Below are 72,089 nucleotides of genomic sequence, written 5' to 3'. Positions count from 1 at the left end.
ATCCCTATCATCTCTCATCAAATCTGCTTATTGTTCTTTGTCACAGTTTAAATGCATGGCCTTTAACCGATATTCAGCTCCTGAGATTAAAAACACGGTATGTAGAGCCCAAGTGATGTCTACAATGAAGGAATTTGAACAAGTGGAAAGGAGTTCAGCATATAATAACACAGTGACATAGTAAGAAATTCAGACAAGAGACGACCTTTAATCCCGCTAGATAAACTAGCTGCATTATTTCCTTGGTTTCATTTCTAATACCACTGAATTGTATGTCCACCACTCATAAAGAAGAATGTGCCTTTGGGTTTGTATGTCTCAGATGAGAAATTCACCATAAATATGGCTCATCTCTAATGCATCAGTACTGAATGTACCGATTGTTGGGTTGTTACATAAGTTGCGTACCTACTCTGAACAGCAGCTGAAAAGCTACCAAGAGCTCAATCTTATTTTCCTCCTCAGGTTTCTAAAGTACATGTAGAAATCAACCAGACTTCTTCCTTTCCCACACCCAACTACTGGCCTTAATATATTGTCTGCATTCTAGTTATTTTCAGCGTTCCTCATGAGATAATTGTATGTAGTGGTCTCTCACAAAGTGGGGCAGCATCTTTCATGCTCAAGTTTGTTAAGAGTGCCTGTTCGCTGTTATAGAACATTGTCATGTTGAAGACTGCAGTTTGACTCTAGATTTTCATTTATTCTCGTTGTAATTATTTAAGTGGACACTGTGCACATGTAAGACTCATTTCAAGAAGGTTTAAGGACGTGCTTCCAGATTAAACCTTGCAGCTAAGAGATGACCCCCTTTTGTATTTGGCAGGCTGCCTCTTCTCACGAGCCCAGGCATTAGCTTCCTGGTGCCTGAAGGGGACCACAGGAAATGGACTTTAAAAGCATCACTCTTCACAAGAAGCAAAAAAGATATGGGGCAACATTTTCCCCCCGTTGTGGGGGATGTGCGGGAGCGGGTGTGGGCAGGTTCCCGATTGGCGCCCCCAGTTGGAGGCGTGCTGCCATTTTACGTGGGTGGGCCAATTACGGCCCGCCCAGTGTGACGTCCGCCCAGAAGCGCTGTGTGCTCCCTGTGTGGGCCGGTGGTGGGGGGGGATTCCCTGAGCCGAGAGTGCACTCTTTCGCGCATGCACACAAAAGAGTGCTTAGATCTCCCTGAGGCAAGGTGCTGCCTCAGGGAGATCTGCTCAGATTTGAAACTTCAAATAAACATGAGAAAATTTTTTTGCTGCCATGTCCCGTCATGTGACACTGTCACATGAGTTGGGGCATGTTCATAACTTCTATTTTGAAATATTCTGAGATTTTTAAATCACTCATGAAATCTCATGCCGCCCGTGGATGAGGTTTCATGCTTTTTCTAATGCCCGCCAGGTCTCCCAGCCTGCCCGCCAACCTTAAGGTTGGACGCACGCCCGACTTCACCCCATGTCAGTTTATGCGTCGGCAAGCGAGCCCTGCCCCCACTCATCGAACAGAAGATTCTGCCCATGGGAAAAGGTATTTTTAAACAATTTTCTACTGAAAAACTCAAACAGAATAGACACAAGAAATTGCAACATTGTCAGATTAGTGAAGTATTAACAGTGATATTCTATATTTGTGAACTTACCTATAAAAGTTAAGAATTTTATGACACAATACATTAAATGGGACAGATAATTGCCGACTCTCTATCTCAATTGAAATAAGTAGCCTCTGGATACTGCCTCTTAGTACTGCGGTAAGTTTTCAGTTTATAGCTTTTATCATTAACTTCTGGGTAGCAATTTAGTGCAGAATAGACATCAAAGCCATTCCTAATTTATCATCATGGATGCCTTTCCAAAGAGCCATTTAAGATTTTTGCATTAATTATATCTTCAAAAAACTAAGATTCAGCCCTACATAAAACAAAGATTATGGGAGTAAAAAGTAAAAGAATGGGAAAATTCTACAAGGCATCTTGGTGACATTTTGTCAAGTCCATTTTAGGAATCTGCCACTGTCAGAACCAGCTTTATGTCATCTGGGATATTTTTGTTACATTATGTAAGGCCAATATGTCTTATCCATATACCACTACCCTCCCCAGTCACTACTCATGGACTATCATACTCTCCATGCCAACTCAATGCCAATTCATGCCTCTCTCATGCCTATACACTATGTATATAACTAATGAGCCATATAATAACAATGGCAAATGTGGAACTCCTGAGAGAGAAAAAAAAATAATTCAGGAATGTTCTTTGAAGAAAAGCTACTGTCCCTACAACCTTATAAAAATGTCAATCAGACAGACTATTGAAGTATCAATAACAGAGGCTTCAAAAACTTCACACGTCCTAATCTTATCCAAATAAAAATGGAGACATTGACAAAAAAAGTTAACGAAAAAAGTCTTATAACCACCTAAAGATGCCAATCAAGCTAAGCCAACAATTCACTTCACTTCTCAAAACAGAAACCCTCCTGAACTCATGCTTTCATTAGTTTGGAATCTAAGCCAAGCATGCATAATGAGGACAGGTGGAAATCAGGTGTCGAGGCCATAGGGAGTGGCTGGAGGGCATGGATTGGCAGTGTGTTGGCATGGAGCATATAAAGGTCCAGGGGGAACGGCTGTGGGGAGGAGGGTGGGGCAATTAGTTGGCATTGAGTTGTCATGAAGGATATGAGGGTTTATGCGGAGTGGGTGGTGAGGATGGGGTGATGGAGTATGAGGAGTATGAGGGGTGAGGGAGAGAGGGCCTAACTACTTTTATTATAACTGGTACATAGTGATAGAAAACTCAGGCAGGCCTTCTAACCAGCCCGCCTTGGCACTTGCCCACTTTGATGGTGACAGAAAATCTGCTTTTGGGGTCTGCGGGCCTGAATCTATTCTACACCCGCCTCTTGGGAGCGAAAATCACACGAATCAGGGCCCTATGAACTGCAGCGGGTCTGCTGAGTCAGGGAATTTTCTGACTCGAGGTACCTGCCTCAGTAGCAAAAACCCAGCCCTTTCTCTCGGATGTTTTATTTAATATTTCCTAACTGTAGCATGCTGTATTTCAGAGGGAGGAAGAGCTGGCAATTCTGCAGATGCTCTCATTCCACCATTCTCTGTCAGCTGACCAAGGAACACCAGCGATCAGAGCGCACAGCACTGAAGAAGCAAACTATGTGCTCCCAAATTGGCTGGAGCAGAGAGGGAGATAAAAGGAGATAAAAGGGTTGGAATAAATGATCGCAAAGCACAAAAATGCTTGTAAAGAAACAAAACCCTTTGGACATAGCTTGCCAAGAACAGTTGACTGGAACAGCTTGGCTCTCAGGAACCCTTATGAAATTCTTGTAATTTTGATATCCACAGTAAAACAAAGATCAGTTATACTGCAAGTGAACTAATACCTTATCCAACATGATAAGCAGCATAGTTCTGGCCTTGGCTGTTGTCTATAATTAATTCTTGACTGTGATACACTGTTCATTAACTATATATATTCTAAGACAAGAACTGTCTGTTTTAACAAAAATGTCTTTGTACTTTGTACAAAAAATACCTGCCAGGGTCAGCTTAGCAAATAAACAGAGGCCAGTCACAGTGCTCAAAGTTTGAGGGGGAAGTAGAATATTTAAAGGATATGATCTCCTGGTCCAGAAGAAAGCAAATAACCAATTTCTTCTTGATTAAGTACTTCATATAATTTATACATTTATACTTCAGTTAGAGGGACAGAGTTTGAAAACATAAATCAGTGGCATCTGTTCTGAAAACACTTCTTTGCCCACAGCATCAACTACCTATTCTGTTAATACAATGCCTGGGATTTTCCTGGCATGTGGTAAATTCTGATGTCAAGACTCAGTGCAGGTCCCAACCCCATGCAGGCAGCCAGCAGTACAGTGGCAGCAATAATCCCTGTGGCGGTCAATTAAAAGGCTGCCTCCAGGCCCACTGTCCATTTATGGAATGGCGGACTACCTCTTCAATCTGCCAGTCTAATCAGAGAATCGGCAGCTCTGCAGCCTCAGCAATGCCACCAATGGAGGTGGCCACTGCTGAAGCTGCAAGGGGAATGAGAGGGCACCTCCATTTTGAGGCGCTCTTGAAGTGGGGGGCAAAAATTATTTTTGCTGTGCCGGGACCAAATAGGCAGGTCCTGGTGATCAGAGAGATAACCCCTCTAGTGGCAGTGACAGGGCCATGCTGCCAGCGGCCCCTGCCTTGGACCCCATGGAGCCCCTGGAAATGAAGGCCTGCTGGGGAAGCCACAGGGGAGCAGTCTCCTTGCAGCTGGCGACCTGGCTACCCACATGGGGGCCCACTCCACAGCTGGCAAAATGTCAGTGACAGTGAAAGTAGCTGTTAATTGGTCCTTTACTTGTGTAAATTGGCTGCCTTTTAACCCGGCGATGTGTCTCTCTGGCATTTTATTGCCACCCATGCCACCACCCCCCACCACCACCACCACCACCAGCACCCCCCCAACACCCCACCTACCGCCTCCCTCACCTCCCCCCCCCCACCCCTCTCACCCCCACCCCGCCTCCCAGTCTGTCTCCTGAGGGGCTAGTAAAGTCCTGACCTGCCTATCTATCTTCAATTCCAAATAGTCTATGACAAATGATCCACTATGAAGAAAAACTAACCACCAGACTGTGGAGAATTAAGCCACACAGGTCTCCTATTTTGATGGTTCTGTCCCTGTTTTTCAGCAGCTAAACAGGCAGGGTAGGATGTGAGCATTCTTCATGAACCAGATGTGTGTTGCACACCATACTGGCGTAGGCACAAGTATGTGCATATCAGCCTCATGTCCAAAACAGGCATTAGGCCTATTGCATTTTAAAATAAGGGACCAATGTGCAAATGTTAGTTGCTCCAAACATAGCCAACTGGCTGGCTGCATTCAAGAAAATCAGGTCTACATGTGGCCACACCAGTGAACCTGAAATTGGCAGCTGCAAATCACCATCAAAAAGGTACATTTTTGAAACATTATACAGAGAAGTGTGGTGGTGCATTTTGATAGAAGGGATAGGGAGAGGCAATATAGACTTAATGGCCCAGTTCTAAAGACTGGGACAGAGGGACCTGGCAGTGCATGTACACATATCTTTGATGGTGGCAGTACACATTGAGAGGTGGTTAGAAAAGCATATAGGATCTTGGGCTTCATAAATAGAGGTATTGAGTTCAAAAGCTGGGAAGTTTTGCTGAACCTTCATAAAGCTCTGGTTAGGCCACAACTGGCATATTGCGTCCAGTTCAGGTCAAAACACTGTGGAAGGATGTGACAGTCTTTGAGAGGGTGCAGAGGAGATTTACCAGATTGGTTCCAGGGATGGGAGATTTTAGATACAAGGTTATGTTGGAGAAGCTGGGGTCGTTCTCCTTGGAGCAAAGGAATAATGGAGTCATTTAAAATATGGCACAAAAGGAGGCCACTTGGCCCATCAAAAAGGTAATTGAGGGGAGATTGATGGAGTGTTCCTCTCAACAAAAAAGAAGAATACCTGAAAACAGTTGAATAATATGAAATGGACAGTGAAACATAAACTATGTTTTAACAAACCAGTCAAAGGTGGAAGTGATTGGAGATGCAGCAGCTAAAAACACTGATCACAACAAAGCAGAAAGTCTTCACATCAAAATTATTCATTATGAATGATGATGATACCAGAGAGGTGTCAAAATTATGAGGGGTTTTGCTAAAGGAAATAAGGCTAATCTACCGCCAAAGCTCAGTGAGTTCGTAATTAGAGGTGATGGGGATGAAGTTGGCCTTCATGGTTGCACAAAATGGCTGATTATGAATTATTAGCTCACTTTACACCCAGCCCAAATTTCTAAAAGAAAATGGGGTGGCTGATTCATAATCACCCAAGTTTACGTGGTACATGAAGCAACCACTTTTTCTACTGATGTCAGTTCAGAGCAAGACATTTGACTCCATTGGAGAATTATTTTGCCTTACGCTCTTCAGACTATGGCTCTGCATAGTTGAAGTTTATATTTGCAATTTTGTAATAGATTAATCTTGATTCTGAATTCTTTTCATAGCAAGAGGCATTTTTTATGGGAAAGTCTGACTCACAACCCTCGAGTGAAGGACATGAGTACTACCTTTAGTCTGGCCCCTTGTATCCACCTGACTTGAGTAGTCCTACCAGAAGCTCTGTACATGCAATGATAGCTCTCAGGGTTGTGGGAGCATTCAGTCCTTCTCACCACATTATGGTACAGTCCCCAGGGACAAAAGAGCAAAGGGAGAGGTAAAGAGATTTTTTTGCTTTTAGTCTTGATAAGACATCGAAACCTTTACCAGAAATAGTGATAGAAATAGAATTCATAACAGCTTTTAAAGGGAAGTGGATGAATATTTGAAAAATATGATTTTAAAAGTAGTTAAAGGAAAGACTAGGGAATCAGACCAAAAGTACCAAGCAAAAGGTTGAATCCCATTTGGCATCTTAAGTGGATGCAAACTATCCCATGAACTTATTTTGAGGACGGTCAGGGAAGTTTTTGCTTTTGCCCTGGCTAATACCTGTCCCTCAACCAACATCACTAAAACAGATCATATGGTCATCACTCTGTGGGACAATTTGTGGGCATGCTTTGTGCAAATTGGCTCCCATGTTCCCTACATTACAGCTGTGACTACAGTTCAAAAGTACGTCATTGGCAGTAAAGTACTTTGGAATGCTCTGTGGTTCAACACTGATAGCCACCAAGTCTGGGAAAGCTGCCAGGATCAATGGCATCTATCCAGAATTCTTTAAGAACAAGGGCCCAAACAGACAAATGTGGCTTGTCAAAATCAAATCTAACATGCTTGACACTGGGATAACCACATAAGTTCATTAGAATTTTCTAGCTAATGAAGCAAAAATTGCTACCATCACAAATAACATCTGTGCAATTTAAACTGCATTCACCAGCACAGCTACAATTACATAGGCTGGATCTCCCGCACATTGACACTTTCATGGTGCACTGGAAAAACATCTCAACAGTTCAAGGATGGTGAATTGGATAAGGAAGCAGGAGATCACAAGTATCCAAAAACAGCTGCCTGATCAAAAGAATATGGATTTGCATGTTGGTGGGCTTCAAGGCAAAAGCATTGGCATATCAATAAGATACTCAGTACTTCTTCAAATCTGGGATCAAAGAACGTTGAAGAATTCCACTTTGGTCTCATGTTTCTCCTCAGAGGGAAAAATTGCAACTCTTATGTCAATCAAAAACATAATGCCTAATCATGAGGCATACATGAGCAGAGGTTCTGTCTGGTTCAAAATTCTAGATCTGGCAGATAGCGACATTTAGTTGGATGGATACTCTCCTAATAACAACTAATAATGGACATGGAAATACACAGAAAGAGGTGCAAGTACACATTGCACAGTCCTCAAGGGGACAAAGATCCGTCTTCACATTAAGGACACCCTCCATCATGTTGTGCTAAATAGGATAGACGTGATTGATTCTGCCCTCAGAAATAGCCTAACAAGCCACTCAGTTGTATCAAACTGCTATGAAAAGTCTAATAAGGAAAAAAGTCTGAGAAACCACCCAGCATTGACCAATAAACTGGACAAGATAAAGGCACACCCGTGCTAAACAACCCTGAAAATTCCACCTTACTAATATCTGGAGATATGTGACAAAATTGGGGCAGTTGTCCCACAAATTAGTCAAGCATCAGCCAGACATAGGCATAATGGTCCAGTGTCTCAAAACCAGCAATCCCAGGCCTGAGTTCGTGCCGGCTTTTGGAGGAAAAATTCAATTAACAGGAGACGCATGAAATCATGTGAATAAGTTTCTTTATATTAAAATTTGTTGATGTAGTGCCAATCAAGCGGGCTGCTTTGTCTTGGGGGAGTCAAACTTCTTGAGTGTTGTGGGAGCTGCACTTATCCAGGCAAGCGGGGAATATTCCATCACACTCCTGACTTGTGCCTTGTGGACAGATTTTGGGGAGCCAGGAGGTAAGTTACTTGTCACAGGATTCCCAGCCTTTGACCTAGTCTTGTAGCCACAGTATTCATATGGCTAGCCCAGTTCAGTTTTTGGTCAATGGTAACCCCGAGGATGTTGATAGTGCTGGATTCAGTGATGGTAATGCTATTGAATGTCAAGGGGTCTATGACTGTATTGGTAGGAGTGGTACCACTCAGACCTTGTGGAGAAGAGGTTCCATTAAGGACGCTGAGGACACCCTCCATCATATTGTGTAGCACTACCACTGCGCTAATTAGGATAGATTCAGAAAAGGTACAACAGCTGAAACTGGGCATCCATGAGGTGCTGTGAGCCAATATCAGCAATGGTATTGAATTCTATCACAATCTGTAACTTCATGGCCTGGCATATCCCTCACTCTACCATTACCAACAACCTGGGGAATCAACCCTGGTTCAATGAAGAGCATAGGAGAGCATGCCAGGAGCATCACCAGGTAGGCCTAAAAATGAGGTGCCAGCCTGATAAAGCTACAACACAGGACTGCATGCGTGGTAAACAACAGAAACAGTACACTGTAGGCAGAGATAAGTAATTCCATAACCATAAAATCAGATCAATCTCTATAGTCCTGCCCCAATAAGTCATGAATGCTAGTGGACCATTAAAACTGAATGGGAGGAGGATCCATGAACATCCCGATCCTCATTGATGGTGGAGTCCAGCACATAACTGCAAAAGATAAGGATGAGATGTTCACAACCATCTAGTAGTTGATTCATCCTAGCATCCTCCTGAGGCCCTCACCATCACAGGTCCAGCTATCAGCAACTTCAGTTCACACAATGTGATATCAGGAAACAGCTGAGAACCTTGGATACAGCAAAGGCTATGGACTCTGACAACACCCCGACTGTCATGCTGAAGGCCTCTGTTTCAGAACAAGCCATATCCCTAGCCAAGCTATTTCCACAAAGTTACAATTCTGGCATCTATCCAACAGTTTTGAAAACTTCCCAGTTATGTCCTGTTCACAAAACACAGAGAAAATTCAAACCAGCCAATGACCGCTCCATCAGTATAATCTCAAACATTCAAAAAGCGATTGAACATATCATCGACGGTAATATCAGGCAATATTTATTCACTAATAGCCTGCTCACCAAAACTCACTTTGCAATCCACTAAGGCCTCTCAACTTCAGACCTAATTACAGACTTAGTCCAAACATGGAGGAAGGAGCTGAAATTGGGAGACGAGAGAAGAATGACTGCCCCTGACATCAAGACACCATTTGACTGAGTGTGGCACCAAAACATGAAAATTAAACTAAAGTCCTTGGGGATTGGGGAAACCTCTCCACTGACTGAAATTATACCTAACACAAAGAAAGATGGTTGTGGTTGTTGGAGGCCAAACATCTCAGTCCTAGGACACTACTGTAGGAATTCCTTAGGGTCATGTCTTAGACCCAACCATCTTCAACACCTTTCCTCCAGTAAAAAGTCAGAAGTGGGGATGTTTGCTGATGATTGCACAGTGTTGTTCCATTCCATTCATAATTCTTCTGATAATGAAGAAGTCTGTCCCTATATGCAGCAAGATGTCGACAACATTCAGGCTTGGGCTGACAACTGGCAACATTCACACTACGCAAGTGCCATGCAATGACCATCTATAGTAAGTGTTCTGAACCCCATGGGGATTTGTAAACCAAAATAACCAAACAACGCCCAAATGAAGAAATTACTAGACAAGATTTCACTTTTGTAACTTTTGTTTCTGTTGGAGTTTCTCTCCCCATTGGAACCAGGTTAGATGGGCATGACTCAAGATGAGGTTTTTATCCAGAAATCTGTTTTACTTTGAGTTAAAGGTACATTTCTAAACATACCTCATTCATAAAGTTCATGACATGAGAGAGATTCAAACAATGCCCCGATGGCATTCAATGGCATTACCATCATAGAATCCCATATCATTAAGATCCTGGATGTCACCATTGACCATAACCTTTAACTGGACCAGCCAGGTAAATATTGTGACTACAAGAACAGATCAGCAATTAAGTATTCTGCAGTGAGTGATTGACCTCCTGATTCCCAAACCCTCTCAACCAGTGTGATGGAATACTTTCCACTTGACTGCAGCTCCACAAACACTCAAGAAGTACAACATCATCCAGGACAAAGGAATCCCCTTGATTGGCACCTCATCCAACATATTAAACATTAATTCTCTCCACCACTGGTGCAACTTGGGTGCAGTGTGCCCCAGAACAAGGTGCACTGTAGAAACTCCTCAAGGCCTCTTCAATAGTACCTCCCAGATGGCCACCTCTATCACATAGAAGGACAAGGGCAGAAGGTTCATGGGAATGCCATCAACTCCAATTCCCCTCCATGTCACCCAACATCCTAACTTGGAAATACATCTCTGTTTCTTCATCATCACTGGGTCCAAATTCTTGAAATCCTTACCTAACAGTGCTATGAGAGCACCTTCACCACATGGACTGCAGCTATTCAAGAAGCCACTCAGCACTAGCTTCTCAAGGACAAATAGGGAAGGGCAATCAATGCTTCCCTTGCCAGCAATACCAACATCCTGTGAATGAATACATTTCAAAGAAGTGTGGGGTTGATGATCCAGACACAAACTAATCGTCTAATTTTCAGTTTCCTTCAAACAGAAAATGGACACTAATGAGTAAAAGGTTCCTTCATTCCCAAAATCCAAGTATGGCCCACTGGACAAATTTTCAAAGTGTGGACACTTTCCCTTGATTCCTTGAAGGAGTGGTGGGTTTCAGCATTTGTTGACGTATTGGACTTGCTAGTCTCCATTGTACACAGGGAGATCAAATCTACAGGTGAAACAACATGAGATGTATTTGAATCAGAGCATGCAGGCCAAATTCATTCCTATTTAGAATTCATAACCCATGTCTTCATTTTTATATATTTTTTATAAATTACTATTTCCTCATTCAGATTTAAAACTGCCCAGATAGACTTGTCACCCTGAAATTGCATCCTCCTACCAGTGGTGGTGCTGCCGTGCTTCCACAGGGGTAAGGAGGTCCTTGCAATGTGACATGTTTACATAAACAGGTTCCATTATAAATGTATACATAGAAATTTAGAATGAAAAAGTTGATAGAAACCGTGCGCAGACATAAGATTTTAAATATATGTTGAAGAATTTATATCTGAATGCACTTTCTACACTATTTTCCTTATGGTGACTGGCAGTGTCTTTTGAAGAAAAATAGTTTGAAAATAACTGCTTGTGATCTTTATGCTTTACAGTTTGCTCGTCAGGCAGGTTCCAGGTTTATTTTATCTCATTGAATTTGCATTTTTTGAGCTTGTTTTTATCTCTAAAATAAGAGGAAGTGATATTCATTGTGCATTAGTTGGCTTTCTGATGATAATTCCTAGGACTCTAAAAATAACACAATGGTTCCCAAGAAAGAATTGAGACCAGTCTAAACTAATTTACAGCCCCTCCAGAAAGTCCACTGATAATGTATCCAGTTGTATCTACTGTGACAAATCTACAGGTGACAGCTCGAGAAAAACAGATGTTTATTTCCCTCAAGCAGAGATACACAGTAGAATGATTTTTCAACAGCCACTTCTCTTCAAGGTTTTGCTTCATTTCTTTCAAGTTTATTCTTTGTTGTCAAAAAGAACATAAGGACAAATGGAAAAAACATGTTTATTTGAATTCATGTGTGGCCAAATGACTTGCTGCCGAAAGCCAAAGTTGTTCTTTGAAATTGGAAATATGACCATTTGAAAAAGTATATATAATATGAAAATGATGGTCTCCCATGGTCACCTGAAGAGAAATCAAATTGTCATCTTATGTCTTATGTCATCTTATAATTGATTCAACGGATTGGATTTAACCCAACAGGTTTGAAGGTTTATTGTGAGGTGGGGGGGGGGGGTGGTCGTTAAATCCAGCAGGTGGCCTGCCTGCCCCTCCCCCACCTCAATTATACCAGTGGAGGGTGTTGCATCGGGCAACCCACCCACCAGTGGGCCAATTGAGGCCCTTAGATGGGCAGGTAATGTTCACTTAAGCGCCTCACCTGTTACCGCTGGGATGGTACCAGCAGTGGTAGAGGCCCATGCAAGAGGCCAGCCCAGCAGATTTCCCTGCACGAGCTGGTGGCTGGCAGGGGAAGGTTCTTCCTTAGTGGGCCGCTGTGCCCTTTGAAGGACCCCAAAATGTTTTACCCACCTCACCCCAGGGGTTGCCCTCCACCATGGTTCCTGAAACCCCAGCCCAAGACCGCCCTCGAGCCCTCTTCAGGGCCTGCCAGCTTGGCAAGTGGTGAGACCCCCAACCATACCTAAATGATCCAGCATCGCACGGCCAAAGTGCTGGAGAACTGTCGACCTTTGATTGGCCAGCAGCTCCCTGAGATAGGACATCCACTCCCTGAGGAACAGAAATCCCACCTCCAGCCTGTGGCTATTAAATGGCTGCGGGACAGCCGGTGTTTCGCTCAGCCGGCTTCCCCCTGACTTTTTAGCCAGGGCGAGGGAAATCCGGCGCTTCATATAATTCAGCCCAAGCTGTATAACAACAATAATGACTTGCATTTATATAGCACCTTTAATGTAATAAAAGTGTTTCTTAGAAGCGTCTTAAAACAGAATTTGACACGGAGCCACATATGGAGATTTTAGGACTGATTACTGAGAGTTGGCCAACTGAGATAGCTTTTAAGGAGCATTTTGAAGGAGAGATGTAGACAAACTGAGAGGTTTAGGAGGGGAAATCCACAGCTTTGGCCTAGGCAGCTGAATGCACAGCTACCAATGGTAGAGTGAAGAAAATCAGTACAACTCAATTCAGTCACTATTTTAAAGACATAATGGGGATAATTTTAACTTTTAGTGCCAGGCGATAAACAGGTGCTAGTGAATCACCTGCCTCATTTTCATTTCCATTGACTTCAGTGGAAGAGAAAATCTGGTCGGGTATACAATGGGGTGGTGTGGGGGAAAAGCTGCAGGCTGCAATTGGGATGGAAGCTTTGAGGAACAATAACTTTGAATAGCTCTCTTCCCATCTATTCCCCAGACATTCATGCTTATCCCAACTTGTAGCTCCCATTCTGTCCACTACACCTTCACCTTCTAACTACCTCCTGCCTTCCTATCACACACCCTTACACCCATTGTTACTTCTGCACCTTCCTCTTTGAACTATCTCCCTTTCACCATTGTCACTCGCGTCACTTTTAACCCTCCATCCAGTTGTCCACTCCCATTTACTCCCCACAGAGTCAGATGGTGTAAGGCCTCAACCAGTTTCCTTCCTTCCCCTTCTATTCTCCCTTCCAAACTGTTATGTTCAAAGTGGCTTTAATTGCTTTCAAAATTGTTTCTCCCCACACTCCCTACTTATCCATGTTTCACTCATTACACACATTTAAAAATGTTAGAAATTAGAATCACTTTGTCACAGAAACATAGGAATAGGGGTAGGCCAGTCAACTTGTCAAAACTGTTCATTTATTCTATTAGATGGGGGCTGATCTGTCATTTAACTGTCTTCTCAGTTGTTCCTTCAACACAAGAGTAATCATCAACTTTTTTATCAATAAAATAGAGGTGAAATAATGAGTTTAATTCAAAATACAACTTTTTCTTTGAATATTGAATGAAGATTATAGAAAAGTGATCACTTTGTTCTCTCTCTCTTTCTAACCACCAAACCACCCCCCCTCCCTGCCACCCCCCAACCCCAGCCCACCCACCACCCCCGTCCCTCTCTTCTCTCTCTCTCGCCCTAGTTTATCTTTGTGGGCTGGGTGTTATGTTCTCCCGCCAACAGGACATTAAATCTAGCAGGTGGTCTTCTAGCTGCCTGCCAACCTGCTGCTGACCTGTCTAAAATTTTACTGGGTCGGGGGAGGGGTCAGCTGGTCTGACCACCTTAGGCCTTCTGAGGCCCTTAAGGGCCTCCTGCCACTGCCAGTGCTTTACTGCTAGTGGGGGGAGGCCCATGCCATGCGGGAAGCCTGGCAGCTTTAGCTGCGTGGACTGACGTTGCGCAAAGATGAGGAGGGCCTCTTTTTCAGGCCCCCCCATGGCCATTGCAGGCATGCCCTCCCCCAAGGGTATCTCCCTCCTTTAACCCTCCCCCTGGCCTCATAATTGTGCAGAATATTAAATCCACATTATAAATAACAGGGAAAGCCCATTCCAAATATGGACATAGGAACATACATTTGGCAAAAAAAAGTTGACTCAGAAAAATGTGACAAAGAAATGGTAGCACTATATTAAATTGTGTAGACAGACAGCTTAAGACACCTCCAAGATACTAAATACTACCCCCTGAGCAAGAGATTGGCAGTGGAATGGTTAATAAGCAACCTGCTGCCAGGCTTTTTCCATTCATTCCTAAAACAGTCTGTTAAAAAACCACTCTGCTGTGGGAAAGTACATTAGCTCTGCACTCTATGATACAACAGTGTGAACTATGTCAGTCTGAATTAGTAATAGCTAAACCATCAATGTATATTTAAGTACAGGGGGCTCTTTAACTGTTCTCTCTCAAATAGGAAGTGATTGTTCCATTGACAACCTATAGGTGTTTAGTTTTGAAATGTCTATAAGCAACCAATATTCTTAAAGTCTGATGACTTTATTCATTTATTGCAGTCCAAACTTAATAGTAATCACTTCACAATCTAGCAAAACCAAAGTCACATCATTCTGTTGCATCATATGATCTAACAAATATAACAAGGCCCTGCTCGAAAATACAAAACATACAATAACAGAGAGTCTTATAAGCAGAAATTTAAATCTTGCAGCATTTGGAAACAGGACTGTAGCCAATTCCTCATCGCAAACACATAGGCTGGGATTTCCCGTGCCCAATTGTGATGGGCATGTTCGATGGCGAGATCAGGGAATCTCGTGAGAAGGCCCTAGTCGCGTTTCCCCATAACGTAAACCCACAACATGATTGTCCCCGGTTCCACTGTCGAATGTCAGGAACTTAATTTAAATAAAGTTGCATCTTATTAGTGTGGCCACATGCCGGAAACATACCCCTACGTCAAATTTAAATCCCATGTCGGTGTGATTTCATGACACCATGATTTACAACTGCCTTTAAAAAGCGTAAACCTGGCAACCTCAACTTTGAGGGAAACCTGGAGGTAAGTGCACACAATTTTGTGTAGCGCTCGCAATGATCCCAGCAGCTTCACGGATTCGGGGGGCACAGGCAAGTCACCGCAGCAGCTTCTTTGTGGCTGACTTGTGGTGCCGGTCAAGGGTGACAGTGCAAAGGGGGAAGGAAGAAAAGGCAACCTTGGAGCAAGTGCAATGATGCCAGGGGTCATGGCAGCACCAACTGAAGTTTGAACACAAACACGGGGGTGGGGAGAAGAAAACGGTCAGGCTCATGGCAAAACATGTCAAAGATGAGCACTCCTCTACAGCTGAGAATGTTTAGCTTGAGCTCAATTGACATGCTTGGAGACAGCCTAGTCAAGCAACTGTACCCACTTAAGCAGCATTAATTCCTGACAGTGCCAATGATTGCTCCTTTACTGTTAACCCTTTGTGTACACACTTCAAACTCGAATGAGTGCTATGGTGCTGCAGAACTATTGTGCGACTGAGCAAGCCCAAGGATCCTGTTGGGAAAGGTGGCCATTGAACACTGACAGAGGGGTGCACTCCTAGTCCCTTGCATTATATTTCAGTTGACATTGAGAAGTCACCGTCGTGATAGAAGTAAACCATGGAGCCTTGGAGTCCAGGTTAGTAAAATGCCTGTGCCTGAGGTGAGAGTTCAGGACGCAGTCAAGTGGCTGAAGCTGCCATCACTCGGTTATGTGGTGTGGGCACATATCTGGGTGTTTGGCATGGTGAGCCATCATGTGCACTAAACACTGGGCATCTATGTGGTGGCCTGGACTCTCTGGCATGCGTTACGGGGCCTTTAGAGGCAGCCGCAGGTGAATGACTTGACCAAGGCAGGTTCTTAGGAGACAATGCTGACCCTTGCATCTCTCTTTTTGATACTGCAGTGAGAAGACTATCAGGAACATGGAGTCTAATAATCTCGCTATCTGCCTGATTACTTCTAAGCAGAAGAGAAGGAGACAAACGCGACAGTGGTGCCTGGCTCACCAAAGGGAGAAGCAGAACCCTGAAGACCAAGGGGTGGCACGGGGTGGCACGGCCTCCTCCGCACAGAGAAAATAAACCCCACAGAGCCATCGTTTGTAGGCTCATCACTACACCCAGGGTCTACAGACGGCGCATGTGGTACCTGCAGATGAGCGAGGACCAGTGTCGCCGACGTCTGCGCATGTCAGGGGAACTGGTCACGCACATATGCCATCTTCTGCAAGATTTGGCACCACAGGGACTCGGAGGGCATCCACTGCCATTGGCAGTTAAAGTTACCACCTCACTCAATTTCTACAGCAGTGGATCCTTTGTGGGATCTTGAAAACCTCTACTACAAATGTATCCAGGAGGTCACGGACACACTTTTTGCCAAGGCACACGCCTTTGTCAATTTTGACAGGGATCAGGCCAGCCACGAAGCAAGAGCGCTGGGATTTGCTGAGATTTCCAGATTCCCATAGGTGCAGGGTGCCATCGACTGCACCCACGTGGCTCTTAAACCTCTTTGGCAACAAGTAATCCAGTATGCAAACCGCAAAGGCTTCCGCTCGCTCAATATTCAGCTGGTCTACGACCATAACAAACAGATCATGCAGGTGTGTGAAAGATACCCTGGAAGCATCCATGAATCCTACATCCTTAGCTGACCTCAGATCCCTGATATCTTCCAGGGACGACATAGGATGCAGGGCTGGCTCCTTGGGGACAAGGGCTATCCGCAAAGGATGTGGCTAATGATGATGCCTGTGTGGTGGCTACAGGCTCCTGGTGAGGCTGATGCCACAACCCGGAGTTTAGATGAGCACATCATTGGGATCCTGAAAATGAGGTTCTGGTGCCTGGAAAGATCTGGTGGGGCCCTGCAGTACACACCCCAGAGGGTGTCATGCATCACAGTGGCTTGTTGCACGCTACAAAACCTGGTGATGCAAAACGGGGAGGACCTGGATGATGAGGAGATGTAAGAGCTGCACATCTCCTCTGATGAGGAAGAAGTTGAAGGGGGTGAGGGTGATGAGGCCCTGGAAGGCGAGGGTACAGACAGTGAGGACATTGCACTGGCCAGACGAGGTAGGTGTAGTTGTGAGGTCCTCGTTGCCACATGATTCCAGGAGGATGGCGATGAAATGCAGTGAGGACACTCCTGAGATCTTCACATTACGTCTGGGAACATTTGACACCTGTCTGGCTGAGGGAAGCGCACATATGCTCTGTGAAGAAATGCTGCTGAGAAACAGCGGCCACATGGCCTTTAAGACAACTTTATCCTTTGGCAGGCTTCACCACCTGTTCCCTTCAGCACCATCCCTTCACCTGTCAGGAATGGTGTTGAGATGGGGGGAGCAGCACACAGAGAACATCACGTGTTCACCAGTGGTGCGTGGGTACGAGATTCTGGCAGCAAACTTAAGCCACATGGAGGTACATGCATCACTCATTTGGACAGTGACTTTGAAGCTGGACAATCACTGTGCTCAAAAGCTTACACTCTGCACTCTCCTCCCTGGAGACCCTAGACTGTGACAGTAGCCTTCATTTGGTGCAGGAAACAAGGTTTCACATCTGATTGATACATACACGCTCAACATAACAAGGAGCGCCCAATAAGCGCTCGAGGGAAGCGTCACTAAATTTGGGGGCAGCATATTGCCTCCCTTTAGCAGCCATTATTTCCAACAACTTTCGATCCCCTTGAGAGTGCTAATTCTGTCCAAGTCCAGAAATGCCTCAATTTTAATCATCTCGCCCTCATTTCCACATCTTTCTATGTCATTGCCCTCCCTATCTCTGTAACCCTGTATCCTCCCTCAGGTATACAACCTCCCAAGATCTCTGCACTGCTCCAGTTCTGGTCTTGTGCATCCCCTACTGGTGGCTTTGTCTTCAGTTTCTTAGGCCATAAGCTCTGGAATTCCCTCCCAAAATCTCTCTACTTCTCTCGTCATTTTAGGTGCTTCTTAAAACTTTCAACTTTCACTGAGCTTTTGGCCAGCTGTTCTAATGTCTCTTTAAATAGTTATTTTCTGGTACAGAACTTGAGTGTTGCTGAAAAGGAAAAGATTGTCAGTTGGGCTCACAGTGTGGCACATTTGCATGTAGTGGAAGCTACATATATTAATACACAGGGCCCTGTTCTTTGCAGACAGAAAGAACATGTACACATATTGTGCTTGTTTCAGCTAAACAAAATAAATGACAGCCATTCACTGACTCATTCCTCAGGGCAATGCCTTGACCAATCAGGGTTAGGCCGCCTGGTTTAAATTTAAAACAATGCTTAGCAGTTAACTGCCTGTCACCATCAGTGGTGCATTCTCCATGGCAATGCCACTTGCCAACTAATCAGCACTCTCTTCACATACAGTATAAATTGTTGTTTTCCACTTATATTTGTATTCTTGCTAGTGTTCTGCTGAGTTCAAGACAAAAAGCTTAGACTTCTCTTTTTTTCAGTAACATCTCTTCCTGTGGCTCAGTATTAAATTTGTTTGATGATACTCCAGTGAAGTGTCTGCATATCTTTTACAAGGTTAAAATACTATATAAATGTAAGTTATTGTTGTTGCAGATTTATCAGGTTTACCTTTTATTGTCCAACCTTCAATCTGTTAATGAAAGAACTTGTATTTATTTAGTGCCTGTTGTGACGCAGAACATCATAACTAGGAATGTTCAGCAATAGTATGCAGGCAATACGAGTGCTGATTTCCATTAACAGGATGCTGCCATCAAGCCGCAAATTACACAAATTAGCAATGTCATATATGAATTTCAGTGCTGATGTAGTACCAGGCACATAGTCTGAATGTCCCAACAGCTGGTGGATCGTATCAAACAGTATGTCCCTTCAAATGTTCACAATCAGCAGAGTACTGACCATACTCAACCAAACCTTGCTTACAAAACTCAGAGCAAAATGTCTAACGTTAGATGTGTTCTGCAATTGGGCAGCACTTACTGAACAATCCTGAGTGTGCTAAGAATTACACTAACAACCAATTTAGGATTATCTGTCAGGCTCACAATATATCTCACTTACAGTTGCTAGAAGCTACATACATTCATATGCAGGAACCTTTCCCCTGCAGGCAAAAGGAATACATCCAGACATTGCACCTTTTTTGAATAAACAAAAGCATTTGCCATGGCAATGTCTCGAACAATCAAAACTGACTTGCCAACCAATCGGAACTCCTTTTCTCATGCAGTATAAATTGCTGTTCCCTTTGAAATTTGTTATTCTTGCTTCTATTCACATCAGTGCAAGACAAAAATCTTCAACAATTTGTCTTTTTCTTCAGAAATGCCTAACATTTCCTGGATAACTGTCAAGGTAAGTCATGCGGATCTGTCACAAGTCTCTGAATCTAGCTCAGAGTCACAGTCATTCATGCAGGGTCCAGGGAGCAGGGGGATTGCCCATTGGAAGTTTAAACTTCCCGGGCAATTCCCACACAGGTCCGCACGACAGGACATTTGAAGGATCCTGACGCACCTCTTCCATCATACATCCATCTCCGACGATCTAGAAATCAAAAGATTTGGGCCAATATTTTCACTTGATCAAGTTAAGTATAAGAAAGATTTTGATTTGTATTACACTTTTCACATTTTCAAGATGTGAAAGGCACCAATCGCTTAGAAGGTGCAGTCACTATAGCTACATAAACAAACACAGCAGCAAGCAATAGGCAGAAATTGCGACCTCTAGATCCATCTAAAGAACAAAGCTGCAGTTCAGGAACTATCAATGACGTATCTGCAATTTGAACATACAGAACATATCACATTCCTCAATTACTTGCCAATTTAAGAACATTTCTGATATTCCTCCAGTGCTGTGCAATCACCTCAACATCAAAGGGGCAGTTTTGGCACCATGAATGTACAAAAAAATGAGCCTGTCCCATAAAATTATGGCACATTCAGCAGGACAAATAAACAATTACATAAATATCTTTTACATTACCATATTTGTTTATCTCCATGGGACATTTCCTTTGTAAAGAATTATCCTCTAACTGTATTCAAGTGAAAATAACACCTCACAGCTCTTAGGTTGCACTTTGAGAAGAGCAGCAGAATGAGAACACCTGCCTGAGGGAAGATTAGCATGAGCTGAACTCCAGATAGATTTGGTTTCTTTTCAGCTGGGCAAGGTTACACCTGTACTCTCAGGTGAGAATCACCAAAGCATTTATTCCGAATGGCAAATTCAGAAACATCTAAATCTGTCAGAAAATTTCCTGCCTGCATGATTTATAAACTCTGCATTCATCTCCTGAATAATAAAATACAGATGCCCCAAAAGTTAATGACTCAAAAGTTTACTGGAGAGTCTTACATTCTGTCTAGGAAGTGATCTTAATCTGCAACTGCCTTTGATATAGCTCTGATTTAGCAATACAATTGAGTCAGTAATCTCAGAATTGGCATCTCTACTGTGTATCTACAAGGATCAGCACTTTGGGTCTGTTGTATAAACAATGAGGAACTCAGACCTGAGGTAAGGTGAAGTAAATTGACGCCGGATGTTTTCTATGACTGGGGTTCAATAAGTATTAGGTGATACCTTGCTGTTTTACCAGGAGGTTGCATGAGCTTTTCATTGATATACGTTTTGCTGCAATCAGGACAAAAATAGATTTAATTTCAGTTGGGGTCAGGTTTAATGTCTGTAATTTATCCTACTTTCATAGTGTTTTCCCTCACAGTGCATGATTTTATGGGAATATGTTCCATTCTAGTCTGGTTACAAGCTTCTTAAATAGAATGTGTCACAGCTTCTGTCTGAAAGATATATATATATATATATATATATATAACATATAGAATAAATGTCCAGTAAATCTGCGAGGGTTATCATGCCACAAAACTAGCCAAAGCAAACAACCAAGGATTGCTTAGAATTATTTACCAAATTAATTCATTTTTGTCTTTATCCTTTCCTTCTGGGAGCTTTTAGTAAACTAATCAGGTCTTTGTTGTTTGGAAAAGAAAAACATGCCACATTTAAGCTCTAACATGTGTTTTTTGGCCCAGTTTATAGATTAATGATATAATCAAACAGGGAATTAGGTAATGAAATTAAACCCAAATATTTTTAAAGAACAAAATTTTTACTGTCTGAAGTAAATCTATTCAGCAATAATATATTAAAATCACAAGTAATGAAGCCACAGAGAGCAGATCCAAAATCCGTCCATGTTCTAAGACACAGCGTAAATGTACAAGCTGCACTCAACAACACAATTTAACTGTGCATCAAATTATTTTTTAAGAGTTGTAATCCACACTACTTAATAACAGCAATTTACCTTAGTGACTATTTTCTCTTCCCTGTACAATTGAATATAATATAATATCAATAGCATAATGAAATATGATCTAAAGAGCTTGTTGGTTTTCTATTGACCCGCACTTGTTGGTTGATCTTTTCTATCAGGTTTAATGTCGCTACCACTTCCTGAAGAATGACATCTGTAATGTTATTCCTTTCCTGTAGCCATTTGCTCCTGCTGTAAATCTGAAATCAGGCTACTTCAACCTGGAAAAAGCTTTCACAGGGCCTTGTGCTAGCCCTTGGGACAAAAAATAAATTGGACCAGTGCCAGCCAGTCTTTGAGTCCCATTTAACCGTCTCCTTTTTCCTTTCTCTTTGTGCGATGAATGCACTCATACAATGTTAAAAAAAATGAACGGGGTAATGATTTCAGCTGTGATTTTAACATTACTTAGTTGTAATTGCAAGCTGTTGTATATCATCAGGCTGCCTTTCTTTATGCATTTTTCAGTCTGTTCCCTCTATATTTCACTGAACATTGGACTTTAGCCTTTGCCCCTCTTCATTTCCAATTTATTTCTGCAATCTGTAAGTAGGAGGTCTTGTGGGGTAGTGTCCCTGCCTCTGAGGCAGAAGTGTCACATTCAAGTCCCACTTTAGGACTTGATGGCTAAGGAAAGTGCATTCATAATATTACCAAACAGGCTGAGTGTCAACCTGCAAGTCCTTCCAATGGCAGGTGGTAAGAGTGGGAGAGAAACATGGACAGCCATTTGATGGCTCTACCAAATTGGAGCCTCTACCATCACTATTCATAGCCCTGGGACTACAACATGCACGCAAAGGTAAAACAGCATCTTGGACTCCTTGTGAGGAGTGCGATCCCTGTTCTAGTTGAGGTGGATTTGTGACCTGCCTTTTTGCCCTATCCATGGTGGAGATCATAGCGCTAAGGGTTGGACCTGCCTTAAGGCAGAGAATGGTAGAAGAATCTGTAGACCTTGGACCAGGTCACCAACATTATTGCATGCACTTTGTGTAACTGTAGGCTTAAATAATAGCTATTGCTGGGCCCATCACTACTACAGTATCATCCTCATTCCCATATTTAAAACATTATTCCTTCTTTTTGAACAATGCTAGAAATGGCAACATTATGGACAGAGTGAAGCACAGACAGATGGACTGGAGCATTTGAGTGCGCATCCATTTCAGACCTCACAAAACAGAAATTGTCATGTGGTTTGATTATATTTAACAGTTTCCCACAGTGTTATTAAGGCACTTTTCATTCCATTACATCACTCCATGACTAACACTGAGTTTTAGATCAGTAGCAATACCGACATGTTACTCCATGAATTCCCTCCCACCAAGACTACTCCCGTTACACTCCCCCCACCCCACTTGACCATTTCTCCCTCTGCAAATCACTTGCTCATAGTTCACAGTTTCCATCACTTTGACAGCTACTGACACTTTAAGAGATATATTTGATGACAGTCAAATGTGAACCTCTACACTCTGTTATAAGGCCTGGCCAAGGAATAAGTGAAAGCAGAAAGGTTGCATCTGATACTACCCTGAGAAATAGAAGTTTTGATGCAGTTGGTTAAATGGAAATTATATGGCACTGCCTGCTGGCCTAATTAAGACAGAGTATAAACATTGGGCTACACTGGTTAGCAACAAATATAAGCTGATTGAAATGATGAAGCCATGATTGTTTACATATTGCTTCCCGGTTGCATAATTGGCAACTTGTGCACAATATCAATATAATGCTAATACACTCTGAATTACTACACTAACCCTCAAAGGTAAAGTGTGACCCCAATAGTATCTAAATCACTATTGAAGCATTACACCACATGTTCATGGTAGTAATATAGAGAAAATCATTACATTTTTGGGGTTTCTTTACAGTTCTTTTGGCTTCTGTCACTCAGACTGATCTCATTGATTGATCTTAAGTGGCAGAGGGAATTTTCCCATAGTCATATATCTCTATAAATTTGAAGCACACCCAAGGATCAAGGAAGTTTATTTAAACTACTGTTTTTATCATGTGCTCTCACATGATTGTCCATGCTTTCAGAACACAGAAAAATAAATTGACTTTAGACTTTAATGGTCAAACTGTTAACAGTGTAAAAAAAATGAATTGTAACGATAACACTCGGGGTAGATATCTCCACCTGAACAGATTTCGTCAATCTGCCGGCTGAGCCTTATTTAAAAGGTTTTGTCCATTTAGGAAGCTGGGATTCATTTGCATTTAGGTGGAAAACAACAGGCTGAGGGAAGCCCACGAACTCCAGGCCATCATAATATCAAGTTGTCTAGCGATCTGTAGGCCAAAGCAACTGCAGTAAGAGGGTGAGTGGGAAGGTATCTGATGGGGAGTGTGGTAAACAGAGCAACAAGCGTCCCTTGCTACTTTTGTGGAGCCGCTCCTTGTGGTCCCACAAAATAATCAAAACCTCATCTACTGGCTCCTCTTTTGTTGCATTGCCAAATGATACTGGACAGAGCATGCACAGTGCACACTCCACTCAGTACTGTTCTAAAATAAAATTATACTTTATGCCTCTGATTTGGATTTTAAATAGGCTTACTACATGACTCAAGCAAGTGCTTTGACCACCTAGTGCTAGGCCCATGGAAGATTATGTTGCCAGAGCAATGGTGGGAATTGCATGGCATGTCATTCCGATCATTTCTCTTTGGTCGCTACTCCCCACATACAGGAAGCCTCCAAATCTGACCCCATATATATTTTATACGGTAGTTAGCTAATTCCTCATGTAATCAATATTTTTCAACCTTTGAACAATATTATAGTAAAAGTGATATTATTTGTCTTTTTTGCTATTTGTGGAAACCATCTGGCTTAACTCTCTGAAGATTACAGATAGACCTTCTGATTTGAACAAGACAAGTTGATAAGAATATTCAGATGTGTGACTGAGACTAAATAGCTCTCTATTTATCTGTGGCTGAGTGGGTAGCACTCTTGATTATGGGTTCACAACCTACTCCAGGAACTGAAGCTCAGAATCTGGGCTTATACTCCACTATAGTGCTGACGGGGTGCTGCAGTCTCAGAGATGCTGTCTTTTGGATGAGGTGTTAAGGCAAACCGTGTTCTGTCTTTTATGTTAGGTGTAAAGGATTCCTCTGCTCTATTTGAAAAAAGAGTAATAGTGTTCTCCCTGATGTCATGGGCAACATTTATCTCTCGATCAACATCGCTAAAACAAATGATCCAGTCATTGTCACGTTGCTGTTTGTGGGAATGTTGCTGTATGCAGTACTGGCTGCCATATTTTCTACATTACAACAGCAACTACACTTCAAAAGTGCTTCATTGGCTTTAAAGCATTTTGAGACATCGTGAAGTTGTGAAAGACAACATACAATGCAAGTTCTGTCTTTCAGCTGTTAAACAAATCCAACTGTATTTGAATTGAGCAGGTTGCCCCACCCTCTGCCCTTCTTCTTCAGTACTGTGACAGAATTATGTAAGTGTGATAAAATGGAGTGCTATGTACCTTAAAGAGAAGGTAGATAGTTGACCATGTGACTCTATTGACCAATTGCTACACAGCGTGGGCTTCTTGGGTAACAGGAAGTCTAGAGCTGGAGGTGATTGAGGAAGCACATGTGGTGTTAGTGCTCTGTTCTTAATTCCAATAAACTACCAGTGTTTGTTCAGTTACTCGGTCTTCTTGCCTGTATGGTTTCAAGCACCAACTAATGTGTTAATATCAAGGGCGCATCTAGCGATCCCTGGATAAAGTGAAGTTGATAACCACAAAATTAAAACTGATGATGAGAATAAACTGGATCAATTGACGGCAATCAAGAAAGCTGTAGTGAGTCAGCTATGTTACTTCGTCACTACCTTGAAAGCTGTTTGAAAGCGCAGTCTCCTTAGTCAATGAGTATGCCACGGTTTGGGCATCTTGAACCATTTGACCCTGTTTCCGATGACTGGTCTCATTATGTCGAATGCCTAGCGTTCTTCTTTACTGCTAACGACATCATGGGGGAGAACAAGAAGAGGGCGATTCTTTTGTCCACATGTGGGGACAAAACATATGGGCTGATCCACAGCCTCATAACACCTAACACCCCCAAAACGAAGACTTTTAACGAGTATTTAAACATTGTAAAAAACCACCTGAAGCTAAAGCCCTCAGTAACTATGCAGCGTTTTAAATTCAATTAAAGGAATAGGCTTCCAGGAGAGACAATCGCTGGCTATGTAGCTGCTTCAAAGGAATTAATGGAGTATTGTGAGTTCGGAACTTCAATTAATGACATGTTGAGAGACTGATTGATATGCGGAATGGGGAACAATGCTATTCAATAGCGATTGCTATCTGAAACTAACCTAGACTTCAGGAAGGCATTAGAATTGGAAACAGCCATGGAAAGCGCTGTTCAAGACTTGGAGGCAATAAAAGATACACAAAATGGCGCCGTCCATCTTGTACGACAAGAAGGGCCGGTAACGAAAGGCACAAAAACGTCGGACTCCGCAGAAAGGCGGAGTACGGCCACTATGTACAGACCATTGAAGAACAACAGTACTACAGTGAAAACCCACAACATTAATGAGAGAAATGCATCCAGGCAGCCTGCAGGCGATCGACAGTTCAGAAATATCAAATGCCTTTTCTGCCACCGCAATGGTCACATAATGCGGCGCTGTAAAGACAGGCCGAGGCAGCATTTTAAAAAGAAAGATACAAATCACAAAACCTGTCTCGTTGAAGAACCAGAGGAAGCAGAATCTGACATCTATTCATTATCCAGCCTGAAAGTGGGTAGATCTGAGCCAATCCAGGTAGTCATTAGAGTCAATGAACAACCCATCAAGGTAGAGGTCGATACTGGGGCATCAATGTCTGTCATAGGAGAACATACCTTCAGATGCTTGAATAAAGTTAAGTTTGAAACAATCGGACACTAAATTAAAAACATATATGGAATAAGAGTGAAAGGGATATGTCAAATCCTAGTGCAGTATGGGGATCAGTCTGCAAATGTACCCCTCATAGTAGTAGCTGTGGCGGCCCCCAGTTCAATTGGTTACAACTGGCTCCAAAAGATTAAATTACAATGGGCCAAGATTTTTCAAATCAGAATGAGAAACTTACAGGAATTGTTACAAAAATACGCTTCCATTTTCAGTGACGAGCTAGGAAGGATTCATGGGCTACAACCCAAAATCCACATGGACCATAACACAACCCCCAGATTTATGAGAACAAGACCAGTCCCTTATGCTCTACGGGGCAAGGTTGAGACCGAGATAAACAGGCTGGAAAAGTTGGGTATCTTACAACCGGTACAATTTTCCGAGTGGGCGGCACCCATAGTACCTGTACTGAAACCAGACCAAAGTGTTCTTTTATGCGGTGACTATAAGTTAACTATAAACAGAGTGGCCAAACTTGATAGATATCAGATACCGAAGATTGACAAATTATTCAAAATTAGCAGGGGGCATCACATATTCAAAACTCGACAAGAGCCACGCCTACCAGAAGGTAGAGTTGGAAGAAGGCTCTAGGGAATTCGTGACCGTCAATGAACAAGGATTGTATCAATATGCTCAACTACCCTTTGGGGTCGGCGTGTGCTGTTTTCCAGCATAGCATGGAAAATCTGCTTCAGACACTTCCCCATGTCGTTCTTAGTCACTGGACAAACTGGCGAAGAACACAACTAATTTGGGGGAAGTGCCAAAATGCTTCTCACAAGCGGAGGTGCACTTGAAGTGAGAAAAATATCAAGCCAAAGCCAAAGAGCAAGTTTACTTGGATCATAAGGTCAACAAGCAGGGCCTGCATCCTGTGGAAGAAAAGGTCAAGGCTATTCACGAGGCACCTGCACCGAGGAACACTACAGAACTAAAGGCCTTCTTAGGCATGATGAACTACAATGGGCGATTTCTCCCGAATCTACCAACCGTACTGGCTCTGTTATACTCAATGCTTAAGAAAAATCATAAATGGATTTGGCAATCTCTGCACCAGGGTACATTTCTAAAGGTAAACCAGTTGTTAAGATAATCGGTCCTGCTGGTCCCTTTGACCCAAAGAAAGAATTAATTTTAACTTGCAATGCATCCCCTTATGGAATAGGGGCTGTACTTTCACATTGGATGGTAGATGGCTCTGAACATTGGTTATATATCTCACATGCTCAATGCTGCAGAGTGACGATATTCTCAAATTGAGAAGGTGGGTTTGTCTGTTGTGTTTGGTGTTCAGAAAGTCCATCAATATCTCTACGGTCGCCATTTTCACATTATATCCGACCACAAGCCTCTGCTGGGATTATTTGGAGAGGATGAGGTGATACCTCCCATTGCATCTGCTCCCATCCAGAGGTGGGCACTTATATTGGCTGCTTACAAATACACTTTTATTCACCTGTCGGGAAGCCAGGTCACACATGCTGACGCACTGAGCCACCGCCCCTGCCAGATAACAACATGAAGGTTCCAATCCCTCAGAACTTGTCTTGGTACTAAACTTTTTGGATTCCTCCCCTGTCCAGGCCAAACAAATCCATGAGTGGACAAGCCGAGGTCCACGTCCGGGAGCAGGTCTTGAATCGATGGTCAGGAGAGCCAATGTCTGATGACGTGAAGCCCTATTTCAATCGCAGATATGAGCTCACCTGCCAGGACTGCATATTGCTCTGTGGAGCAAGGATTATCGTGCCCCTGAGAGGGCAAAGGCCATTACTGGCATAATTACATGGCGCCCACCCTGGCATTAGTAGGAGGAAGATGCTCACGTGCAGCTACTTGTGGTGGTCAGTATTTGGTCGCGGACATCGAAATCCTAGTCAAAAGTTGTCTTCAATGCCAGCAGGTACAAAAGCAACCCCCCTGAGCTCCATTGCACCTCTGGGAATGGTCGGGGTGGCCATGGGTGCACCTCCACGTAGACTATGCGGGTCCCTTTTTGGGCACAATGTTCCTTTTACTAAGAGATGCCCACTCCAAGTGGATGGATGTCTATGAAGTCCGGTCACCCACATCTGCTGCTACCACAGACCCGTTTGCAACAGAGTTTTGCAGTGCATAAGTTACCAGAGGTGCTCGTGTCAGATAACGGGGCTGCATTTACCAGTGGGTAGTTCCACAGGTTTACAACCCTCAATGGAATTACTCAAAACCTCACCTTATAACCCCGCCTCTAATGGTTTGGTTTTAAGTTTGGATGAAAAAGCTGGATCGGGATTCCATCAGCACCAGATTGTCATGGTTCCTGTTCGCATACCGGACCACCCGTATTACCCTTGCTGAATTACTAATGAAGAGACGTCTCCACATCTGTTCAACTCTTATCAGGCTGAATTTAGGGGGGAGGGTGGAGAGAAGCCAAAAGGCCCTGGAGGCTAGACATGATGGCCGTAATCATGATTGAAATTTCATGGCAGGAGACACAGTTCTCGTGAAGAACTTTGGAGATGGGGCCCAATTGGCTATTAGGTGAAGTGAGTGCCGTGGCAGGACCTCTCTCCTATAATGTGTCGATAAATGACTAAATAATTAGACAACATGTAGAACATCTCTGGAGAAGAGAGACAATCCCACAAGAAGGAATGCCTTCATCATTTGCGTTTAAGTCTGCAGTGTAAGTAAAAGAAACATCACACGATTTGGAAGTCTTAGTGGGGCCTGTTGGACCTGAGAGGACCGAAGACACAAACTTTCCCACTTCCACTGAAGAGCCTGGTGGACAGTTGACCCCTGAGGAGGAGTTCTCGGAAAAAATAGCTGAGGCTGTTGAGCTACGACGCTCGACACGTCTGAGGAAGCCTCCTGAGAGACTTGACTTTTAAATAGTTATTCATGTAAATAATTGGGATGTTGTGATGCTTGTCAATTGTACTTTTAAGTAAAGGGGGAGGGTTGTGGTAAAGTGAAGTGTTATGTACCTTTAAGAGAATGTAGTTAGTTGACCATGTGACTGTATTGACCAATCGTGACACAGTGCAGTCTTCTTGGGTAGCTGTCAGTCTAGAGCTGGAGATGATTGAGGAAGCACACATGGTGTTAATGCTCTGTTCTTAGTTCCAATAAACTACCAGTATCTGTTCAGTTAACCAGTCTCTCTGCCTGGATTGTTTCACACACCAACTAATGTGTTACTATCAAGGGCGCAGCTAGTGTTTGCCGGACAAAATAAACCTAATAACCAAAAACATAAAAAATAAGCAAACACTTTTACATCTTGGATCAAAACTTCAATCTTATTATAAAGAACATGGCCAGAATTTTCTCATCGGCGTGCAGGGGTGGGCTCTACATGCCAATGGGTAAAATGATGCACGGTGATGTCGGGCGAGCATCCCAATGTCACCGCGCACCATTGCGATATTTCGGTGGGTGGTCACGCGATGATCTCCGATGCGCGCCTGCCATTAATTAACAGGCCACTTAAGGCCCTTGAGTCAGTAATTGACGCCGATTTTTCAGGCCCTTGCGATCTTCGGATCGTCGCACAGGCACAACGAGCAGGCGGGTGGGCCACATTTTTATAAACCTCATCCACGGGTGGGATAAGAGGGGTGAGTGGGGTCACAAGTATTATTTGTCAGACATTTAACATTTAAACTTACTGCTACTTGCCTGTGTGAGCTGGAAAACTCTTCAGAGCTGCTTGGACAGGAGTAACAGGCTTTAGGTCAGGACTCTGGAGTGCACATCATTTTTGGGGCCTTGCTGATTTCAGGAAGCCTTCCCTTACCCTAGGAATGGGAGTTGTGCTCTCCACTGGAGGCACTTCCTCTGAGGAGGAAGAGAAGGCCAGAAGGGGGAGGAGGCCAGGAGTCCATATTCAGCCTCCAGGGGAGCCACCTTTGGGAGGAGAGGTGCAGGCTCAAGGGGCTCATGGCTAACAGGAAGTCCAAGGCAGAAGGGACCGCACAAGACGCCACTATCCTGCTGTCAGGGTTTACAGGCAGCGAAGCAGCTACCTCAATATGTCTGAGGTTCAGTGCCAAAGGAGGCTCCGTCTCTCAAGGGAGACAGTGACCTCCATTTGTCAGATGATAGGCCCTGAGATCTGCGCCAACTGTGTAGGTTGGCACTTCATGCAAATGGTGTTGAAGGTCACGGCTACCCTCAACTTCTATGCCTCCAGCTCTTTCCAGGGGTCAGTGGGTGATCTTTGCGGAGTTTCCCAGTTAGCTGTCCACACTTGTGTCAAGCAGGTGACAGATACTCTGTTCAGATGTGCATTGACTTTCATCCATTACCACTGGGATGAGGCCAGCCAGGCAGAGCGAGCCAGAGGCTTTGCAGCGATTGCTGGCTTCCTCCGCATTCAGGGTGCAATAGACTGCACACATGTGGCCATCAATGTGCCAGTGGGTGAGCTCAGTGCCTTCGTCAACAGGAAGGGCTTCCACTCCATGAACGTGCAGATAGTGTGTGATCACAGACTGCAGATTCTACAAGTCTGTGCAAGGTACCCAGGCAGCTGCCATGATGCCTACATACTCAGACACTCCCAGGTGATGAGGCTCTTCAGTGCTCTAGCCCGACTGGATGGATGGATGGCTGCTGGGTGACAAGGGCTATCCCCTCAAAAGGTGGCTCATGACGCCCCTCCACTATCCAAGAACAAAGGCTGAGCAGCAGTACAACAGGAACCACGCCTCCACAAGGGCTGTGGTAGAGAGAACCATCGTTCTTCTCAATATGTGCTTCCGATGCCTGGAAAGTTCAGGAGGCGCACTCCAATACCCCCCCAGATCACGTGCCACTGATAGTGGTTGCATGCTGCGCTCTCCACAATCTGGCACTGGAAAGGGGGGACGCAGTGGACGAGGAAGATGTAGACGCAGTTGCTCCGGCTGCACACGATGAGTCCAATAGTGAGTCCGAGGATGAGCATGCACAGGAGAACGCTGAGGGGTTAGACGCTGACCCAGGCATACTCCAGGGAGGTAGGGACACCCAGAAGGCTTTAATCCAATGAACCTTCAGCTAGCCCACCGCAGATGGATCTTCAACACAAGCCAGGGCTGCAGGCTCCATACTCGATACCTGAGCGCAACATCTGCCTGGTTAGAAACATTAACTATGTGCCTTGTCAATAAAGTTCAATGACAAACAAGTCACTCATAACATCATGGGTTCCCGTTCACCTGCAGAAGTAAGGAATCACCCTGAGCAATGTTCACATGTCAAAATTTGATGAATTAACAAAATTAAGCAGAAAATAAACTGAATGCATCACACCAACTTGTCATCAACTAAAAGTGGGGCAACATAAAACCACCAGTGAGAAGCCTGTGGTGTGCCTAAGGTGCATTAAGTTTACGTTTTCGGGTGCTACACCTAGGTGCTCCCCCTCGCTGGCACTGGCATGTGAGACAGCCTGCTCACTCTGCTGTCCTGTTGGCCTCGATGACCTTGGCGGCCATCCTCTGGCCCGTGGAGCCTGTGCTGGGCCCGCCTGGGAGGGAGCGGCCAGTTCCACGGCTGGCATCTCCCCAGTTGCTGCAGCCTCATCAGATCCCACAGTCACTAGCAGAGGGGTGGAGGAGCTGCTGCCCTCAATCGGATTGCCCTGAGAGGTGCCCGCAGAGATGACAGGCAGCTGCTGTGCCGACGTGAGGCCACTTCGAACTTCCCTGCTCACCATTGATGGATGGGCACCGAACTAGGATAATGGGTGACACAGCTGAGGTCAATGCCACTGTGAGGGTTTGCAGGTCCGAGTGCAACCCCAGGAGGCCCTGATTGTTCTCCTGGAGGAGCCTCTCCAAAAGAGTCGCCACTCTCTCCATGGAGGAAACATGGCGCTCAGCCATGATGCTCATTGCATCGGTGATGCTCCGCATGGGCTTCTCCAGCATGGGCACCATTGCCTCATGTATCTCCGCCAGATCATCCTGCATATCCTGCTGGGCTTCCAGCATCTGCTGCCTCACGGACGACTCCAGAGGCACATCTTCAGCCACCGACCGAGAATACGCCTGGTCCCCAGCAGTCCTCCGACTGCGGGCACCATGGCCAATCTCTGTCTCTGCCCCCACCTCAAGCAAGTGTGAAGTGCCCTCACCACTGTGCCCCGGGACACTAGCCGAAAATCTAATTTCCACTGAGGTGCTCGTATCTGCGCTGGTGCCTGCCTGGCAGAGCTGGCGTGACGCTGGTGAGTCCAATTGTTCAGGGCCCTCGGGTGTGAGAGGTAGACCCTCTGCCTCCTCCTCCCAGCCCTGCTCCGGTGATGCTGAAAGGAAGAACAAGGACATTTGATTAGTTCAAGTGCAGACAATGTCAATGTGCAACCCTATCCCCCGGATCACTATGCGCTCATCCTTCCATAATCAATGGTCAACCCATGTTGGAAGCTCCAATCGCTGAACGTTCAGCAGTGCCATGGCTGCTGGGACACACATGGTGGCATCATGGCAATCTTACCTCCCCCGGCACCCCAGCCTCACCGCCACCGGTGGACCTGGTTGCATGGTGCCGCCTGTTCGTACCTGGTGATTATGGCCAACCGGGCCTGGCCTCCGCCAGTCTGCATCCGCTTGGCGGCATTGTGTGCAGTCTTCTCCTGAAAAGGAGAGAAGAGCGTTGATTAGTCCACCCTGTACCTGAATTGCCATCACATCCCTGCCATCCCCACCTGAATGGGACATTGCAGGGCTCCAGTGAATCAGAAAATTCTCCCCCATATTTATTGTTTAATGTTTCATGGGGTGGACGAGGCATATTCAACAATGCAGAAGTTTCACATATAATTGAAAAACATATTTTTTTAAATAAAATGGGCTAAAAATAAGAAAAATGAACAAAGTTGGATAAATAAGTTTGACATGCATCAATGCCAAATGGCATCATCTGTAATGTGAGGGCAATCACAATTTATATAAACCCTACTTTTGGCTGACTTTTATACTGGAATTTTAAGCATATCCCAGTCAATTTCTCCCTGAACTTTTAAGCTACGCAACTAGACCTGTAGGCAATTATATGAATATAATGGTAATAGCCTCACACATACCTGAGTGTACACTACGCCCACAGCAAAGATGTCGAAGAGCCACCCAAGATAATAACTCAATCTGGAGATAATTCTATGAATTTCAAGTTTAAAGAAAGCATTTTACCTGAAAAAATTCTCCCCTGATTTAAAAAATGAATGATGTAAATAAATAATTGCTCTTAGAGAAGATGTTGAGCTTTGACAGAAAGTGTATGGTGTATCATCAAGAATGAATAGGAATGTTGATTAATAAATGAAGATGTCAAAAACATTTCTTCGTTTTAAAGTATGTAATGATGAAATTAAACAATAATATGTTTGGATGTATTTGGTTGATCCAGTTCTTTACTTGCTCTCTCTACCTTTATTTGGATTCACCAAACAATTTACACTCCTTTCCCATCCCTCATTCCATGAGCTAAAGCCTGATCTTGTGCTCAGATTTCAATGACCATCTCATTCTGAATCAATGTCCACTGTTGCTTGCTTAATCTTTCTCCTGTGTGCAATTAATTCCAATGGGGGTAATATTTTTGCCATAAAAAGTAAAAACTAACCAGCAGACTGAAAGAACCACATGCCAGCCAGATGCTTCCAATTATTCAAGTGTTAGTGAGCAGATGTACACCAAGCAGAGCCCTCAACTAACGTGGCTATTGCAGTGTTTGTTGTCAGATTTGGTTCAGTCGTAGCATTCTTGCCTCTTAGTCAGAAGTTTGTGAGTTCAAGTTCCACTCTACAGGTTTGAGCACATCATCTAGGCTGACACTTCAGCATAGAACCGATAGAATAGTGCACTATCGGAGAGGCTATCTTTTGGACATTAAGCTGAGGCCAGGTCTGCTCTTTAAGGTGGATCCCATAGCACTATTCAAAGAGTTGGGGAGTTCTCCACAGTGTCCTGCTCAATATTTATCTTTCAACCAACATCACTGAAACAGATTATTTCACCATCATCCCATTACTTTTTGTGCAGCCTTACTGTGTGCAAATTAACTGCCATGTTTTCTGCATTACAATGTGATGACATTTCAAAATACTTCATTGATTGGAAAGCGCTTTGAAATGCCCTGATTGTAAAAGGCATGGCATAAATACAAGTGTGTCTTTCTTTTATTAATGTCAATCAGCTATTCTTCAACTTCTGTGGTGTTTACTGCTCCTGTGCTGGTACTCCTCTATTCCCTTCATCAACAGCCCATTCTTCCCAACACATAGGCAATTGGTGTCAGATTCACAAACAAGCTGGTTCCTCTACTCACTCACTGACCAAGCATGTGTATGCTTTCCAGCTGTAGTCATTGGATAAGTTGGCTGACTTTTTATTCTCTATTGGCTAAGGTACATCTTTCGGATCCCAGCCACTGTCTTGACTGAGATCAACAAACTCAGTAAAGACATTAATAAAGCTATGATCTTCTAATTTATATGGCCTTTGTCAGATGAATTATTGGGGTGGTCCCCTACACATATTAAAAATATACATGCACACAGAGGTAATACATGGAGGTGAATGTAAAGCGTACTGCATATTTGATTATTAAATACCAGGAGGTTAGATTTCCATTGTGTTGAAAGTAATAAAGTCATAAACCTGTTTATAAGAAAATCATAAAGGAATCTCCCTCCTCCTACATGCCCTTTTGCACCCAGTTTGTTCTTCACACACAGGTTTGGAATGAATGGAATAAAACATGTGGATAAATGTATATCTTAATTTCTTAGGATTAAGCATGACCCCAGCAGAGCGCAAAAAGGAAAATCTGGCAGAGAGGATTTCAATGTAAGGAAAATCCAGCAGGTCTTCTTACCAGCATCTGACTCTTCCCTTCCTGCCTCTCCTCCCAAGCATGTTGAGTACAGTTGAAAATTCCTCTATGGTGTGTCACAAGCTCTTATAGAGTATTTATATGTTTTGTTTATGTGACATATACCTGTACAACTTCTGTTGAATATTGGACAAAAACTAAAAAGGAACCAACTACTGTGTTATGAGTAGATGTTTCATTTGAATAGTGACCTTTTGTTCTGTTGCACCATGAAATAGCAGTTCAGAAGCCTACAGGCAGTTATTGTTGCAACCCTTGTGCTGCTATAAGCCAGCATTTGTTATTGCAGCTGATGGAGTGTTGAAGTGTTTATGTATGTTGGTTATTACAAGTTTGCCTTGAGCAGAGATTTGTTTGATTCAATTTAATGCAAGTGGTGTTTGTATTATAGGTCAGCTATGTTGTGTCAGTGAGTTATTTTAGTGTATTGTTAATGTTCCAAAAATGCTTATGGCAATCCTGCTGACGTGGCATTCTCTAATTACAGTTGACACTTGCTAATGGCAAGAATAACTACACATGCTTGATCTTGGTGAGCTACTTGTGGTTGATGGAAAAGTCATCTTATTTGAGTTGGTATCGGTGCATAGACTATAGGCTATGACCTGTATGCACAAGCTAACAAGCACAGGGCCACGTTAAACATTTAGTTTCCGTGAGAATCATGTTAACTCATAAATTCAATGATCGGCCCTCAATAACAGTAACAACCCACATTTGTCTAACAAATTTAATGTAGCAACGTGTCTCAAGGTGCTTCATAATTGGGGAGCAGACCCAAATTTAATTAAGAAGGGAGACTAGAGAGCAAATCAAAGATGTGTTGATGTAATCGGTGTTAAGGAGAACTTTGAAGGTGAGACAAAGAAATACAACAAGGTGAAGGATTTAGCGAGAAAGTTCTGAAATGTAAAGACAACATGAATGAAGATTCTGCTACCAATGTGGAAGTGGAAAGAGGGGAATTTGAAGAAGGTATGAATGTAAATAAAGGGCTTGGGGAATTTGTAAAGTTAGTGAAAAAGGAAAGGAAGGGCTTGCATTTATCTTGTGCTTTCCATGTTCTCAGGATGCTCCAAAGTTTGCCAAAGGCCAATGAAATACTTGTGAGATGTTGTCACTGTTGTAAAGTCGACAAGGTTATAGAATAATTCTGATGCTGATTTAATATAAGACATCCTGAAATATTCCAATCAGTTCTCTTAATAGCATGCTTATATTTATATAATGATACACATGAAAATGTGGTAACTGAACTGCTGACCAATGGGAGATGTTTCATTCATGTCACCCTAATTTGCTTGAAGAGTGAAATTTTTGTTAACAATTAAAATAAAAACTTTTGCTTGCTGGTGAGGCTGGTTGAATGTTAAGTGATTTATTTTTACCCAGTGATGTATGACACAGATTTATTTTACCGCCGTATGCAGTCAAGGCAGGGGTCATTACGTCTATTAAAAAAGGAGCTGGCAATATTTGAAGCAGAGGAAGATATAAGGCTATGGAGAGATATGCAGGGCAATGGAATAAGTTTTGGATTGCTCCAACAATCAGCTATCATAGATGTATTGACACACAATGGTCTCCTCTCTGTTACATTTCGTTAACCTTCTAAAACAATTTAAATATGGGCAATGGTTACTTACCACCAAAGGAGTGGGATGGAGTCATCTGGGGGTAGCAAGATAGAATTACTCATCCAACTCTTAATTATTGGCTGAAATAAGGTTCCCCATCTATTCAGTCAGCCATCTGTCTCTCTGTTTCTGTGTTTGTGGCCTGAACATTGCCAGGTAGTCTCTTGAGTATTTTAATTTGGCAGTTATCACTGGTAATTCAAAATGCACCAACAAGTAGGCTGTTTGCTTGACTGAAACATCCAGACTTCTTTATTTCTGCTTCCATTCTAGACTCCGCCAATTTCAAGAAATTTAGCGGACACAATCAAACATTGTAAAGCCAAGAAGCAGCTGGCGGCTAAAGTTTTCGATAATGCTTTGGAAAGGGATTATTTGCAGGTTAAGGCTAATTTAAATAATTAAAAGAAGTACAGAATACAGTTATCCCACCAATTCATATAAATGAATACAAAGCTCAGGGCTCAAATCTGTGGTTAAACTTTATGCTGTGATACAGATAACCCATAATAAGATAACTGTAAGGGCTTTTCCTTTTATTTATTTTGGATTGTGCTTTTGGTGGGGGGATGTGGTGAGCCTTATGCTGGGCTTTTATGGGGCAGCGGTGGTTCTGCCTACCGATTGAAAAGTCATGGGCAACCCTGCATCTGCCGGCCATGGAAACCATGACTGGATTTTATGTTCCTCAGGCAATGAATTGCACGCTGTCATGGATGTCCCCACCCCAGGAGCTGCTGGCCAATCAGAAGGCCAGCTGCTCTTCAGTCCCTGCAGCGCCACTGGGAGTATTGACCACTGCTGGTACAGCAACAGACCCTGGACCAACCTTTGAGGATGCCTGGACTGCACGCAAGTGAGGTTGGTGATCACTGAGGCCAATCGGCCTTGGGAAGAGAGAGGGAGGGATTGAATGTGAGGGCAGGAGGTGATTCTCTTGCGTGGGTTGCCACTGGTGGGAGGGTGTAGGGGGTTCTGTGTACCAAAGGAGGGACCCCTTTAATGTGAGGCCACAGGGAGTTCACCAGGTTTTACACAAGGTACACATCTGACACTGGTAAAATACCAGCAGTGGCAGGAAGAGGCTTTTAAGTGCCCATTAATTGGCCTTCATGTTGAAAAGCCTTCTCAGTTACTTGCCCTCTACTGCACCCTGCTGTTCCCTTCATGCTGGAAGGCTTCTGATAGGCCCTCCAGTTTCGAGAGCCTGCTGTTGCCCTCAATTGGACAGGGAACCTGTCTCTGCCAATGAAGGGGCTTGTCTCCGTAAAAATCCCAAAGAGTGACTGTTTCACTCCGGGGCAAGTTCAGAACATGGAAACAGTCCCCACTCTTGTTTCCCATCCCCAAAGCAAAAATTCAACCCTTCAATTCTGTTCGTTCATTGTACTTAATTTCTAACATGATGACATTAGTTTGATGACTGTATTTTGGCACGATGATGGGGTTGCATTAAAAAGTGGGGTTTATACATCAGTAATTAAGGTAATACCTCACTAATAACATAACAAGCAGAAGTGAATGTGAAACAAGTCATTCGGGCAAGATCACAAGGCAAAAATGAGCATCATCATCATCCTGTCAACGCACAATACTACCATAATGTTCAGCTTATTCATTGGTATGCAAACAATACCAATGTTTGGTATAAGTATTAGCTAATACTTATTTCACACTCTTTCTGTTTTTGGAAGTATTTCGTATTATAGTTTACAACATGCAAATTCCTAAACAGGTACCAACAATCACCTTGGCATTTGCAAATTTCAAACAGCATTTACACAGTGGTAATTAAGCTTCATTTTGTACAGTTTTACAGAGTGCAGTGAAGACAAACCATGAACTGTTAGTTTTATACAATGGCACCAATTAGGCACAATTTCCTCCAAATCCTGTAAAGGAAAAGCTTTTAGAATAATTAGTAGATTTCTCATTGCTTGTGAAACATTACCCTTCCTTTTCCTATTCCTAATGTGCACTATGATAAGAGCTGCAACTGTTGCTGTTGACTTTGGGTGTTTTTTTTAAACGAGACTGTGCTTGTTATGTTCCCTGTGGAGGAACTTGCTCCTCTATCAGCAGATGTGCAGCCATGTGGCTGTTTTTACAGGTTATGTTTAACCTGCTGATATCAAGGGTAAAGTCACATTGTGACTAATGTTCCAACCGTGCTGATCATTTTGGATTCATGCTGCATACATTCTTTACCACAAACATTTCCTGGCTTGCCAGAACTATTAACTTAAAGATTTATGCAGGATTAATAGTAGATAGAATTTGCAGTTGTGTTTTTATTAAAATAAATTAGTAAATGCACAAAGTGGGCTAGATACTCACACGGTGGATAGTTGATTAGGCTCATTAACAGCCTTGTCTACAGCAATTAAATGAGGGTAATTGGAATTTTCCATTCAGTCTCCAGTTCCCTGCACCAGTGGAGGCTGAAAATCTAGCCCCCAATCTTTCACATTTTCTATCTCTTTATCTCTATTTCAATGCTGCTTTTGCACAGTTTCACAGGCCTCCCCCCTTAAATGCTAGGGCATGCGAGCAGCTATATGGCACCCTGTAGAGATGCTTCCCTTGCCCTCCACCCCACCTCCGACACACACACACAAGCACACACACACACTGGTGGCCTAACTGCAAGAACCATGTTCTAATTAAGGTTTTAAAAATGTTGGCGTGACTTACTTACCTGTCATCACAATCTGCTGCTCTTCTCAAGTTGGAAGGTCCTTGATTGGCCCTCCAGATTTGAGAGCCCAGCCATCAGCCTGAATTGGACAGTGAAGGGGTCTCCACGCCAACTAAGGGACACTTTCGTGAAAATCCCAGTGAGTGACCGTTTCTCCATAGTGCTGTGCTTGGGACCCCGAAAAAATGTCTCAACTTCTATTTCCCACCCCCGGAGGAAAAATCTAACCCTAGAATTCAACTGCAATGGGGATGTTAAGGCAGCCAGTGAAAGGTCTAAGAAGAAATTAAAATAAGTAGAAGAGCAGGATGGATTGGAGATGGGCCTGGAGCAGCTAAAAAGAAACTACAGAGAAATAGGTATCAAAGAACTGAACCTTGGACATATGAAATATCACAGAGTATGTTCCTGGGGGAACAGAGGGTATCTGAAAGATGTGGAATGCCAACAAATATCTTGGATGTATTGAGTGGACAAGCGATTTCAAAAGTATGAAGGTATAACAAGGTACTTGGAGGTGGAGGAGGAATGCATAAGCAATTTTAGTCAACAGAGAAAGAGCTGTCAAACAAGCAATGTTTTCCTTGGGACACAGCTGTTTCAACAGACTAATGGATGTCTGGGCCCTCAGCCAAGCCTCATTACACATTTTTGACTGAGAGGTCAGACTCTGTGATCTACTCTGACCATTGCACAATGTTTATTTACACAAGATGAAGAGGTGTCAAGTGTTTTCAGTTTCAGCTATTTATACTTTAAAGGATTGGGATGATTGACACTTTTATAGGACTATAGTAAAAGCAAGTTTTTTCAAAGTAAGTAGAAAGTTATGAATGAATGAATGACTTTAGCATATCTGAAAAATATTTTTTTAAATTGTTAAACAAAGGTTCAGTGGTTCTGTACAGAGTGTGTGCTGGGTGAATGGGCATAGAAGATATGAGGGACCATTGGGGGTAGGTGATGGGGCACAGGTTGGCATGGAGGTTATGAAAGACCACTGAGAGTAGGTAGAGGGGCGTAGGTTGGTATGGAGTGTATGGTGGTCTATGGGGTTGGGTGGAAGGGCATAGGTTGGCATGGAAGGTATGGGGCCACAGGAGATGGGTGCAGGGCCATAGGTTGTGTGGAGGGTAGGCAGCCATGCAGGGTGGGTGGGGACATGAGGTGGCATGAGTTGGCATGGATGGGGCATGGGCATTGTGTTGAGTGTGAGGGGATGACAGCTGTAGGGCTGTTTTTTGTTTTTTGATTTTATTGTAACTTGGACGAAGTCCCAGAGCACAAAGGCAGACCTTTTAAATAGCCTGCCTTGGCACCCGGAACTTAGCTGCCTCCAACTGCTTTCCCAGTACAGAAGGCCTGACTCCAGCATGCACCCAATCCCCCGGAATGAAAATCCCACTTTAGGGATACTTTCTCCCGAGGTGAGCCAGCAGATTTCCCGATTCCTACTACCTGCCTCTAGGATCTAGCCCGTTAACTCTTTTTCTTTCTCTATACATGCTGCCTGGCCTGCTGAGTATTTCCAACATTTTCTACTTATTTTCATGATAGTTTAACCTCCAAAGTTTCAAATGCTTTAAAATAATATAGGCAACAAGGTAATAGAACTTCTACTGACATTAATGCCAGGATTTTATGCCACCATACCCCCCCATCACCCATTTTAACAGTGGCTGGGAAAGTGGAAAATGGCTTGCCCACCCTGAGGTCAACTGGGGCCTTTCAGCCTGAAAGGAGCAGTAGAGGGTAAGTAACTGAGAAGTCTCTTCAATATGAAGCCAAACCCTCACTGACTCTTATAGGTTTTTAACTAAAAAGCAGAAAAAGCAGCCGGGCCACCACTTGGGGCATTTCTTTATAGTTTGGCCTTTGGCTGAACCCCTACCCAGGCAGGCAGGGAGGGCTTGTAGGCCTGCCTGCAGCACTGGCACCCCAGCCTGCCACTGGGTGCCTGCCCCCAGGCAGTTAAACTGACCTCTTTGCATCAGGAACTTGGAAGCCAACTGGAAAATCCCAGCTGGCCTCCTTCGACAGTGATTAAGGCTACGAATTAGCCAAATTGATACCCAACTTGTGAGAGTAGGTAGCCTTAGCTAATTCAAACCAAGCTCAGCAAAAATGGCCAATACCAGAAATGGGGTTGGGAAACAGGCACACTGGATGGCACCAATAATTCTAGGCTCAATTCGCCCCTGTTCGCAGCTTCAGCAGGGCTGGAAAATTCAGCCCAAAGTGCCTGACACATATTGCAAGATGTCAATCATTTTGTATTGCACCAAAAAAAACAATACTCGGCTATTTCCCTCCTGACTCAGTGTAAAATATAAATGCAAGTTGTTGTTCATAGAATTATGCAGCACAGAAAGCAGCCATTCAGCCCATTGCGCCTGCCTTTGAAAAGGCAATCCAACGACTAGTATTAGTCTCCTGCCCTTTCTTCATGGCCTTGGAACTTTTTCCTTTCAAGTATATATCCAATTTCCTTTTGAAAGTTACTGTTGAGCTGAATTTTTGTGTAGCAGGCAGAAAATACCACCTGGGAAGTAAATTAATGTCACAATTTTCATATGTGCACCTCTGTTATTGGATTGTACTTGAGTTTGGCAGCCAGTTGGAGGTCACAAGATCATGGGAACGGAGCCAGGCCAGATGAAGTCCGGGCCCATTTTAAATTTGCCAATGGCAGCCATCCCTGTGGCTGCCATGTGAGTGTTTAGGAAGCAAGCAGAGGATTGCTTATGAGCCTTGGACTGGACTGCTTTGCCCATGATGACTCAGGAGAACTGGAGGCCTGGCACACTGTGTTGGGAAACCCTTCAGTCCTCAGGCAAAGACCTAGAGGTGATGCTCGAGGTCTTGAGGGAGAGGAGGAAGGTCTTCTTTCCAAAGGGTGGCAGGAGGAGGCAGCCTATGGAGACAAAGCAGGCTTGAGCTTAGATAGCAACCACTGTTGGCTGCAGATGTATCAACAGAATATCCTGGATTCAGTGCCACAGGAGGTTTAATGACCTTATATCCCCTGGCAAGGTGGTGCTGCCCCCAGGACAGGCCTCTGAGCTTGCGCCATCCAGCAGACAGACCACCTGAGCACCCTCATGCTACTTCTGAACATTGGAAGGATGTGTGCCCAGGGCACTTTGGCTCCTAGCCATAGCACTGCTGATGACCTGTCATCACTGATACATGCAGCTTCTAACCTATAGAGGAGGGTGTGATTGGCCAGAGGACAGCAGTCTTGCTCTCTTTGGTTCTTGCAGGAGAAACAAATTCATAATGCCCAGGAAAGGATGGAAACAGGTGATGGCAGACCATACTTGAAAGCATCACTGAAACATCTAATTTAATCAAATGCTGCCCAATAAAATGTTCACGTAATTTCCATTATACATTTTTGTCTCTTCAGAGGTATCAAGCTGGATGATGAACTGCAAGGTCACTTCTTATCCCAGTGTTCTCACACCATCTTCAAATGCTGAAGGACATTTGTGTTTTTTTTAATGTATTCTTTCATGGGATGTGGGCGTTGCTGGCAAGGCCAGCATTTGTTGCCCATCCCTAATTGTCCTTGATCTGAATGGTTTGCTAGGCCATTTCAGAGGCAGCTAAGGGTCAACCACATTGCTGTGGGTTTAGAGTCACATGTAGGCCAGATCAGGTAAGGACAGCAAATCCCCTTCCCAAATGGACATCAGTGAACCAGGTGGCTTTTTTTAATTAATGGAATTTAAATTCCACCAGCTGCTGTGGTGGGATTTGAACCCATGCCCCTAGAGCATTAGCCTGGACCTCTAGATTACTAGTTCAATGACATTACCACCACGCCACCCTCACTTACAATGCTAGGATAGTCTGGAAGGTGGTAGAGAAGATGCTGCTGTGGAGAAGAGCGCCTCCTGCATTGGAGATACAAATCAGTCGCTGAAGGAGCTCTAACAGATGGGTAGGCTTAAGTATGATAAAGATGCCTGACTGAAATAACAAGCCAGAAAGAGTGTGGTGGAAATAGGAAGTAACTGTCACACTTAGAGTAAGCACATCATATGCAAAACTTTTAATAAGTTGTAAACCGGTCATGGAATTCCTACAGCTAGCAGGGTCTGTTTACAGGTGGTGCAAAGATCAGTGAAACCTTGCACCACTTCAAGTTGGGAGCCTGTTGCACAGCCAGTTAAATAAAGCTTTGCGTGCTCATAAATGTGGGAACTGACTAGCCGGCTTCAGCTAGCCTATAAGGAAAAGGGGAAGGAGATGCCTGATTTCAGGTATATTTATAAACTTCAGTGCTTTGTATTAGGCCAAGCATGAGGCAGATAATAAAGCGCTTACAAGAAGGAACGAGTGAGCTAATGGCCAGGATTTGTGTTTTATTTCCTAAATTTTTGTGTATTTATGATGTTAGAAATGTTGGGCTGAATTTCCCATTTTTGGAACTAAGTGCTCATGGTGGGCGGATTCCGAGGCATGTTTCCCACTGGTCGGGGTGGCGGGGATTCGTACCTGATTCTGCACTTGGCAGCTAATCTATTATGCACAGGCAAGTATCTGTCCGAATCACGTGGCAGGTCGGGGACTGATTTGCCCGCCCTGCCATTACCTCATGGGGTCAAAGGTCTGGGTGCCTTATTTAACTTACATTCACTCTCTCCAGCCCAGCTGTTTTCAGGAGACGTCTCGAGATGGCTGCATACAGGAAGAAGGTTACCACGTCGTTTCGCCATGACTTCCTTGAGGCTTTGATAAGCAGGTCCAGGCACACCAGCAGGGCCAGCATAAGCCCCAGCACACTTCAGAGGAGGATGCTGAGGGGCCATCAGAAAAAGATCCAACACTTTGTTCACCTGTACTTTCCACCAGCACAGAGAAACACACCTCATGCCTCATAGTTCTGGATTAGGCTCAGGGTCACTTTCAGGAGATCACCTCACTGACACGTCTCCACAGCAGTCATAGGCAGTGACGGTCCAGGGTTCTGGCACTTGGAGGACTGCTGGAGATCAGGCACCCTCTGAGTCCGAGTCAGATGGTGCGCCTCTGCAAGTGGCCGCCAAAAAGACACTGGAGATGCAACGAGAGGCAGAGGAACATCAGGCAAAATTGTGAGAGACAGTCAACAAACTGGAGTGAAGGATGGAGGAGTCTGTCCACGTTCTGACTGATGTCATGGCTCCGACTTCCAAGTGCCTCAATGGAAAGGTTGGCAGCCACCTTGGAGGCCTTGGTCCAGCAGATTCTGCCGGATTTGTACTTGGTTCTGCACTCCATCCCTGTAAGCATTGGTGGGATCCATCAGTGGCTGGAAAGGGCAGGGTGGGGACGCACCTCGACCTCCCCCCACGTGCCCCTTCTCCTCAAGGAGTCAGGGAGGGGCCCTTGGGCACCTACAGGTAAGATGAGCATCTGCCAGAACACTGGGGGCCTCCACACAGAACACGCCAAGGGCGTCCAGCCACTCCGAATTCCCTCTACCTGTGACCACATCAACTCCATCTGGTCAGGTCGAGGAGGGGGCACCTGCCCCTTAGCAGGAGACCCTTATCAGGCTTGGCCGCTCTAGGCTTCAGGCCTCCAGAGGACATCCCCCAAGGCCATCTCCGACTGCAGGACGTAGCAGTCAGCAGGCTGCCTCCAGCTCTGCTGCGGATGTCAGGGCTGCACCCAGACGTAGATGTAGGGTTAGAAAAATTAAGAAACTTTAACATCACTTCTGTGCCGCGGGTACTCAATCACCTTATATATCATGCACATTTGTAAATATATTTGCTGTTCATGAGAATGGTCTCGTCATTTGAAACTGTTGCCCATATGCATCTTTGTGCTCTCTTATTGTGAGGGTGAGCCATGCTCCCACTCAGTGATCACCTCAGCCTTACATTCACGTGAGGCCTTATTCATGATAGTCACTCGAACCTTGTGTTATCTCAGGAAGATGTCTCAAACTCTTTATTGGAAGTGTGTGCAAAATGCACTTGAGACCTTTACTCCTCACAAGGCAGCATGGAGATAGGCCTGCTCAAGCACCTTGGAAAGTTATCTGCAATTGTATCTCTTCATTGGTAGTGTCAAAGCACAAGACCTGCAGCCATGATGGTCTCTCCAGTCATATGCACATCTTAGTGTCTGCTGAAGTTTCTCATTAAGGTGGCGAAGACTGCATCAAGTCCTTTAATGCTGCATTCGCACTGTTGTGCTGACTTTCTCTCCCCTGAGCGTATGGATACAGGGTTTGCCACTGACCCTTCCAAAGGTTAGGGCACGTTGAATAATGCGCGTCAAGGTGCAAGTCCAAATGCTGAACTTGCTCTCGGTGTTACTGGTTGTAAAGGTCTTTCAGTGCAATGGCATGGCATTAAGGTCAGGAGGAATATGACCGTCTCCAGTTGCCTGCACCTTACTCCCCCAGAACCTTGTGGCTATCAGTGTGTCATGGGCACGCCTTCCAAGTCATGGTCCTTCGAAGGCATCCTCATGTGGTAGCTGACCCTCATCTCCCTCTTCAGTTTCTTGCCCTTCCTGCTCTTCATCACCCAAGGAGCTATCAGCCACCCCCATTTCTCTCTCTGACTAAGGATCCACCCTTAGAAGAATTATGTTGCGAAGGGTGCAATTGACCACGAATGCGGGACACCCTGTGTGGACAGTACTGCAGAGCCCCACCTGAATGGTCCAAACATCAGAAGCGCACCTTCAGATTGCCAATGATCTGCTCAATGATGGATCGTGTAGAGCTACACACCATGTTGTATCTCTTCTCCGAGGCACTCTGAGGATGATGTACGGGTGTCATAAGCCATTGTTTGAGTGGGCACCCTTTATTCCCAAGCAGCCATCTCTGTATTCGTGAGGCCCATTGAATATGTGAGGTACCTGGGAGTGGCTCAGGAAATATGAGTCATGGGAATTTCCAGGGTTCTTGGCACAAATGTGCACGATGTGCTTCTGATGATCTCACACCAGTTGAACGTTCAGGGAATGGAACTCTTTCCTGTTAATGAGCATCAGGGACTGCTGCCATGGAGCTCTCAATGTCATCTGTGTGCAATCGATTTCACCCTGTACTCTAGGGAAGCCTGAAATAACTGCAAATCCCTGAAATCTAGCAGCCTGGCTAGCTTCATCGAGTGTGAACTTCACATAATTATAAGCCTGACTGTAAAGGGCATCTATCACCTCCTTGATACATTTATGTGCTGGGGACTGTGAGCACAGGTCCCCAGTGGATCCCTGGAATGAACCACAGGCAAAAACATTCAGTGCAGCAATGACCTTCAGGGCCAAAGGCAGGGCATCCTCCCAGTCCGTGGGGCATTAGATCATCCCACAGAATATGGCAGATATGATAAACCACATCTCTTGACAAATGCAGACATGCACGGCATTGTCTGTCACTCATCTCCAGATAGGAAAGTCTTCTTCGGTAGACCCTTGGTCGCGCGAGTCACCTCCATGGGATGGATCAAAACTCCTCGACCTTTGGTTCCTGCTGGGGCTTCCCTGGACTATAGCCCTCAGGCAGGGCCCCCTCTCGAAGCTGTGCTAGGCAGCGCCAGGCCCTTCTTCGCCTCTTCCACTGGATCACTGGCATCAAGAAGGCAGTATTGAACCCAGGCTCCATTATTCAATCCTACTTCTATCTGTGGACTGATAGATGCAACAGATTAATGAATACTGGCCAATATAGTAAAGCACCCACTCACCACCAGAAAGCCACTGTCATGCCTACGTGACAGTGCTGTGCTACTAGTTTGTCGCTGATACAACCTTGTAGCTGAGGTGCAAACTCACAGATCTAGGTGACCAAGGTGCCAACCCTGATACTTAATATCTCAATCCCACAGAGGTTGGAAGATGTTTGAATGTGTTCATGAAGTGCGTTACTTTACCAAACTCACTTTTGCAATCTCTGAGCTGGCATGCTGATTAAGGCTAACTTGCATATGGGCAATGACTGGGTGCCCTTTCGCCCGTTATCCATGCCAATTGGAGAAAGCACATTAAAGGCTTTCATTAATGATCTGGCAGATAAGCAGCAATTGCACCTCCTTAATGGGTGCCTGCATTCTCTATTCTCACATTCCTCTCTGTTAATGCTCAAACGGAGCAACTTAATTGTGAAGCCAATGTCTCCTGCAGTCTCTCGTTAAAATGCAGCAAAAGGCAAGGTCTCCATTTGCACCTTCTCTAGGGAATCTTTTTCTTTTCTCTCAGCTCTGATTATTTCAGTGTTGTGACTCTAAGAAGTTTGAGGATGCCCCATGAAAGGGCCACTTAGTCCTGCTGTGCAATCATCCCACACTGCCTCAGGCCCTTCCTGTGCAGGTTCTTTTCTAGTTTCGATTTCAAAACTGTGTCATTACTTCATGGCTTCATGAGGTGGTGCTCCATTTTTATTTTGAGACCAGCTTCGATCCTCCCCCTCTCAGAGTTCAGTTCCCTCCAATTTTCCTGGAACCTCACGATGTGCAGGTAGACCTCGCTTCGGTCATTCTCCAGCCTCCCCCAGTGACCCTGGATCCCATTGTTATTATGGTGGACATACCATGCCTTCGCTCCTGAATCCTTCACTGTTGATGTCCCCATGCCCCATGTGGACCTTATCCCTCCCCATCTCAAGGCTGTGTGCACAATCACCTGCAGGGGAGAGCCCACCCAGGAAAGCTCCGAGCACCCCTCCCCCTTTATTACGTTTTCCCCATTTAGGGGTTGCAGATGCCTCCCCTATCCATGACCATTCCACCTGTAGCCCAGTATTGAGCTCAACAAGCCCATCACCACTGACTGTAAAATACCCTGCACACCAAGCTGTACCTTATCCCAATTGAATACACAGGCCTGGTCCCTCCCTTTGTAGGACTACAATGTGTGTGCCATGCATAGCCTTGTAGCATGGCCCACAAAGACCCAGGACTGTCTTTAATCTCTCAGTCTGACCTTTTGGCCCCAGACTAGGGACTATGAGTGTTTTTCAATGAGCTCCCCCATTCCCTCATGACTGATCACAACACAGTTTCCCTTCCCCTACCCATCCAGTCTCCCCCCCCCCTTCCCCCTCTCCAACCTTTCCATGAGTATCCGGGCAACCCATTCTCTTGTGCCACACGAACACACTACCCCTCTTCCTGCTCTGGGGTCTGCGTACATCCCCAACCATTCATACAGTTTGATTCCCATCCCCTTGTGTGTCTGTGTTCTAGTCTTCCATGTCGGGCTCCAGCTTCCCCACCCTTGGTCTCCCCTCTGCCTACCTTCATTCCGCCACCCCTATCCCCTTCCAGCCCCTCCATCCACACTGCCCCCATGTGTACGATATCCTCCCCCAACCCTCCCTTCCAATCCCTCCACAGCCCATTGCCCCCAGTGTGACCATCATCCTTCACCACCACCCCACCCCTCCCGCCCTACCCCGCCACCCCCGGCCGCAAGGCTGGTCTCTGCTTCAGGGTGCAGCGCTGCTTGAGAGCAGCTGGACAGTGCTGTCCTCCCGGAATACAGAGGCATCCACTCCGAGCAGACCAACCCTACACCCCCACTAAGGTGGCTTTCCACTGCTATCGCTAAGAAACCGAAGCAGCGCTGCTGCAGGTAAGCGTGGAATGTTGCACTCACCTTGGAGTCAAGAGCCAAGTGAGGGCTAACCAATGCACACCAATCATTTTCAGATGTGTTTCAGACCCGTTTGAATTCCGGCTGGCGTGATGCAAGATTGGAAGGCGGAACGTGATTCCGGTGAGTAGCATATTTAATAAGCATTCATGATATGGTAATGCATGCAAATGATGTTCTCTTCACTGATCAGTGGGATACCCAACACACCATCAACCTGCCATGGTGGGTGGAAAATTCCAAACTCTTTTCCCGCAGGCAGGTTTCTGATTTTTGGCCTCTTTCCAAATTTTCCGTTCCCGCCTGCCACAAAACTTGCCGCAGGCAGGAGAGAAAACTCCGCCTGTTAATTCATAGGGGTAGATAGTTTCTCATTGCCCCACTATCAAGGAGAAAAATGTATGCCAACAGCCCTTGAATATAAAGATATACTTCTTAAAGGCAAGTGGGTTTCACATGTTGAACAAACAAAATTGTTCATCCTTTACAAAGTTTGCAAGTCTATAAATATTGATGTCTGAGGTTTTGGAAATGAGGTCTGACAATTCTGACCAAAAATCAATGGCAACAAGTAGAAAGAGGCAGTTAAGGGGAAATCTGACAAAGTGATGGAGCAGAATACCACACAAACTTTTTAATAGTTGGTAAAGTGAAAGAGTCGCTGTATGAATTGAGTGTGCTTTGGGCTGCCCTGCTTGCTACTTTATGAGGACAAAAGTGCAAGCTGCTTGTTAGGATCATGTGGGAATGTCAGTGGTGGGTGCACAGCCCGTGAGATCCCAACACTGAAGCAAAAGAGGGCAGCACAACTGAAGAAAATTACCAACCAGTGGCCATTTACTGCTGGTGTATGTTAAGTCCTCTTTTGTTGCTAACCAGGCATATCCTTACAAACTGCAGCTAACAATTGAAAGCCTTGGCACATTTGAACTTCAAAGGACTTCACAAAAAATATTTTCTAACAGTCAAGCTGCATGATATACGCTCACTCATTAACACAGAGAAGGGCTTCAGGTTTGACATGTATGACACTGTATCCATGGTCCTTCACCTTATAGCATGTGAAGACTAATTTGGTGCTTGTACAAACAGAAGACTCTAATTGAACTAGAGGATGGCTCAGGAATTACAAAACTTACATTCATTTGTAGTGGAGGTTACTCTTGAATCTCTAAGCATGGAGCAAATTGAGGAACATGGCCAAGCTGATGCACTCACTCTCAGCCGAACCTTCTCTCACTCCCAGGGTCTTCCTGCAGCTACTGCTTGCATCCCAGGCAGCCAGCATTCCTGTTAGCATAAAATCAGCAAATTGAATCAGGTCGCATATTTGTTATCTGCAGCTTACTGGTCAACTTCAAATGAAGCCCCGGCTGTTCAATTGTTCCGTGTTTGATTGTGTGTCTGTTTACTATTGATGCTCACTGTGCTTGATTAGTTAAGCTTGTGTGTAGATTCAGAGAAAAGTAAACAAAGCTGTAGAAAGAGCTGAAAGCTGCAAGAAGCATGACAGAGAAAACATTTCAAAGCACTGTAAACAAAACCTGCTACATACATAGAAACTAGTGTCATCTCTGCATAGTTCTGAGATATAAAATATACAACAAAGTGACAATGAGGATGATTGAGAAAAGTTTAAATTTACTGGCTCCTGCACTTTTCATTTCTTCATTGGGAGATCTATGCATTTGTGGGTTCATGACCTACTTGCTCATTACAGGGATGTAAAATCTAGATGTAACAGTGATCCACAAGAAAGCGATACTTGTTTATTGTCTTGGAACAGAAGGCCAGCAAATATTTGAGTGGGTCACAGAAGATCAAGAGACCTCAGCAGTCTAAGTTTGATATGTCCTCTCAAAGTGCTCTCGAAAAATACTTTGGACTAAAGAGAAGTGTGATGGTCGAATGATATACATTCTGCCAGAGATCCCAAAGAAATGGTGAGCCCATTAAACAAAATGTGGCAGTGTTGTGGCAATTGGCTTCTACATGTAAATTTGGCACACTAACCAAAGAACAAATTTGTGGCCATTTAATTGGAAACACTTCAATTTCATGAATTGGGGAACGTCTCCTCATGGAGGATGATGATTTAACCTTGGGAAAATCCATCACCTTGGCAGGCCAAATCAAATCTGCCATGTTAGATTTGAAGAAGTTACAAATAAATGCACCATTAGACTCAAGATTTCAGACACGTCTTGCCCAACTAGCTCAAGTACAACGGTTATGGATCAAGAGACCTCAGCAGCCTCATCAACATGTGTCTCTTTATGGTCAGATACCTTCAAAATCATGCCTAAATTTTGGAAGTGTTCATCAATTCACACCACCATGTCGGGCTTGAAGGAAAATGTGTGTTGTGGAGAATCTAAAGACACTTGACACAAGTCAGCTGTGAGATGAAACCAGCAGTTTATTGATTGATTTGAGAATGCATACATGGGAGATGGCCCTGGAAAACTCCAGAAAGCACCTTAGCAATACAAAGTTTCTCCCATACATTTATAGTATCCTTGCAGCATTACAACATTAATCATGATTACATAATACCTTGTATATGCTTTCAATCTCATACATTCAAGGCAATGTAAAAATATTCTGCACTTGCCCTAGTTCTTCTATTATTCTCTTCCCCCTTGTACTACAAGTACCCTTTCCCCTACTTACTCTGATCTCCTCAACTTTCCAACTTCCTCTTTTTTGGTTCTCCTTTCAGCAAAAGTCAGAAAATTATTAAAAATAACAATGTCTTATCCCATCTAATCTTGTGACCTCAGACACTGGCAAAAAGTTCCCTTATGTCATTATTTGACATCTGACCAGTTAGATCATACTCTATTAATCTGTTAGTCCTAAATTAGTTATGTGTGCAAGTTCAGCAAGGCTAAGCAAGTATGTAATACGTGCATTAACCCCTTCATGTGTAACTTTTACTTAAAGTGGAAGCATTTTGCAAAGAGGTGCAGGATATCAAAGAAGAGGGCCACATCAATTCGACATGTGGAGGAGTCTCTTCCTGATAGTTAGGTACAGCGTGTATATACCATCACAAATGATAAAACACTGGTCATTTTAAGGAATGCTCAGTCGAGATCATGGGCATCTCAGTGTCACCAGAGAAGATTTTGCTTTAAAGATGGCTTATTCAACAGTGCAGCATGCCATCAGCACTGCACTGAAGTGTCAGCCTAGATTTTCTGTTCATGTCTCTGGAATAGGACTTGAATCGATGACCATTTGACTGATAAGCAAGACAGTTGCCAATTGACCCACAGTTAACACTCCATTGGTTGATAGTAGAGATAGCAAAAATTGAACAGGAAATGCTGAGGTAGCAATTTATAAAAGTAAATGCAAACAGAAAGTTGTGAATAAAAATTATGACAACAGGAAATAAAGTTTTTGGGTAGGAAGTTCATATCTTATCCAAAATTTTTAAATCTGCTTTGAAAGCTGTTTGGCATGTTACCTGTTGTATTGAGATTGAAATATATTCCTTTCGCACATATTAAATTATGTGCACAAAGAAAGAGAAGCAGTTTTTAATTTCCCACGAATCAGTGGCGATTCCACACTTACTTGAGATTATGATTAATATATGACTGACCAGTTGCTAACAATAGACAGATATTGCATATTTCTGTCTACCAGTGGAAGTTGTGCACTCACAAGCATGACAGCAAACTTGAGCTGATATTAATTTATCGTGTGCAGTATGCATTTTTTATTTTGCTCATTAAAGAGGTGTGTGGATCATAATGAATCATTATACACTCCCCAAACACTATGAAGAAAGACATAAGTAAGACTTATCGCTGTCTTAGCTACAATATCATTTCGTGTTTTATGTTACAAATTTGCTGCTTATGAGCAGCCTGGGAACTGGTGATTTGTGAAAAAATGTTTTCCGCTGTGCAATGGTGAAGTCCTGCTTCAGCGACTTGAGGAATGGAGTCTGAGGAATGTAGGGAGCTTTTCTCATTCATGGCATCAGTGGTGCATAACTTGCAAATGATGTCTGTTCCCACATTGCCTCGAACCAGCACTCTTAAAGGTCAAAACACAATAATAAGGGGCAACTGAGAGATGTCAATAAATGTAGAGATGAATGTAAGAGATCTCATAGCAGGAGAGTCTCCCAGAGTCTTCCCCAATAGTTATTCCATAACTAACACCTATTCAGATTATCTGGTCATTTATTTTATTGCTGTTTGTGGGAGCTTGTTTGTGCACATTAGAATAGTGACTACACTACAAAAGTACTTTGTGGTTGTAAAGTGATTTGGGACATCCTGAGATCATGAGGGATGCTACATAAATAAAAGTCAGTCTTTTCTCTCTTTTTCTTTCTTTTAGATTACAGTTTCTCATTTATATAGTAAAACCTTAAAATACAATGAATGATAAATAAACTAAATGCATCTACAGTGAAGATGCAGTAGACCAGTGTTTCTCCATGGCACTGCCTATGGGATGGAGATGAGCCCACACTGAACAGATGGTTGGACCGGTTGTAGAGAGGCTCTCTGAGGTTCAGGCTTGAACTGAGGCCAGGTGCTAGTTCAACATCTGGGCAAACAGGTTTTGGCAGAGTTTGGCTGCTGGAGAGAAGGGAGGATTGAGGCTGGGGTGTGAACCTGAGTCACTGAATCTCAGCCAGGGATTTTTTTTGTATTCGATTGCGGGATGTGGGCATCGCTGTCTAGGCCAGCATTTATTGCCCATCCTTAATTACCCTTGAGAAGGTGGTAATGAGCTGCCTTCTTGAACCGCTGCAGTCCATGTGGTGTAGGTACACCCACAGTGCTGTTAGGGAGGGAGCTCCAAGATTTTGACCCAACGGCAGTGAAGGAACGGCGATATATTTCCAAGTCAGGATGGTGAGTGGCTTGGAGGGAAAATTGCAGGTGGTGTGTTGCCATGCATTTGCTTCCCTTGTCCTTTGGGTAGAGACCCCAGGTTTGGATGGTGCTGTCTAAGCAGCCTTGGTGAGTTGCTGCAGTGAATCCTGTAGATGGTACATGTTGCTGCCATTGTGCATTGGTTGTGGAGTGAGTGGATGTTGAAGGTGGTGGACAGGGTGCCAAACAAGGGGGCTGCTTTAACCTGGATGGTGTTTAGTTTATTGAGTGATGTTGGACCTGCACTCATCCAGGCAAGTGGAGAGTATTCCATCAGACTCCTGACTTGTGTCTTGTAGATGGTGGACTGGCTTTGTGGAGTCAGGAGGTGAATTGGTTGCTGCAGAATTCCCAGCGTCTGACGTGCTCTTGTAGCCACAGTATTAGTATGGTTGGTTCAGTTCAGTTTCTGGTCAATGGCAACCCCTAAGGTGTTGAAAGGTGATGCGGTTCAGTGTGAGAATGGAGGATAAGTCGATGTGTGGCATATGTGAATGCTGGGGTTTGGCCTGGTGTGATATTGAAGGTGGATTTCTATATAAAACAAGTGACCTTCGCCCCGCAACTATCAATATTTCAGCATTTATTAAACTGTATTAAAATCATCCCAGAATGTAAATTTTACCTGCATGAGTTCATGGATCATTGAAGTTGCACAGAGCTCCGTGCATATGTGATTGATGAAAATATGAGCATAGGCACAGGCTGATGAACTCATACAGATCCTGAGTTCTGCACACATGCAAATAGTGAGAATTTGTGCACATGTGATAAGATTGGGGGAATATATGGTCTCCCACTTGTTCAGCACAACATTTGGTTATAGGCACATATGGGCATTAAGGACCTTGAGCTTTTGAAATTGTGAGCTTTATACTTTACTGGAAGACTGGAGTTTATCACTTTATCACTGCCATGTTATTGGCATACTGCACTTCTTGTGGGTTAAATCACCCAATAACAACACACTTTCAGTTCTAGAGGATCCAGTTGTCATGGTCCATGTAGGAACCAACGACATTGTTAGAATGAGAAACAATGTTCTGCTGAGAGAGTTTGAGGAGATAGCTTCAAATTAAAATGCAGAACCTTAAAGCTAACTATGGCCAGCATTTTCTGTTTGGTGTGTGGGGGCGGACCCCACACACCGACGCGTAAAATGACGCGTGGTGACATCAGGCGTGCATCCTGACATCACTGCGTGTCATTCCGATCTTTCATTCGGCTGGAACGCACCGGAATTGGCTGTGTGCCGCCGAACCATCAAAGACCTGTTAAGGCCATTTATAAACCAATTAAACCAATTGACAGGGCTGCCTGTCCAACCTTAAGGTTGGCTCACCCACGGGCAGGATGAGGTTTCATGAAGGGTTTATTAAATGAGTAAATATTTTTCAAACATTTGATAAACATGTCCCAGCTCATGTGACACTGTCACCTGAGGGGTGTGTGTAATTAGTTTTTAACTTTTTTTTATTTTGAAGTTTTAATTAGAACTTAATCTCCATGAGGCACGGTGCTGCCTCAGGGAGATTTCTGTGCTCTTTCGTGCGCATGCGCAAAAGGGCGCAGGCCCCAAGTTTCCCCCCCTCCTCCCACCCGCACAGGTAGTGCTGAGCGCTACCGGGTGCGTGTCACGCTGGGTGGGTCTTAATTGGCCAGCCCACGTAAAATGGCGGCACGCAGTCGATTGCGGGTGGCGATTGGCTCTGTGTCCACCCGCACCCACTCCCGACCGGCCCCCCGACGGGGAGAAAATTCTCCCCCATCTCTGGATTAGAGTAATTTGGTAATTTGGCTAAGTGCTGCCTCAGGGAGATCGCTGACACTTTTAAAAATATTTAAAACAGAGAAAAGAAAATTCCCTAACATGTCTGTCTCATGTGACAATGTCACATGAGATGGGACATGTTCATAATTTACATACTAACTTTATTAAAATGTTTAAAACCCTGCATGAAACCTCATCCCACCGCTGGATGAGGTTTCATGTTTTCTCTATTAGCCGTCGGGGCTCCTGGCCTGCCCACCAACCTTAAGGTTGGACGGGCAGGTCCTTTAATTGTTTAAATGACCCTGTCAATGGCCTCAATTGGCCATTGACAGGTTGGCGGGCGCACAGCTGATTTTGCTGCGCCCCCGCCTTCCTGAAAATTTAAATGGACCAGGATGTCGTCAGGGGTTCCGCCCAGTGTCATTCCGCGTCATTTTATGCGTCGGCGTGCGTGCCCCGCCCCCTGCTCACCGACGGCAAAATTCTGCCCTTTGAGTTTGACTGATTTTCTTAAATTAGTTGTTGGTTTAACTACTTGCACTTTCAGGATTGATAAGCAAATGCTCCACAATTCCAGAATCACATCTAAGAGAAGATGTTTTGTTTTGTTTTACAACCCAAAATGGAACAACAGGCCAGTTAGTCTAACATCAGTTCATTGGGAAAACAATGAAATTTCCTATTAAGGAAGCCTTAACAATGCACTTAGGAAATCATAGTATGGTCAGACAAAGTCAACATGGTTTTTATAAAAGGGAAATCTTGTTTGACAAACCTATTAGTTTTTTATTTGGAGAATGTAACTAGTAGGGTAGATAAAGGGGAACCATTAGATGGGGTTTAGATGGGTATACTTGAATTTCGAAAACCATTCCTTAAGGTGCCACACAAAAGGTCAATATACAAGATCAGGGTTTGAGGAGTTGGGGATAATATATTAGCGTGGATAGAGAATTGGTTAACAGACAGGTAACAAAAAGTGCGGTTAAACGAGGCTAAGACTAATGGAGTGCCCAAGGACCAGTGCTAGACCCTCAGTTATTTACAATCTTATTATAAACTTAAACAAAGAAACTGAGAGAAATATACTTAAGTTTGCTGATGATACAAGGGTAGGAGGAAATACAAGCTGTGAGGAGGACACAAAGATGCTGCAAAGAGATAGAGACAGTTTAGGTGAGTGAGTAGCAGGTGAGTGGTAGATGAAGTATCATATGGGGAAGTGTGTGATTATTCACTTTGGCTGTAAGAATAGGAAAGCAGATTATTTTTTAAAAGATGTGAAACTTGAAAATGTTGACATTCAGAAGGACTTGGGTGTACTTGTACAAGCAACAAGGAAATTATCATACAGGTACAGCAAGTAATTAGAAAGGCAAATAGCATGTTAGCCTTCAACACAAGGGGATTGGAATACAAGAATAAGGAAGTCTTCCTGCAAAGGTACAGGCCTTTTGTGAGACCACATCCAGACCACCACACTGTGTGCAGTTTTTGTGTCCATATTTAAGGAGACAGCACAGCAAAGATTCATTAGATTGTTTACTGGGATGAGAGAGTTGTCCTCAGATGAGAGGTTGAGGAAATTGGGCTCATACTCCCTGGAGGATGCCTGTGCCTGAAGTGAGAGCATAGCATGCACTCCAATGAGCAAAGGTGTTGCCAATCAGTCAGATGGAGTGGGGCAGAGATTTGGGGTTTCAGGCAGCCATGCAGTGCACTGATCTCTGGCCATCCAAGTGGTGGTCAGCAAAATCCGGGATGCTTTAAGGAGCCTTCAGACTTAACCAAGACAGGTTCTTAGTACACTCATGCTAACCCACGCATGTCTCTCTTTCATCTTGCAGGAGGAGTACCTGGATCCTGGTGAACTATCTGTATGCCTCATGGTGTACAGAGAGTGAAGGAAACTGAGAAGAGAGCTACTGTCGCACCTGCAGAGGGAGGAGTAGCACCCTCTGGAATAAAGGATGGCTGGGGCTCCCATACACGCTACCAAAGAGCCATAGCGAGCCAATGCTGGTCGGCGCCTAGCTATAGACATCACCTATCATTCCTGCAGGTGACCGAAAACCAGTGTTGCCAAAGAGTGCGCATGTCTCAGGAACTGGTCAGTCACATGTCACAGCGGCGCTCAATTTCTATGTCAGTGGCTCCTTTCAGGGCTCCACAGGTGACCCCTGTGGCATATCACAAGCCTCCACCCATAAATGCATCCATGAGGTCATGGATGCCATCTTCGCAAGGGCACACAACTTTATGCATTTCCCCCGGGGCCAGGACAACTAGTATGCAAGAGCGATTGGATTTGCCCAGATCTTGGGTTTCACACAGGTGCAGGATGCCATCGACTGCAGTCACGTGGCGCTCATATCTCCATCACAACACGTGGTCAACTATGTCAACTGCAAGGGATTCCATTCGCTCAATGTGCAGCTCGTTTGCGACCACCACAAACGCATCCTGCAGGTCTGAGCATGGTTCAAGGGTTCATGGACAGGGGGTGTGCATGACTCCTACATTCTCAGTAAGTCACAGATCCTTGACTTCTTCCTGGGTCCACAGAAGCTGCAGGGATGGCTCCTCAGGCACAAGGGTTACCCGCGGAGAACGTGGCAGATGACTTGACACCTGTGCGGCAGCCTCAGTCTGCAGCAGAGAGAAGGTATAATGAGACTCATGCTGCAGCTCGCACCTTGGTGGAGCAAACCATCGGGATGCTGAAAATGAGGTTCTGATGCCTGGACCAGTCTGGTGTAGCCCTGCAATATAGTCCACAGAGGGTATCACACATCGTCGTCATCTGCTGCGCCCTTTATAACCTGGCGCTGCAACGGGGAAAGGAGCTGGCTGAGGAGGAGATGGGAGAGCTGGAGTTCTCCTCCGATGAGGAGGGTGTCAATAGTGATGAGGGTGAGGATGTCCTCCAAGGCGATGATGTTGGCGATGAGGCCCTCGCACTGGCCTGACGATGCAGGTGCACTCAGGAGGCCCTCATAGCTGCTAGATTTGTGGAGGCTGATGACGACATGCAGTGAGGAGATGCCATAGATCCTCACATGGTATCTGTGAATGTTTGACTCCAGCCTGGCTTATGGCAACGCACTTACCCTCTGTGATAACACTCCTGTCACGGAGATGCATTGAATGCCCTAATAGTCACTCGATTGCAGGAGGATCATGACGACATGCAGTGAGGAACTCAATGGATCTTCACATATCCTCTGAGAATGTCTGACTCCTGTCTGGCCAAGGGCACCCCGCTTACGCTCTGTGATCAGGGTCACATCATAGAAACGCAGCCATGAAATTTTAAAAGCATCTGATCACTTTCCGCCTTCAGTACTTGAGCACTTCAGGAGCACAGAATCACTGGTCACAGATGCTGAAGATGGGGACGATCCCAACCTTAAAGGTGCTGAGAGCACACAGATAGAATGACGGAACTCTGTGACACCTACCCACGACATTCTGGCAGCAATGACAAGCACCATCGAGGTGCAGGGATCTGTAATGTGTCCCGTGAGTGTGAGGCTGGACCATCACTTTGGTCTGAAGGCTGCACAAAGCACAGGGAAGAGGCCCTGGACTGAGATACCTGCCTCTATCTTGTGCAGAAAGGCTTCACAACTGAGTAACACGAACACAAACTCACGGGGCAGAATCTTCTGTTCGGCGAGTGGGGGCGGGACCCGCTCACCAATGTGTAAAATGATACGGGGTGATGTCGGGTGTGCGTCCCAATGCCACCCCGCGTCATTTAGATTTTCAGTTCGGCGGGCGCGCAGCTGAATCGGCTGTGCACCTGCCAAACTGTCAAAGGCCTATTAAGGCCATTAGAAGAGTAATTAACATGATTAATGGACCTGCCTGTCCTACCTTAAGCTTGGCAGGCAGGCCAGGAGCCCTGGCGGGCTTCTGAAAAAACATGAAACCTTATCCAGGGCGGGATGAGGTTTCATGGGGGTATTAAAATTTTTATTAAATGTTTAAATAAGAGACATTGACATGTCCCAGCTCATGCAATAGTGGCGCATAAGTGGACATGTCAGTAGTTTTTTTCCCCTTCTTTATTGAAACTTTCAAACCTGAACCGATCTCCCTGAGGCAGCACTTTGCCTCAGGGAGATCTGTGCACTCTTTTGTGCGCATGCATGAAAGAGTGTACTCCCGGCTGAGGGAAATCCCCCCCGCCCCCCTGCCCACTCAGGGAACGTACAGCGCTTCCTGGTGGACGTCACACTGGGCGGGCGGGCCTTAATTCTCCGGCCCACGTAAAATGGTGGCACGCCCCTGACTGGGGGTGTGCTGATCGGGACCCGCTCGCCCATGCCCGCTCCCGCGCAACCCCCCCCCCAACGGGGAGGAAGATCCTGCTCATGAACAAGGAGCCATAGACAGGGAGAAATTCCTGGGAGTTTATTGACAAGACTGAACATTATATACAAATGATGAACACTGTGCCCAGGCTGTTGTGTCTGAAATTGAACATGGTGATGAGAAGAAACCAGCTGCCAAGAAGGGAGCCAAGAAAGCCTTAAAGAAACCGACAGCAAAGGGCGGCAAGAAGCTGTGTAGGTCTTGAAAGGAGAGCTACTCCATCTACATCTACAACGTGATGAAGCAGGTTTACCCTGACACCAGCATCTTCTCCAAGGCCATGTGCATCATGAACTCGTTCGTGAACGATATTTTCGATCGCATCGTGGGTGAGGCTTCCAGCCTGGCTCATTACAACAAGCGCAGCACCATCAGCACCCGGGCGATCCAGACGGCCGTGCGCCTGCTGCTGCCCAGGGAACTGGCCAAGCACGCCATGTCAGAAGGGACAAAGGCAGTGACCAAGTACACCAGCTCCTAGTAAAACTCCAGAACGTGCTGAAAAATACATACATCTTCTTAACCTTCCTAACCCTGTCGCTACGCCTTGGTACTCCCTGGACATGTGGAGGCAGCCTGCTAACTGTGGGGCCCTCTCTGTGATGACCTTGACGGACATCCTATAGAGGGCCAAGACCCTGGCCTCCTTTCAGGGACCTGCTGAGTGGCAGAGGCATCCTTATCGAATTGTAGAGCTGGAGCTGCTGGGGTAACAGGAAGAAGGAATTCGGATGGGCTGGCTACTCCCAGAATGACCTGGGTGGATGGCCCCTGGGCGTACACTTGCTGATCCTCCTCCCTACGCATGCCCAAGCTGACTCCATGAGGAGAAGGGACAGCTGGAGTGAGATCGAGCTGCCACACACCACTCTCGCATACACACTGTTGGAGGCCATCTATGATGTTGGCGATGGAGTTCAGCCCACACAGCAATGCAGGAGCAATGTCCTGGACCAAGGTGTCCATGGCGGAAGCCATCATACCAGCGTTGACTTCGGTGCATTGGCATGTCGGAGCTATCACCTCAGCCTGAAGGTGGACAGACTCCTCCATCATGCCTTGCAATCTGAGGAGTGCTGTGGCCATCCCTTCCTGATGTTCCCGAGCCTGCCTTTGCAGCTCCAGCAACTGTGACATGACCGAGTCCAGAGACTCGTCATCTGACTCAGCAAATTTCTGGTCTCCAGCAGTCCTCCGAGCACCGGACAACTGGGAAATCTCTGCCCCTTGCAATGGATCAAGAAGTGCTATGTACTCACCAGATTGTGATCCCGGGCCTACTCTAAAGCTAGGTCCCACTGAGGTGTGTGTCTCTGATCTGGTGGAGGGTGTGGGTGAGCGCTGTGATGGGACCTCGAAGAAGGTGCCTCCAGATTCCTCTTCAGAAGCTTTTTTGGGGCCTGATTGGAAGCACTGGGTTGTGGGCTCCATTGGCTGTTTGGCAGATGTGCCTGCGAAAGCAAGGAGAGATAATTAGTGCCTGGCAGTGGCCTGTGAAACAGGACACATCACTCACAGCATGGTTGTCTGATGGATGTTGCGCTGCTGGATCCTCACTTGGTCAGCTGGGTGGCTCTGTTTTCAAAGTCCATGAGGATTTTGATTTCAGTCATTTCTCCACTGCTCTGTGACCTCTCCCTCTTGTTGTGTACCAGCTGGTCCTGCATGAATAGAGACAGAGAGAGTGTAAGCAGGATGCCTGCCAGGCCAGATGATAAGTGTGCCTGGCCTGTGCAGGTGGTGAGTGGCCCCATGGACGAGATGAGGACAATGAAGGTGTGTGTGAGAGAGTGAATGATGATGTCCCTTAAACTGGCAGTGAGTGAGGGCCCTGTGGATGTGTGATGGGTTTGTGAGTTGAGAGTGATGAGAAGAGTGACTCACCCTGGCAGAACGGAGGAGATCATTCATCCTCTTGCAACATTGGTTGGCTGTCCTCTTTTGCAGGGTGTTGATGCTGACCATCGCTGCCACCGCCTCCAAAGCTGGATTAGTGAGGTTGCTGCCCATCCTGTGGCCAGAGCAGGGATAGAGGACATCACTGCAAATCTCCATTGCGTCCAAAAGGCATTCAAGGGACTCGTCTTTGAACCTGGGGCCGAGGTCTTTTTGCCTTTCGACACCATGTCTTCTTTGCAGCAGTCGTGGGCTGGAAGCACTGAGAGGTGTGCACACGGCTGGACTTTAAACATAGCCCCTAGTGTGATGAAGCGGTGAGATGATGGCATGGCAGGCGAACGAGAGCCCACCCACCATGGAAATGGCTTGTTTCAGGGAATGCATAATTAATGTGGCAGGTTTGGGACGATACGGCGTGAAAAGCTGACATTGCGGCCAACGGGTAAAACGTCATTTTACCTGCCCGCTACCACATTTAATGCAATCGTGGGACAATTCCACCCTCTGTATTCCGTCTGTTATAGAGTCGATCTTCAGACAACTTTTCTTAGTGGAAACATTTAACTTTAGTTACAGGACAGCAGCAGTAACTACACATGTGCATCAAACGCCATAACTAAAGAAGAACTCGCCTGTGGAGGTTCCCCGCGCTGCTAACATTGGCTTACACAGATCATGTGATCTTACAACATGGGATTATTCTTAAAGCTACAGTCCTACATTTTCCAAAACTATAATTGCTACCCCATCTAAAAGTAGATTCCTGTTCCCAGAACATGTGATTATTTTTACAGGCTTCACATTGATTTCTTACTCTCAGAACAAACACACACCCTGGTCGATACAATCACACAGAAAGAGCAGTGGACTTGACATTTATGAATGAGAATTTTTCACTGGCTGCCTAACCAAGTGACTTGGTCTCACCCTGCAATACACTTAGTGGATATGATGTCATTTGTGAAACATTCAGTAATTTTTGAGGCAATCAGTTAAAGTATTGACAGCCAATTGTTTTTTATACATGTGCTATCTTTATCCAGAAGCCGATGCAAAACCTAATTATATCCTTTATAATTGAAAGTGGCAGCCTGGCTTTTTTTGTTGTTCAAATTGATTCAATAGACTGTCTTGATGGGAATGCAGGATTCATATATAACATATATAAAATTGACTCATTTTTACTGGGCTATGATTTTATCAATTGAAAATAATTGCATTGTTAGTTGATTCTGTTATGCACTTCATCTGTTGTCACAACTGCCTTTAAGTTTGGACACTTAATTGATCATTTTTGCAGAATTGTCTATGATTGGTGCCCAACTTGTTTTTTTTCAGTTGCTTTGAATGAAGGGTGCAATCGAGAATCTGTAAACATAAAGGTCAAAAGCTCGACAACTTCTAGCAAAATTATGTTAACTTTCTGAAAGAATAGTATTGTGTAGCCTAAATACCTATTGAAAGTAACAACTGAAAGGTGATTGAAAGGTGATTGTTAGGCTGCATAGCTATCCAGGGTCTGGGGTCACACAAACATAACTGCTCAAAAATACTGGACACCTTTATTTAGCTGAGGATGGGCAGTGGAGATAGGAATAAAGAGAGCTCTTATTTCTCTACCTTAGATCTGAGTCTACATTAAGATAATCTAAAGCTGCATCTTCTGGTCAGCGAGCGGGGGCGGACGTCCCAGCGTCATTTACATTTTCAGGTCGGCAGGTGCACAGCTGACTTGGCTACACGCCTGCCAACCTGTCAACGGCCGGGAGCCCAGATGGGCTTCTGAAAAAACATGAAACCTCACCCGTGGACGGGATGAGGTTTCATGAGGGATTTTAAAATTTCTGAATATTTCAAAGTAAAAGTTATGGACATGTCCCATCTCATGTGACAGTGTCACATGACAGGACATGACAGCAAAATGTTTTCTATTGTTTAAACAGCTTTTTACATTAGAGCCGATCTCCCTGAGGCAGCACTTTGCCTCAGGGAGATCTGTACGCTCACTCCCGGCTCAGGGAACCCAACCCCCCCCTCCCCCTGTCTGCATAGCGCATAGCGCTTCCTGGCAGATGGAACACTGGGCGGGCCTTAACTGACCCGCCCACGTAAAATGGCGGCGTACTCCCGACCAGGGGCGCTGATTGGGAACCCGCCTGCCCGTGCCTGCCCCCGCACATCCCCCCCCGACAGGGGGAAAACGTTGCCCCTAAAGTCAGAATGCGAACAGACTTTGTAAATTCATTTATTTTGTGCATTGAAGTTGCAATCTTTGTTTTCTTACCATGAATGCCGTGGGGCTGAATTGTCCTAGTCCACAGAGACAGGTTAGGAGGAAGACTAAGAAAAAAGATTCTAAAGGTGGAACAACTCCTCAATGTGATCCTGCCTCCAAGCAATCTTGCAGCAAATATCCAATTACCCTCAATTATTTTCCCACTTGAGGATAAAGTGCTGCTGCAGCTGAGATCTTCTTGACAGTGGACTGGCCCTCTGCTGAGGCTGAAACCCAGCCTGTGTTCGAAGGTGGCCTCTGGCAGCAGGGTGGAGAACCACCAACACCTTCTTTAAACCACCCGCAGGGATCAGCAGGCTACAGTAGGGGTTTGCCTCTACAATGATGTCCTAACATCTGTAGCCACACTTATTTTGTACAATTTCATAATTCTTAATCTTGAGGGGTGCTCGTGACCACCTGCCTGCCTTAGCAGTGCCCACCTCTCCTGATAGGGTTGCCAGCCGGACATTACTGTGGGCCCTCCTATTGTCCTGGCACTTCCCTGGCCCTCCCTCCATCCTTAATTAAATAGGGCTCCTGGGGATGGCTTTTTAATTGTCTGCCTTCAAGAAGATTGTGAATAATGTCCCGTCAGGCCACTTCCGGGTTCCTGATGTGTAATTGAAGCTTTTATTGGGATCGAAACCCAACCGGGAAAATTTAGCCCCATTTGTCAATGAAAGTTCAATAACATTCCCACCCCTGCCTCCCTTGCTAAGAGTTTCCTTTCCACCAACTTTCCCTTTCCACAAGAATTGTTGGAGTTTTATACCTTTATTGGCCTTTCTTTAGCAATTATGATAGAACAAGTTGCCACACGAGATGTATGCTTCATTCATTTAACACTAAATTGGACATTTTTTGTAACAGCAAAAGGTTATGAATGCTGGTTTAGTTGAAACTTTCAAGACTGAGAGAAATACATTGTAGTTAGGTAAGAGTAATCAAGGCAAATTGATTAAAGGGGGAATAAATGGAGTTGAGATAATTTTCTGCTATGATCCGATTGAATGGATAAACAGCTTAAAAGGGTTGAAAGGCCTATTCCAGGGGCAGAATTTTACGCCCGACATGCCCAAGCGTAAAATGACGCGCGATATTTCATTCGGCGGGCGCACGCTGGAGTCGGCTGTGTGCCCGCCGATAAGTGAAAGGCCTATTAAGGCCATTAACAAGCTAATTAAAACAAATTTACGCTTGCAGGCGAAAAGGCCAAGCAGCCTTTACATTTTTTGGGAAACCTCATCCACGAGCAAATAAACATTAAATAAAAGCTTTATTTTTGAATTAAAAACATGCCCCAAAGTCACATGAGGGGACATGTTTTTTTAAAATTTTTACTGTCTTTACTAATTTTTTAAAAAATCACTTCAATCTCCCTGAGGTAGCTCCATGCCTCAGGGAGATTGAAGCACTCTTCCGTGCGCATGTGCAAACTGCGCGCCAAGCCCGCTCTCCCTCCTCCCCCGCCCGCACAGGTAGCGCTGAGCACTGCCACCACCCGCTCCCACTGAGCCTGCCCGATGAGGGAAAAATTCTGGCCTAGGCCTTATCTTTCTTACATTTGTTGTTATTGGTAGTTGGAATGATTTAATACAGTTACCGGTTTACAGGGCTTTGAACCCTGTGTTTTATCACCAAACACTGGCAAGAACAGCTGAGAATGATCTAATAACTTTACTGCAACATTTTTGAGAGGCTGAATTATGAACACATGTAAAAATACTTTGGGGGTTAACATTCTCCCAGATGATCAATTGCTTAACCTAGCCTTCAAAAGTGATAGTTGCTTGGCTGCCTGAAAAGCCATAAATGATGAATGAGTCAAAACTACAGTCATTTAATCGATAGCTTGTACTATACCACCGAAGTAGTGACAAATGTGTTGAAGTATTGTTCTTACCAAGTTAACTGCCCTAATCAATGTCTTGTACTGCAGCAAATATAATTATAAATCATTGCATCACTTCTAACCAAGCAGTAATGGCACATAGTGGTGGGTGAATTATGAAATTGCGGAAACATGCCTGGAGCCTAGATTTCAAAATCAGAAACCTAGTCTGTCTGAAAGCTCCAATAAGCAGCAGCTCTTGGGAACCCAATTGTGAAGGTGGGTGATCTTTTCAAGAGTAAGCATGAATCGTACTGGTTTATATAATGACTAACAGATCCTGGGAGTGATTACAAGACACTAAACCTGCCCAGGGCTTGGTTGTCATCATAAACCAGCAGAGCAAAGCTCATCGCGGTTTATAACCTGTATTTCAACTAAAAGTCCCATTATAGCCCTGATATCGCTCACTGATGAGCATGACCATAAAATTGTAATCATTTATACTGTTTTAATTTTCTATCAGAGATTTCTTTCAAATTGAGCCTGTTAATGTGGTGACTTTGTCAATGGTTATATTACTGGATGAATAGTGCTGTCTTGGACTAATAATCCAGAGAGCATGAGGTTTAAAGTCCATCATGACATTTTGAAAAACTGAATACAGTTTAAACAAACCTGGAAATAAAAAGCTGCTATCAGTAAAAAAAAAGTAATCAAAAGCTATTGGATTGTCATACAAACCCAACTGGTTTATTAATGTCTTTTCAGGTATGAAACCTGTCATCCTTACACAGGTTGACTTGTATATGACAATAGTCCCACACCAATGCAGTTGATGCTCATCTATGCTCTGAAGTGGCATATCAAAATAAACAATTGAATCAAACCACTCATCTTTACCAAATGGACTTCAGAGGCTCAAGAGGAAGGCCCCATTACCGCCTTCTCAAGGCTGCAATGCCCACATCCTGAAAATAAATGAAAACTAAACATGGACTCCAGATCCTTAATATGTAACAGTGCTCATACTATAGGGTGTTGACACTTAGCGTACTTTAGATGAGTTTAATTGTCTGAACATGATATTGTTCTTGGGATGATAGTGTCATGCCCATGCCATAGGGACATACTTTGAAAAAACAAAATGGAGAATGGACACTTTTACTTTAAAACAAAATGGAATTGAGAGATCAGGTGACCTTTCCTTTCCTGCTAATACACATGCAAATACGCAATCCTCTGAGATGCTCTTCATGTCTGGACAAGTCATTAAAATGCAAAGGAACTTTCTGGACATATCTTTGAGAAGTTATTAAAATGCAAGAGACATTTTCCTGTGGTCAATGGCTGTCCTTCTCCAAATAATTAAAGAAACTGTTTTTACAATACTACTTACAGACTTTGAAACTACAGAGTTGAAACCCAGAAAATGGGTGTGAAAAAATCTTATTCTATCATGGTGATATATAAATGGTTGAAACTCAGGTCTCATTGTTTGGCAGCAGCCTAGCTACCGGAAACCACTTGTGAGGACAATGTTAAAAGGTCATATGACAGGAACTAACTTTTGGCTAAGGACATTAAATAAGGCGCATTTTGAAGCAGAAGGGAGAAACATCCAGTCCAGTGAAAGAACAAGATGCTGCCAAAGAACCATCAGTAGGAAGAGGCATAGGGCTGGCCTTAATTTCTCTATTTGAGGGACCGAACCAGGGTTTTACCAGAGGAGTTCGATTGCACTTTGACTGGAGCAGAACAAGAGAAATCTACTACTGCAAATGATAAACCACAACAAATCCATCACCCAGATTCCTTTCAGTGCTAGGCCAAAAGGATATAAATATGTAGGAGGTGGTTCAAAGGAGGTTTACTAGATTGATACCTGGAATGAGTGGGTTGTCTTATGGGGAAAGTTTAGACAGACTGGGCTTGTTTCCATTGGAGTTTAGAAGAGTGAGGGGTGACTTGATTGAAATGCATAAGATCTTGAACAGCGTTGACAAGGTGGACATGGAAAGGATGGTTTCCTTTGGTGGGTGATTCCAGCACTAGGGGGCACTGTTTTAAAATTAATGGTCACCCTTTTAGGACAGAGATGAGAAGAATTTTTTTTCTCTCAGTGGGTTGTACGACTTTGGAACTTTCTGAGGCGGAGGTGGGGTCATTGAATATTTTTAAGGCAAAGGTAGATAGATTCTTGTTAGGCGAGGGGATCAAAGCCTGCCATTGATGGGCAGAGCGGACAATTGCAAACTGCTTTCACAACGTCGTGAAACCGATTTTTGGCCTTCTCGCCATATTGTCCACTCATGCCGCCAAACATGCCCATCACTAATGGGCACAGAAAATTCCACCCACTGAAAGGTATTCACATGGCTGTTCTTTAAATGTGGCATTTGGCGTGAAGAAACGGTGAGATGACAGTGTGGCAGGCAAATGAGAGCCCGCTCACCATCAAAATGGCAATTAATGAGGCGGGATTGGGATGACACGGTGTGAAAAACTGCCATGGTGGCCGACAAATAAAACGTTCTTTTTACCACCCGCTATCGCACTTAGTGCAAATCTGGGACAATTACCCCATAAATGGCAAATCTGGGAGTCAGTGACAATCTGACTCCAGAATAAAGCCTGGTGAGAATTAGTACACAACCTTATCGTGTTGCACTTCAAGGAGTGTAGAATTCAGTGTTGTGTCAAACTTGCTTTGAAAATTCCTCATAGGTTCCATCGTAAACTTGACTGGTCTTAGTTTAACTGTTTAGAGAGGTGAGACACTCCCCTCTCTGACCTCTAAAGATTTGAGTGTATAATGTTGGGGAAGTAGGTTTTCCCTTGCATGTATCCAAGGGGATGCTGAATTCTTCCTTAAATAGAATAGTGGAAGTTCCACACAAACAGGGCCAAAACAATGCAATCAGGAGTATATCTGGTTGGAAACTAAACTGCAGCTGTAGCTGGAGTGTAAGTGCTCCTTTAAGAGAAACAAGGGCAGAAATCATAGATTGCAGTTTAAAAAAAATCACATTCAAATTTAATAACATGAAAGCAGGAAAGGGACCAGAAGAAAGGGAAGAATACAAATATAGAATTAAAATATTTATTTTTAAAATTACTTGAACAAAACTTGTTTTGACTGCGTATTTTACTTGCATATGCTTCATAATACTATTGTAAAACTTTTCCTTTCAGGACACATGATCTGAAGACTTGAAAAACATCTGGCCCAAGGAAACATACCTTTTTTCCCCTTATATCCCCATGGTTCATGGAATTAAGAAATAACCTGCTTTAAAGAGAATTCTCCATGCAATATAAATTATCATTGTTCTCCGAAGGCTCAGCTTTATTTTGGGCATCATCCCAAAAATTACTGTCTCTCCTTTGGTATATCACTCACGTATCCATTCTTTATGCCTGAATCTAGACAGTGATTATCAGGAAAAGTCTGCTAATAGTAGTCATAGAATCATAGAAATTTGCAGCACAGAAGGAGACCACTCAGCCCATCATTTCTATGCAGCCAAACAAGGAGCCATCCAATCTAATCCCATTTTTCCAGCCTTGTAAGTTGCAGCCCTTCAAGTGCATGTCCAAGTACTTTTTAAATGTTATGAGGCTATCTGTCTCTACTATCCTTTCAGGCAGTGAGTTCCAGATCCTCACCACCCTCTGGGTGAAAAGATTTCCCCTGAATCCCCTCTAAATCTCCTACTTCTTGCCATATATCTATGCCCCCATGGTTATGGACCCCTCAACCACAGAGAATAGGGCCTTCCCATCCTCTATCTAGACGCCTCATAATTTTATACAGTACAGCTCTGTCTCTCCTCAGCCTCCTTTGTTCGAAAGAAATTAACCCTCATCTATTGAATCTTTAATATTATGTAGGTTGGAAGGGAGCTTGCAGCTGGTGGTGTCCCCATGTATCTATTGCCCTTGTCCTTCTAGATGGGAGAGGCCCTGGTAAATCTCCTCTGAACCTAATTGAATGCAATCACATATTTCCTATTGTATGGTGACCAGAACTGTACACAGGACTCCAGCTTTGGCCTAACTTTTTTTTACACCGTTCCAGCATACCTTTTCAGGCATCTGTGGACAGTCAATTTTTGTATCATCTGCAAACTTCTTAATTGTATCCCTTACTTTTAAGTCCAAATCGCTGATATATACCACAAATCGCAAGGACCAAGTGCTGAACCCTGTGGAACCCCAAGGCAAATAGCCTTCCAGTCACAAAAACACCAATCAACTACTACCCTCTGCTTTTGCTTCCGAGCCAACTTTGGATTCAACTTGCCACTTTGCCTTGAATTCATGGGGCTGAATTTTTTGCCTGGCGGGCCCGACCCAATCTCCGGCAGGCAGGGAGCCGATCTCTGTCAGAGAAGCGGGCCCCGCCGCCATTTTAAGTGGGCCAATTAAGGCCTGCCCAGCATGATGCCCGACGTCTGCTTCCTGTGCGGGCGGGGGGAGTGATTCCCCAAATGCGAGAGTGCGCTCTTTCACGCATGTGCACAAAAGAGAGCACATCTCCCTGAGGCTAAGTGCTGCCTCAGGGAGATCGGTGAAAGTTTTTCAAATTTTAAAAATAGAAAAATTAAAAAATCATTAACATGTCCCCCTCATGTGACAATGTCACACGAGATGGGACATGTTAATAAATTTCACAAAAACTTTAATTAACGTTTTAAAAACCTACATGAAACCTCATCCCACCGGTGGATGAGGTTTCATGTTTTTCCAGAAGCCTGCCGGGGCTCCTGGCCTGCCCACCAGCCTTAAAGTTGGATGGCCAGGTCCTTTAATTGTTTTAATTAACCTGTCAATGGCCTCAATTGGCCATTGACAGGTTGGCGGGCAGACAGCTGACCGTGCTGTGCCCCTGCCTTCCTGAATATTTAAATGGGGCAGGATGATGTTGGGGGTTCCCCCCCGATGTCATCCTGCGTCATTTTCGCGTTGGCGAGCAGGCCCCACCCCCTGCTCGCCGACGGAAAAATTCAGCCCATGGACTTTTACTTTTTTGACCAGTCTACCATTGCTAAAATCCATATACCTATAGATAACACCAAATGCATTACCTTCATTGACCTTCTCATAACAGGTCCATGCTGACTACATTTGATCAATCCTTGCCTTTCTAAATGTCCCTCAGGAATTTTTCCAATAATTTTCTCACCACCAAGGTTTGGCTGACTGGTCTGTAATTACTCGATCTATCCTCTTCTTCCTTTTTAAACAATTTGGGGCAAGACTTCCAGTTCCCTTCTTTCCTCCTGAATCCAAAGCCAATGGTAGGACCCTTATCACAGTTTTGGCATAGATCAGCTTATCGCCATTTTAAAAATCATTTATATCTCATGATTTTGAACCTGTTCGCTTGAGTTTGCCTCATATCATCACAAAGTGGAGACTATTTGGCAATTACCTGGTTGATCCACGCAAGAGAGCCTCAAGAAGATTGGACCAACATTTCAGGTTTATCTTATATTAATATTAGAAACAAGTTAACATCAGAACTTCCAATAGGTGTGCCTATTTTTACAACTGTCACCAATATTTCATGACCATATACAGTACACTGTCAGGGCACTTGATGCTCTCCTCAGCCAATGAATTTTACTGTGCTATGATGATGCTTTATAAGTGACTATATGTGTTGCTGTCATATAGAACCTCATAGAGTCAAACTGTCACTATTTTTTTTTAGATTGTGCTTTTTTTCAACAGGCTGAATTTAGATCAAAGCAATTCACTTAAACAGATGCTCACC

General features: G+C 44.4%; 1 pseudogene; it reads left to right on the top strand.

Annotated features, from left to right (window-relative positions):
- The first annotated feature begins 36,217 nt into the window (after positions 1–36,217).
- On the top strand, positions 36,218–60,780 carry LOC144682430 (histone H2B-like; annotated as a pseudogene).
- Positions 60,781–72,089: the final 11,309 nt, after the last annotated feature.

This window comes from Cetorhinus maximus, chromosome 7, assembly GCF_964194155.1.
Source record: "Cetorhinus maximus chromosome 7, sCetMax3.hap1.1, whole genome shotgun sequence".
Taxonomy (NCBI): Eukaryota; Metazoa; Chordata; class Chondrichthyes; order Lamniformes; family Cetorhinidae; genus Cetorhinus; species Cetorhinus maximus.
This window is presented reverse-complemented; position numbering and strand designations above follow the sequence as displayed.